This window comes from Heterodontus francisci, chromosome 45 (assembly GCF_036365525.1).
Source record: "Heterodontus francisci isolate sHetFra1 chromosome 45, sHetFra1.hap1, whole genome shotgun sequence".
Taxonomy (NCBI): domain Eukaryota; kingdom Metazoa; phylum Chordata; class Chondrichthyes; order Heterodontiformes; family Heterodontidae; genus Heterodontus; species Heterodontus francisci.
The window spans coordinates 19089806-19161894 of NC_090415.1; the positions used below are offsets into that span (position 1 = coordinate 19089806).

The 72089-nt window shown below is 39.5% G+C and overlaps 19 non-coding genes across 19 annotated transcripts; all 19 read left to right on the forward strand.

The window, feature by feature from the left end:
- Positions 1–14507: 14507 nt before the first annotated feature.
- trnag-ucc (transfer RNA glycine (anticodon UCC)) lies at positions 14508–14579 on the forward strand. Its single transcript has one exon. It is a non-coding gene; the product is annotated as a tRNA-Gly (tRNA).
- An 8309-nt stretch (positions 14580–22888) lies between these two features.
- On the forward strand, positions 22889–22960 carry trnag-ucc (transfer RNA glycine (anticodon UCC)). Its single transcript has one exon. It is a non-coding gene; the product is annotated as a tRNA-Gly (tRNA).
- A 1996-nt stretch (positions 22961–24956) lies between these two features.
- Positions 24957–25028, forward strand: trnag-ucc (transfer RNA glycine (anticodon UCC)). Its single transcript has one exon. It is a non-coding gene; the product is annotated as a tRNA-Gly (tRNA).
- A 1996-nt stretch (positions 25029–27024) lies between these two features.
- Positions 27025–27096, forward strand: trnag-ucc (transfer RNA glycine (anticodon UCC)). Its single transcript has one exon. It is a non-coding gene; the product is annotated as a tRNA-Gly (tRNA).
- A 6188-nt stretch (positions 27097–33284) lies between these two features.
- Positions 33285–33356, forward strand: trnag-ucc (transfer RNA glycine (anticodon UCC)). Its single transcript has one exon. It is a non-coding gene; the product is annotated as a tRNA-Gly (tRNA).
- A 2024-nt stretch (positions 33357–35380) lies between these two features.
- trnag-ucc (transfer RNA glycine (anticodon UCC)) lies at positions 35381–35452 on the forward strand. Its single transcript has one exon. It is a non-coding gene; the product is annotated as a tRNA-Gly (tRNA).
- A 2023-nt stretch (positions 35453–37475) lies between these two features.
- Positions 37476–37547, forward strand: trnag-ucc (transfer RNA glycine (anticodon UCC)). The gene has a single exon. It is a non-coding gene; the product is annotated as a tRNA-Gly (tRNA).
- Positions 37548–39543: 1996 nt separating this feature from the next.
- Positions 39544–39615, forward strand: trnag-ucc (transfer RNA glycine (anticodon UCC)). The gene has a single exon. It is a non-coding gene; the product is annotated as a tRNA-Gly (tRNA).
- Positions 39616–41611: 1996 nt separating this feature from the next.
- trnag-ucc (transfer RNA glycine (anticodon UCC)) lies at positions 41612–41683 on the forward strand. Its single transcript has one exon. It is a non-coding gene; the product is annotated as a tRNA-Gly (tRNA).
- A 4092-nt stretch (positions 41684–45775) lies between these two features.
- trnag-ucc (transfer RNA glycine (anticodon UCC)) lies at positions 45776–45847 on the forward strand. The gene has a single exon. It is a non-coding gene; the product is annotated as a tRNA-Gly (tRNA).
- A 2024-nt stretch (positions 45848–47871) lies between these two features.
- On the forward strand, positions 47872–47943 carry trnag-ucc (transfer RNA glycine (anticodon UCC)). Its single transcript has one exon. It is a non-coding gene; the product is annotated as a tRNA-Gly (tRNA).
- A 2023-nt stretch (positions 47944–49966) lies between these two features.
- trnag-ucc (transfer RNA glycine (anticodon UCC)) lies at positions 49967–50038 on the forward strand. Its single transcript has one exon. It is a non-coding gene; the product is annotated as a tRNA-Gly (tRNA).
- Positions 50039–52034: 1996 nt separating this feature from the next.
- Positions 52035–52106, forward strand: trnag-ucc (transfer RNA glycine (anticodon UCC)). Its single transcript has one exon. It is a non-coding gene; the product is annotated as a tRNA-Gly (tRNA).
- A 1996-nt stretch (positions 52107–54102) lies between these two features.
- Positions 54103–54174, forward strand: trnag-ucc (transfer RNA glycine (anticodon UCC)). Its single transcript has one exon. It is a non-coding gene; the product is annotated as a tRNA-Gly (tRNA).
- A 4092-nt stretch (positions 54175–58266) lies between these two features.
- trnag-ucc (transfer RNA glycine (anticodon UCC)) lies at positions 58267–58338 on the forward strand. The gene has a single exon. It is a non-coding gene; the product is annotated as a tRNA-Gly (tRNA).
- A 1996-nt stretch (positions 58339–60334) lies between these two features.
- trnag-ucc (transfer RNA glycine (anticodon UCC)) lies at positions 60335–60406 on the forward strand. Its single transcript has one exon. It is a non-coding gene; the product is annotated as a tRNA-Gly (tRNA).
- A 4120-nt stretch (positions 60407–64526) lies between these two features.
- trnag-ucc (transfer RNA glycine (anticodon UCC)) lies at positions 64527–64598 on the forward strand. The gene has a single exon. It is a non-coding gene; the product is annotated as a tRNA-Gly (tRNA).
- A 1996-nt stretch (positions 64599–66594) lies between these two features.
- On the forward strand, positions 66595–66666 carry trnag-ucc (transfer RNA glycine (anticodon UCC)). The gene has a single exon. It is a non-coding gene; the product is annotated as a tRNA-Gly (tRNA).
- A 4119-nt stretch (positions 66667–70785) lies between these two features.
- On the forward strand, positions 70786–70857 carry trnar-ucu (transfer RNA arginine (anticodon UCU)). Its single transcript has one exon. It is a non-coding gene; the product is annotated as a tRNA-Arg (tRNA).
- The last annotated feature ends 1232 nt before the right edge of the window (positions 70858–72089 follow it).

Genomic DNA, 72089 nt, shown 5'->3' on the forward strand with positions numbered 1-72089 from the left:
GTAAAATCAACATTCACATACCAGGAACTGACAGGTACAGAGTAAAATCAACATTCACATACCAGGAACTGACAGGTACAGAGTAAAATCAACCTTCACATACCAGGAACTGACAGGTACAGAGTAAAATCAACATTCACATATCAGGAACTGAAAGGTACAGAGTAAAATCAACATTCACGCACCAGGAATTGACAGGTACAGAGTAAAATCAACATTCACATACCAGGAACTGACAGGTACAGAGTAAAATCAACATTCACATACCAGGAACTGACAGCTACCGAGTAAAATCAACATTCACATACCAGGAACAGGCAGGGACAGAGTAAAATCAACATTCACATACCAGGAACTGAAAGGTACAGAGTAAAATCAACATTCACATACCAGGAACTGACAGGTACAGAGTAAACTCAACATTCACATACCAGGAACTGAAAGGTACAGAGTAAAATCAACATTCACATACCAGGAACTGACAGGTACAGAGTAAAATCAACATTCACATACCAGGAACTGACAGGTGCAGAGTAAAATCAACATTCACATACCAGGAACTGACAGGTACAGAGTAAAATCAACATTCACATACCAGGAACTGACAGGTACAGAGTAAAATCAACATTCACATACCAGGAACTGACGGGTACAGAGTAAAATCAACATTCACATACCAGGAACTGACAGGTACAGGGTAAAATCAACATTCATAGACCAGGAACTGACAGGTACAGAGTAAAATCAACATTCACATACCAGGAACTGACAGGTAGAGAGAAAAATCAACATTCACATACCAGGAACTGACAGGTACAGAGTAAAATCAACATTCACATACCAGGAACTGACAGGTACAGAGTAAAATCAACATTCACATACCAGGTACTGACAGGTACAGAGTAAAATCAAAATTCACAGACCAGGAACTGAAAGGTACAGAGTAAAATCAACATTCACATACCAGGAACTGACAGGTACAGAGTAAAATGAACATTCACATACCAGGAACTGACAGGTCCAGAGTAAAATCAACATTCACATACCTTTTACTGACAGGTACAGAGTAAAATCAAAATTCACAGACCAGGAACTGAAAGGTACAGAGTAAAATCAACATTCACATACCAGGAACTGACAGGTACAGAGTAAAATCAACATTCACAGACCAGGAACTGACAGGTACAGAGTAAAATCAACATTCACATACCAGGAACTGACAGATACAGAGTAAAATCAACATTCACATACCAGGAACTGACAGGTACAGAGTAAAATCAACATTCACAGACCAGGAACTGACAGGTACAGAGTAAAATCAAAATTCACATACCAGGTACTGACAGGTACAGAGTAAACACAACATTCACATACCAGGAACTGACAGGTGCAGAGTAAAATCAACATTCACAGACCAGGAACTGACAGGTACAGAGTAAAATCAACATTCACATACCAGGAACTGACAGATACAGAGTAAAATCAACATTCACAGACCAGGACCTGACAGGTACAGAGTAAAATCAACATTCACAGACCAGGAACTGACAGGTACAGAGTAAAATCAACATTCACAGACCAGGAACTGACAGGTACATAGTAAAATCAACATTCACATACCCGGAACTTACAGATACAGAGTAAAATCAACATTCACATACCAGGAACTGACAGGTACAGAGTAAAATCAACATTCACAGACCAGGAACTGACAGGTACAGAGTAAAATCAACATTCACATACCAGGTACTGACAGGTACAGAGTAAACACAACATTCACATACCAGGAACTGACAGGTGCAGAGTAAAATCAACATTCACAGACCAGGAACTGACAGGTACAGAGTAAAATCAACATTCACATACCAGGAACTGACAGATACAGAGTAAAATCAACATTCACAGACCAGGACCTGACAGGTACAGAGTAAAATCAACATTCACAGACCAGGAACTGACAGGTACAGAGTAAAATCAACATTCACAGACCAGGAACTGACAGGTACATAGTAAAATCAACATTCACAGACCCGGAACTGATAGGTACATAGTAAAATCAACATTCACATACCCGGAACTTACAGATACAGAGTAAAATCAACATTCACATACCAGGAACTGACAGGTACAGAGTAAAATCAACATTCACAGACCAGGAACTGACAGGTACAGAGTAAAATCAACATTCACATACTAGGTACTGACAGGTACAGAGTAAAATCAACATTCACATACCAGGAACTGACAGGTACAGAGTAAAATCAACATTCACATACCAGGAACTGACAGGTACAGAGTAAAATCAACATTCACAGACCAGGAACTGACAGGTACAGAGTAAAATCAACATTCACATACCAGGAACTGAAAGGTACAGAGTAAAATCAACATTCAGATACCAGGAACTGACAGGTACAGAGTAAAATCAACATTCATATACCAGGAAATGACAGGTACAGAGTAAAATCAACATTCACATACCAGGAACTGAAAGGTACAGAGTAAAATCAACATTCACATACAAGGAACTGACAGATACAGAGTAAAATCAGCATTCACAGACCAGGAACTGACAGGTACAGAGTAAAATCAACATTCACATACCAGGAACTGACAGGTACAGAGTAAAATCAACATTCACATACCAGGAACTGACAGGTACAGAGTAAAATCAAAATTCACATACCAGGAACTGACAGGTATAGAGTAAAATCAACATTCACATACCAGGAACTGACAGGTACAGAGTAAAATCAACATTCACATACCAGGAACTGACAGGTAAAGAGTAAAATCAACATTCACATACCAGGAACTGACAGGTACAGAGTATAATCAACATTCACATACCAGGAACTGACAGGTAAAGAGTAAAATCAACATTCACATACCAGGAACTGACAGGTACAGAGTAAAATCAACATTCACAGACCAGGAACTGACAGGTACAGAGTAAAATCAACATTCACAGACCAGGAACTGACAGGTACAGAGTAAAATCAACATTCACATACCTGGAACTGATGGGTACAGAGTAAAATCAACATTCACATACCAGGAACTGACAGGTACAGAGTAAAATCATCATTCACATGCCATGAACTGAAAGGTACAGAGTAAAATCAACATTCACATACCAGCAACTGACAGGTACAGAGTAAAATTAACATTCACATACCAGGAACTGACAGATACAGAGTAAAATCAGCATTCACATACCAGGAACTGAAAGGCACAGAGTAAAATCAACATTCACATACCAGGAACTGACAGGTACAGAGTAAAATCAACATTCACATACCAGGAACTGACAGGTACAGAGTAAAATCAACATTCACATACCTGGAACTGATGGGTACAGAGTAAAATCAACATTCACATGCCATGAACTGAAAGGTACAGAGTAAAATCAACATTCACATACCAGGAACTGACAGGCACAGAGTAAAATCAACATTCACATACCAGGAACTGACAGGTACAGAGTAAAATCAACATTCACATACCAGGAACTGACAGGTACAGAGTAAAATCAACATTCACATACCTGGAACTGATGGGTACAGAGTAAAATCAACATTCACATACCAGGAACTGACAGGTACAGAGTAAAATCAACATTCACATGCCATGAACTGAAAGGTACAGAGTAAAATCAACATTCACATACCAGGAACTGACAGGTACAGAGTAAAATTAACATTCACATACCAGGAACTGACAGATACAGAGTAAAATCAGCATTCACATACCAGGAACTGACAGGCACAGAGTAAAATCAACATTTACATACCAGGAAATGACTGGTACAGAGTAAAATCAACATTCACATACCAGGAACTGACAGGTACAGAGAAAAATCAACATTCACACACCAGGAACTGACAGGTAAAGAGTAAAATCAACATTCACATATCAGGAACTGACAGGTACAGAGTAAAATCAACATTCACATACCAGGAACTGACAGGTACAGAGTAAAATCAACATTCACATACCAGGAACTGACAGGTACAGAGAAAAATCAACATTCACATACCAGGAACTGACAGGTACAGAGTAAAATCAACATTCACATACCAGGAACTGACAGGATCCGAGTAAAATCAACATTCACATACCAGGAACTGGCAGGGACAGAGTAAAATCAACATTCACATACCAGGAACTGAAAGGTACAGAGTAAAATCAACATTCACATACCAGGAACTGACAGGTACAGAGTAAAATCAACATTCACATACCAGGAACTGACAGGTACAGAGTAAAATCAACATTCACATACCAGGAACTGACAGGTGTAGAGTAAAATCAACATTCACATTACAGGAACTGACAGGTACAGAGTAAAATCAACATTCAAATACCAGGAACTGACAGGTACAGACTAAAATCAACATTCACATACCAGGAAATGACAGGTACAGAGTAAAATCAACATTCACATGCCAGGAACTGACAGGTACAGAGTAAAATCAACATTCACATACCAGGAACTGACAGGTACAGAGTAAAATCAACATTCACATACCAGGAACTGACAGGTACAGAGTAAAATCAACATTCACAGACCAGGAACTGAAAGGTATAGAGTAAAATCAAAATTCACTGACCAGGAACTGAAAGGTACAGTGTAAAATCAACATTCACAGACCAGGAACTGACAGGTACAGAGTAAAATCAACATTCACATACCAGGAACTGACAGGTACAGAGTAAAATCAACATTCACATACCAGGAACTGACAGGTACAGAGTAAAATCAACATTCACATACCACGAACTGACAGGTACAGAGTAAAATCAACATTCACATACCAGGAACTGACAGGTACAGAGTAAAATCAACATTCACATACCAGAAACTGACAGATACAGAGAAAAATCAACATTCACATACCAGGAACTGACAGGTACAGAGTAAAATCAACATTCACAGACCAGGAACTGACAGGTACAGAGTAAAATCAACATTCACATACCAGGAACTGACAGGTACAGAGTAAAATCAGCATTCACATACCAGGAACTGACTGGTACAGAGTAAAATTAACATTCACATCCCAGAAACTGACAGGTACAGAGTAAAATCAACATTCACATCCCAGAAACTGACAGGTACAGAGTAAAATCAACCTTCACATACCAGGAACTGACAGGTACAGAGTAAAATCAACATTCACATCCCAGGAACTGACAGGTACAGAGTAAAATCAACCTTCACATACCAGGAACTGACAGGGACAGAGTAAAATCAACATTCACATACCAGGAACTGACAGATACAGAGTAACATCAACCTTCACATTCCAGGAACTGACGGGTACAGATTAAAATCAACATTCACATACCAGGAACTGACAGACACAGAGTAAAATCAACCTTCACATACCAGGAACTGACAGGTACAGAGCAAAATCAACATTCACATACCAGGAACTGACAGGTACAGAGTACAATCAACATTCACATACCAGGAACTGACAGATACAGAGTAAAATCAACATTCACTTACCAGGAACTGACAGGTACAGAGTAAAATCAACATTCACATACCAGGAACTGACCGGTACAGAGTAAAATCAACATTCACAGACCAGGAACTGACAGGTACAGAGTAAAATCAACATTCACATACCAGGAACTGACAGGTACAGAGTAAAATCAACATTCACATACCAGGAACTGACAGGTACAGAGTAAAATCAACATTCACATACCAGGACCTGACAGGTACACAGTAAAATTAACCTTCACATACCAGGAACTGACAGGTACAGAGTAAAATCAACATTCACATACCAGGAACTGAAAGGTACAGAGTAAAAGCAACATTCACGCACCAGGAATTGACAGGTCCAGACTAAAATCAACATTCACAGACCAGGAACTGAAAGGTACAGAGTAAAATCAACATTCACATACCAGGAACTGTCAGGTGCAGAGTAAAATCAACATTCACAGACCAGGTATTGACAGGTACAGAGTAAAATCAACATTCACATACCACAAACTGACAGATACAGAGTAAAATCAACATTCACATACCAGGAACTGACAGGTACAGAGTAAAATCAACATTCACAGACCAGGAACTGACAGGTACAGAGTAAAATCAACATTCACATACCAGGTACTGAAAGGTACAGAGTAAAATCAACATTCACATACCAGGAACTGACAGGTGCAGAGTAAAATCAACATTCACAGACCAGGAACTGACAGGTACAGAGTAAAATCAACATTCACATACCAGGAACTGACAGATACAGAGTAAAATCAACATTCACAGACCAGGACCTGACAGGTACAGAGTAAAATCAACATCACAGACCAGGAACTGACAGGTACAGAGTAAAATCAACATTCACAGACCAGGAACTGACAGGTACATAGTAAAATCAACATTCACATACCTGGAACTTACAGATACAGAGTAAAATCAACATTCACATACCAGGAACTGACAGGTACAGAGTAAAATCAACATTCACAGACCAGGAACTGACAGGTACAGAGGAAAATCAACATTCACATACTAGGTACTGACAGGTACAGAGTAAAATCAACATTCACATACCAGGAACTGACAGGTACAGAGTAAAATCAACATTCACATGCCAGGAACTGACAGGTACAGAGTAAAATCAACATTCACATACCAGGAACTGAAAGGTACAGAGTAAAATCAACATTCAGATACCAGGAACTGACAGGTACAGAGTAAAATCAACATTCACAGACCAGGAACTGACAGGTACAGAGTAAAATCAACATTCACATACCAGGTACTGACAGGTACAGAGTAAAATCAACATTCACATACCAGGAACTGACAGGTGCAGAGTAAAATCAACATTCACAGACCAGGAACTGACAGGTACAGAGTAAAATCAACATTCACATACCAGGAACTGACAGATACAGAGTAAAATCAACATTCACAGACCAGGACCTGACAGGTACAGAGTAAAATCAACATTCACAGACCAGGAACTGACAGGTACAGAGTAAAATCAACATTCACAGACCAGGAACTGACAGGTACATAGTAAAATCAACATTCACATACCTGGAACTTACAGATACAGAGTAAAATCAACATTCACATACCAGGAACTGACAGGTACAGAGTAAAATCAACATTCACAGACCAGGAACTGACAGGTACAGAGGAAAATCAACATTCACATACTAGGTACTGACAGGTACAGAGTAAAATCAACATTCACGTACCAGGAACTGACAGGTACAGAGTAAAATCAACATTCACATGCCAGGAACTGACAGGTACAGAGTAAAATCAACATTCACAGACCAGGAACTGACCGATACAGAGTAAAATCAACAGTCACATACCAGGAACTGAAAGGTACAGAGTAAAATCAACATTCAGATACCAGGAACTGACAGGTACAGAGTAAAATCAACATTCGCATACCAGGAACTGACAGGTACAGAGTAAAATCAACATTCACATACCAGGAACTGAAAGGTACAGAGTAAAATCAACATTCACATACAAGGAACTGACAGATACAGAGTAAAATAAGCATTCACATACCAGGAACTGACAGGTACTGAGTAAAATCAACATTCACATACCAGGAACTGACTGGTACAGAGTAAAATCAACATTCACATACCAGGAACTGACAGGTACAGAGAAAAATCAACATTCACATACCAGGAACTGACAGGTAAAGAGTAAAATCAACATTCACATACCAGGAACTGACAGGTACAGAGTAAAATCAACATTCACATACCAGGAACTGACAGGTACAGAGTAAAATCAACATTCACATACCAGGAACTGACAGGTACAGAGTAAAATCAACATTCACATACCAGGAACTGACAGGTAAAGAGTAAAATCAACATTCACATACCAGGAACTGACAGGTACAGAGTAAAATCAACATTCAAATACCAGGATCTGACAGGTACAGAGTGAAATCAACATTCACATACCAGGACCTGACAGGTACAGAGTAAAATCAACATTCACATACCAGGAACTGACAGGTACAATACAGATCGTTGGCCGGTATTTATTTTAAGGCAGGGAAATAAAAATTGACACAATGATCGAACCGATCCATGAATGTTCTTGTCGGAGATCTCGAAATTACCTCCAGCTGAAATTTTAGCAGTTGGTATTCAAATTACTGCAGTAAATCAATTCTTTCAGAGAGGCTGTCAGTGGATCTTAAAAGAGCCGGTATGCTTGGTGCTTTATTATAGTACATTGTGGAGATCTGCAAGGAGCTGTTGTGCTTGGTCACCCCAATGTCCAATCGCAGGTCAAATTTATGTTGCAGTATTTTACAAAGGAAAAAAATGTCAAAGCCATTACTGAATAGAAGTTGATAAAATATTCTCATCATCCAATCAGATTCATTCTCCTGCTCGTTCGACGTCGCCCTGGAGCAAGTTTGTTTCATTCAAGTGTTTCTCCAATTTCCTATTGAAATCATTGATTGTCTCTGCTTCCACCACACTTGTGGACAGACATTACAGTTGCAATGGAGCAGGTAAAGCAAAAAGTGCTTCCTCACATTTCCCTGCATCTCTTTCCCAAAACCATCAATCTGTGTCTCCTAGTCCTTGTACCATCAACTAATGGGAACGGGTTATCCCTGTCTAACTTACCTACACCTGCATCAGATCTCCCCTCAATCCACATTGCTGGAAGGAGAACAACCACTTACTTAGATAACACAATCCAGAGCCATCTATCCAAGCTTTTCAATATCAAAAGAATAGTTGTGTTGTAAGTAGTATAGATAGGAGCATAACATCAAGAGACTTTGATAGACTAACTGATTGTCTCTGCCCAACGCACCAGATTTTCTGTATCACCTGAACACTGCTCACCGCTGAGTAAAGTTTAGATCATTTTCATAGCTTACATTTATGCAAGAATTGCAATGTCAAGGTTGGATTGTGAAGCATGACGGTCATCTTCACTGAACTATGTTAAAATGTCATGTTGAGAGATGTGTCAGTGTGGAAGATGCACGTAGCCAAAGGAAAAAAAAGGCAAGTCATGTAGCTGGAGGAGAATCCACAATGTGGGCGCGATGGACCGTGACATATTTTACGTTTGTGACAAATAAGGACAGCTAAAATAATAGGATTAATGATATGCTTTGTACATCAATATATTGAAGTCTGTTTGATCTGTTGCTTGCTTTATTATGAAATGTGTTTTCAAGGCTACAATTTGTTTCAACCTTTTTGTGAGAACGATGGGAGAGACACCAGCACTCCTTGCATGGAGAGAGATGAGATAAAGGCAGAATTAAAGAAAAAATGTCTGGGATCAGCAAGAATGTAACCTTTAGGATCCTTGCTAAAATAGAAAGAGTCGGGAAACATCTGTACTGTGTGTAGATTCAAACATTAACTAACTAGTGTCAAACAATGATGTCAACCTGGACCAATTAGGACACTTGGAACAATTCAAAACTAATATGGTAACATCCTTGCACCACAAGAAGGATAAAAGAAAGGGTGTTACAGGACATCGTCAGCACACTTAGGGAGGGGTCAACAGAAGATCGTTGGTACTTAAAAGGAGAAGATAGAATATAGTCAAAAAAACACAGCAAGGGATGAAGAAGGAGAGAAGTCCGTGCGGCAGCAAGCACAGAAACAAGAACGGGTGTTGTGTGTTACTGCATATCCATTACCATTGTTAAGTATTAACTTTGTACATCTTAGTTAAGCCTAATAAACACTCTGACTTGGTCACATAACTTGAGTTTGTACCTTGTAGGTCTATCTTGGTCAGGAATCTAAAGGTGAGACGGGTTGGGTATTCTCTGTCTCACCTCTGTTCAGGTAATATCTAGCTGAAACTTACAGCTCTTTACTATATGCATAGATTGCTGTGTATTTTGTCCTCCTTAAACTTCGAAATTGTGGGCCCGTTAAAAACATTGTTCTTCGTACAGTTTTCTGCATCACTCCACTGCATAGTTCTGCCCAGTAAGCAAAAAGGATCAGTTCGCTACTAAACTCGAAAATAAAAGCAAAATACTGCAGATGCTGGAAATCTGAAATAAAAACAAGAAATGCTGGAAATACTCAGCAGGTCTGGCAGCATCTGTGGATAGAGAAGCAGAGTTAACTTTTCAGGTGAGTGACCATTGATCAGAATATTTGCAGCACTTTCTGATTTTATTTCAGATTTCCAGCATTCACAGTATTGTGTCTCTGTTAACATAATCGTATTGCTCAGGTACAAGTTGAAACCATTGTACAGCATTCTATTAATCAAAACGCTGGACCAGCACTGTACTGTAAGCGATGGTGGTATAGTGGTGAGCATAGCTGCCTTCCAAGCAGTTGACCTGAGCTCGATTCCCGGCCATCGCAACCTTAAATTGCAGGTTTACTTTATGTTGCAGTATTTTACAAACGAAAAAAATGTCAAAGCTTTGACAGAATTGAAATTGATAAAATATTCTTATCATCCAATCAGATTCATTGTCCCGCTTGATTGGCGTCACCCTGGAGCAAGTTTGTTTCCTTCAAGTGTTTCTCCAATTTCCTATTGAAATCATTGATTGTCTCTGCTTCCACCACACTTGTGGACAGACATTGCAGTTGCAATGTCGCAGGTAAAGCAAAAAGTGCTTCCTCACATTTCGCTGCATCTCTTTCCCAAAACCATCAATCTGTGTCTCCTAGGCCTTGTACTATCAACTAATGGGAACGGGTTATCCTTGTCTAACTTACCTACACCTGCATCAGATCTCCCCTCAATCCACATTGCTGGAAGGAGAACAACCACTTACTTAGATAACACAATCCAGAGCAATCTATCCAAGCTTTTCAATAACAAAAGAATAGTTGTGTTGTAAGTAGTCTCGATAGGAGCATAACATCAAGAGACTTTGATAGATTAACTGATTGTCTCTGCCCAACGCACCAGATTTTCTGTATCACCTGAAAACTGCTCACAGCTGTATAAAGTTTAGAGTATTTTCATGGCTTACATTTATGCAAGAACTGCAATGTTAAGGTTGGATTGTGAAGCATGACGGTCATCTTCTCTGAACTATGTTAAAATGTCATGTTGAGAGATGTGTCAGTGTGGAAGATGCACGTAGCCATAGGCAAAAAAAAGGCAAGTCATGTAGCTGGAGGAGAATCCACAAAGTGGGCGCGATGGACCGTGACATATTTTACGTTTGTGACAAATAAGGACAGCTAAAATAAGAGGATTAATGATATGCTTTGTACATCAATATATTGAAGTCTGTTTGATCTGTTGCTTGCTTTATTATGAAATGTGTTTTCAAGGCTATACTTTGTTTAAACCTTTTTGTGAGAACAATGGGAGAGTCACCAGCACTCCTTGCATGGAGAGAGATGAGATAAAGGCAGAATTAAAGAAAAAAATGTCTGGGATCAGCAAGAATGTAACCTTTAGGATCCTTGCTAAAATAGAAAGAGTCGGGAAACATCTGTACTGTGTGTAGATTCAACCATTAACTAACTAGTGTCAAACAATGATGTCAACCTGGACCAATTAGGACACTTGGAACAATTCAAAACTAATATGGTAACATCCTTGCACCACAAGAAGGATAAAAGAAAGGGTGTTGCAGGACATCGTCAGCACACTTAGAGAGGGGTCAACAGAAGATCGTTGGTACTTAAAAGGAGAAGATAGAATACAGTCGAAAAAACACAGCAAGGGATGAAGAAGGAGAGAAGTCCGTGCGGCAGCAAGCACAGAAACAAGAACGGGTGTTGGGTGTTACTGAATATCTATTACCATTGTTAAGTATTAACTTTGTACATCTTGGTTAAGCCTAATAAACTCTCTGACTTGGTCACATAAATTGAGTTTGTACCTTGTCGGTACATCTTGGTCAGGAATCTAAAGGTGAGACGGGTTGGGTATTCTCTGTCTCACCTCTATTCAGGTAATATCGAGCTGAAACCTACAGCTCTTTACTATATGCATACATTGCTGTGTATTTTGTCCTCCTTAAACTTCGAAATTGTGGGCCCGTTAAAAACATTGTTCTTCGTACAGTTTTCTGCGTCACTCCACTGCATAGTTCTGCCCAGTAAGCAAAAAGGATCAGTTCGCTACTAAACTCGAAAATAAAAGCAAAATACTGCAGATGCTGGAAATCTGAAATAAAAACAAAGAAATGCTGGAAATACTCAGCAGGTCTGGAAGCATCTGTGGATAGAGAAGCAGATTTAACTTTTCAGGTGAGTGACCATTGATCAGAATATTTGCAGCACTTTCTGATTTTATTTCAGATTTCCAGCATTCACAGTATTGTGTTTCTGTTCACATAATCGTATTGCTCAGGTGCAAGTTGAAACCATTGTACAGCATTCTATTAATCAAAACGCTGGACCAACACTGTACTGTAAGCGATGGTGGTATAGTGGTGAGCATTGCTGCCTTCCAAGCAGTTGACCTGAGTTCGATTCCCGGACATCGCAAACTTAAATTGCAGGTTTACTTTATGTTACAGTATTTTACAAACGAAAAAATGTCAAAGCTTTGACAGAATTGAAATTGATAAAATATTCTTATCATCCAATCAGATTCATTGTCCAGCTTGATTGGCGTCACCCTGGAGCAAGTTTGTTTCCTTCAAGTGTTTCTCCAATTTCCTATTGAAATCATTGATTGTCTCTGCTTCCACCACACTTGTGGACAGACATTGCAGTTGCAATGTCGCAGGTAAAGCAAAAAGTGCTTCCTCACATTTCGCTGCATCTCTTTCCCAAAACCATCAATCTTTGTCTCCTAGTCCTTGTACCATCAACTAATGGGAACGGGTTATCCTTGTCTAACTTACCTACACCTGCATCAGATCTCCCCTCAATCCACATTGCTGGAAGGAGAACAACCACTTACTTAGATAACACAATCCAGAGCCATCTATCCAAGCTTTTCAATAACAAAAGAATAGTTGTGTTGTAAGTAGTCTCGATAGGAGCATAACTTCAAGAGACTTTGATAGATTAACTGATTGTCTCTGCCCAACGCACCATATTTTCTGTATCACCTGAAAACTGCTCACAGCTGTATAAAGTTTAGAGTATTTTCATGGCTTACATTTATGCAAGAACTGCAATGTTAAGGTTGGATTGTGAAGCATGACGGTCATCTTCTCTGAACTATGTTAAAATGTCATGTTGAGAGATGTGTCAGTGTGAAAGATGCACGTAGCCATAGGCAAAAAAAAGGCAAGTCATGTAGCTGGAGGAGAATCCACAAAGTGGGCGCGATGGACCGTGACATATTTTACGTTTGTGACAAATAAGGACAGCTAAAATAAGAGGATTAATGATATGCTTTGTACATCAATATATTGAAGTCTGTTTGATCTGTTGCTTGCTTTATTATGAAATGTGTTTTCAAGGCTATACTTTGTTTAAACCTTTTTGTGAGAACAATGGGAGAGTCACCAGCACTCCTTGCATGGAGAGAGATGAGATTAAGGCAGAATTAAAGAAAAAAATGTCTGGGATCAGCAAGAATGTAACCTTTAGGATCCTTGCTAAAATAGAAAGAATCGGGAAACATCTGTACTGTGTGTAGATTCAACCATTAACTAACTAGTGTCAAACAATGATGTCAACCTGGACCAATTAGGACACTTGGAACAATTCAAAACTAATATGGTAACATCCTTGCACCACAAGAAGGATAAAAGAAAGGGTGTTACAGGACATCGTCAGCACACTTAGAGAGGGGTCAACAGAAGATCGTTGGTACTTAAAAGGAGAAGCTAGAATATAGTCAAAAAAACACAGCAAGGGATGAAGAAGGAGAGAAGTCCGTGCGGCAGCAAGCACAGAAACAAGAACGGGTGTTGTGTGTTACTGAATATCTATTACCATTGTTAAGTATTAACTTTGTACATCTTGGTTAAGCCTAATAAACTCTCTGACATGGCCACATAACTTGAGTTTGTACCTTGTCGTTCTATCTTGGTCAGGAATCTAAAGGTGAGACGGGTTGGGTATTCTCTGTCTCACCTCTGTTCAGGTAACATCGACCTGAAACTTACAGCTCTTTACTATATGCATACATTGCTGTGTATTTTGTCCTCCTTAAACTTCGAAATTGTGGGCCCGTTAAAAACATTGTTCTTCGTACAGTTTTCTGCGTCACTCCACTGCATAGTTCTGCCCAGTAAGCAAAAAGGATCAGTTCGCTACTAAACTCTAAAATAAAAGCAAAATACTGCAGATGCTGGAAATCTGAAATAATAATAAGAAATGCTGGAAATACTCAGCAGGTCTGGCAGCATCTGTGGAGAGAGAAGCAGAGTTAACGTTTCAGGTGAATGACCATTGATCAGAATAATTTGCAGCACTTTCTGATTTTATTTCAGATTTCCAGCATTCACAGTATTGTGTTTCTGTTCACATAATCGTGTTGCTCAGGTGCAAGTTGAAACCATTGTACAGCATTCTATTAATCAAAACGCTGGATCAGCACAGTACAGTAAGCGATGGTGGTATAGTGGTGAGCAAAGCTGCCTTCCAACCAGTGGACCTGGGTTCGATTCCCAGCCATCGCAAACTTAAATTGAAGGTTTACTTTATGTTGCAGTATTTTACAAACGAAAAAAATGTCAAAGCTTTGACAGAATTGAAATTGATAAAATATTCTTATCATCCAATCAGATTCATTCTCCCGCTTGATTGGCGTCACCCTGGAGCAAGTTTGTTTCCTTCAAGTGTTACTCCAATTTCCTATTGAAATCATTGATTGTCTCTGCTTCCACCACACTTGTGGACAGACATTGCAGTTGCAATGGAGCAGGTAAAGCAAGAGGTGCTTCCTCACATTTCCCAGCATCTCTTTCCCAAAACCATCAATCTGTGTCTCCTGGTCCTTGTACCATCAACTAATGGGAACGGGTTATCCCTGTATAACTTACCTACACCTGCATCAGATCTCCCCTCAATCCACATTGCTGGAAGGAGAACAACCACCTACTTAGATAACACAATCCAGAGCCATCTATCCAAGCTTTTCAATAGCATAAGAATAGTTGTGTTGTAAGTAGTATAGATAGGAGCATAACTTCAAGAGACTTTGATAGATTAACTGATTGTCTCTGCCCAACGCACCAGATTTTCTGTATCACCTGAACACTGCTCACAGCTGTATAAAGTTTAGAGTATTTTCATGGCTTACATTTATGCAAGAACTGCAATGTTAAGGTTGGATTGTGAAGCATGACGGTCATCTTCTCTGAACTATGTTAAAATGTCATGTTGAGAGATGTGTCAGTGTGGAAGATGCACGTAGCCATAGGCAAAAAAAAGGCAAGTCATGTAGCTGGAGGAGAATCCACAATGTGGGCGCGATGGACCGTGACATATTTTACGTTTGTGACAAATAAGGACAGCTAAAATAATAGGATTAGTGATATGCTTTGTACATCAATATATTGAAGTCTGTTTGATCTGTTGCTTGCTTTATTATGAAATGTGTTTTCAAGGCTATACTTTGTTTAAACCTTTTTGTGAGAACAATGGGAGAGTCACCAGCACTCCTTGCATGGAGAGAGATGAGATAAAGGCAGAATTAAAGAAAAAAATGTCTGGGATCAGCAAGAATGTAACCTTTAGGATCCTTGCTAAAATAGAAAGAATCGGGAAACATCTGTACTGTGTGTAGATTCAACCATTAACTAACTAGTGTCAAACAATGATTTCAACCTGGACCAATTAGGACACTTGGAACAATTCAAAACTAATATGGTAACATCCTTGCACCACAAGAAGGATAAAAGAAAGGCTGTTACAGGACATCGTCAGCACACTTAGAGAGGGGTCAACAGAAGATCGTTGGTACTTAAAAGGAGAAGATAGAATATAGTCAAAAAAACACAGCAAGGGATGAAGAAGGAGAGAAGTCCGTGCGGCAGCAAGCACAGAAACAAGAACGGGTGTTGTGTGTTACTGAATATCTATTACCATTGTTAAGTATTAACTTTGTACATCTTGGTTAAGCCTAATAAACTCTCTGACATGGTCACATAACTTGAGTTTGTACCTTGTCGGTCTATCTTGGTCAGGAATCTAAAGGTGAGACGGGTTGGGTATTCTCTGTCTCACCTCTGTTCAGGTAACATCGACCTGAAACTTACAGCTCTTTACTATATGCATACATTGCTGTGTATTTTGTCCTCCTTAAACTTCGAAATTGTGGGCCCGTTAAAAACATTGTTCTTCGTACAGTTTTCTGCGTCACTCGACTGCATAGTTCTGCCCAGTAAGCAAAAAGGATCAGTTAGCTGCTAAACTCTAAAATAAAAGCAAAATACTGCAGATGCTGGAAATCTGAAATAATAATAAGAAATGCTGGTAATACTCAGCTGGTCTGGCAGCATCTGTGGAGAGAGAAGCAGAGTTAACGTTTCAGGTGAGTGACCATTGATCAGAATATTTGCAGCACTTTCTGATTTTAATTCAGATTTCCACCATTCACAGTATTGTGTTTCTGTCAACATAATCGTGTTGCTCAGGTGCAAGTTGAAACCATTGTACAGCATTCTATTAATCAAAACGCTGGACCTGCACAGTACAGTAAGCGATGGTGGTATAGTCGTGAGCATAGTTTCTTTCCACACAGTTAACCTGGGTTCGATTCCCGGCCATCGCAACCTTAAATTGCAGGTTTACATTATGTTGCTGTATTTTACAAACGAAAAAAATGTCAAAGCTTTGACAGAATTGAAATTGATAAAATATTCTTATCGTCCAAACAGATTCATTCTCCCGCTTGATTGGCGTCACCCTGGAGCAAGTTTGTTTCCTTCAAGTGTTTCTCCAATTTCCTATTGAAATCATTGATTGTCTCTGCTTCCACCACACTTGTGGACAGACATTGCAGTTGCAATGGAGCAGGTAAAGCAAAAAGTGCTTCCTCACATTTCCCGGCATCTCTTTCCCAAAACCATCAATCTGTGTCTCCTGGTCCTTGTACCATCAACTAATGGGAACGGGTTATCCCTGTATAACTTACCTACACCTGCATCAGATCTCCCCTCAATCCACATTGCTGGAAGGAGAACAACCACCTACTTAGATAACACAATCCAGAGCCATCTATCCAAGCTTTTCAATAGCATAAGAATAGTTGTGTTGTAAGTAGTATAGATAGGAGCATAACTTCAAGAGACTTTGATAGATTAACTGATTGTCTCTGCCCAACGCACCAGATTTTCTGTATCACCTGAACACTGCTCACAGCTGTATAAAGTTTAGAGTATTTTCATGGCTTACATTTATGCAAGAACTGCAATGTTAAGGTTGGATTGTGAAGCATGACGGTCATCTTCTCTGAACTATGTTAAAATGTCATGTTGAGAGATGTGTCAGTGTGGAAGATGCACGTAGCCATAGGCAAAAAAAAGGCAAGTCATGTAGCTGGAGGAGAATCCACAAAGTGGGCGCGATGGACCGTGACATATTTTACGTTTGTGACAAATAAGGACAGCTAAAATAATAGGATTAATGATATGCTTTGTACATCAATATATTGAAGTCTGTTTGATCTGTTGCTTGCTTTATTATGAAATGTGTTTTCAAGGCTATACTTTGTTTAAACCTTTTTGTGAGAACGATGGGAGAGTCACCAGCACTCCTTGCATGGAGAGAGATGAGATAAAGGCAGAATTAAAGAAAAAATGTCTGGGATCAGCAAGAATGTAACCTTTAGGATCCTTGCTAAAATAGACAGAATCGGGAAACATCTGTACTGTGTGTAGATTCAACCATTAACTAACTAGTGTCAAACAATGATGTCAACCTGGACCAATTAGGACACTTGGAACAATTCAAAACTAATATGGTAACATCCTTGCACCACAAGAAGGATAAAAGAAAGGGTGTTACAGGACATCGTCAGCACACTTAGAGAGGGGTCAACAGAAGATCGTTGGTACTTAAAAGGAGAAGATAGAATATAGTCAAAAAAACACAGCAAGGGATGAAGAAGGAGAGAAGTCCGTGCGGCAGCAAGCACAGAAACAAGAACGGGTGTTGTGTGTGACTGAATATCTATTACCATTGTTAAGTATTAACTTTGTACATCTTGGTTAAGCCTAATAAACTCTCTGACATGGACACATAACTTGAGTTTGTACCTTGTCGGTCTATCTTGGTCAGGAATCTAAAGGTGAGACGGGTTGGGTATTCTCTGTCTCACCTCTGTTCAGGTAACATCTACCTGAAACTTACAGCTCTTTACTATATGCATACATTGCTGTCTATTTTGTCCTCCTTAAACTTCGAAATTGTGGGCCCGTTAAAAACATTGTTCTTCGTACAGTTTTCTGCGTCACTCCACTGCATAGTTCTGCCCAGTAAGCAAAAAGGATCAGTTCGCGACTAAACTCGAAAATAAAAGCAAAATACTGCAGATGCTGGAAATCTGAAATAACAATAAGAAATGCTGGTAATACTCAGCAGGTCTGGCAGCATCTGTGGAGAGAGAAGCAGAGTTAACGTTTCAGGTGAGTCACCATTGATCAGAATATTTGCAGCACTTTCTGATTTTAATTCAGATTTCCAGCATTCACAGTATTGTGTTTCTGTCAACAGAATCGTGTTGCTCAGGTGCAAGTTGAAACCATTGTACAGCATTCTATTAATCAAAACGCTGGATCTGCAAAGTACAGTAAGCGATGGTGGTATAGTGGGGAGCAAAGCTTCTTTCCACACAGTTGACCTGGGTTCGATTCCCGGCCATCGCAACCTTAAATTGCAGCTTTACTTCATGTTGCAGTATTTTACAAACGAAAAAAATGTCAAAGCTTTGACAGAATTGAAATTGATAAAATATTCTTATCATCCAATCAGATTCATTCTCCCGCTTGATTGGCGTCACCCTGGAGCAAGTTTGTTCCCTTCAAGTGTTTCTCCAATTTCCTATTGAAATCATTGATTGTCTCTGCTTCCACCACACTTGTGGACAGACATTGCAGTTGCAATGTAGCAGGGAAAGCAAAAAGTGCTTCCTCACATTTCCCGGCATCTCTTTCCCAAAACCATCAATCTGTGTCTCCTAATCCTTGTACCATCAACTAATGGGAACGGGTTATCCTTGTCTAACTTACCTACACCTGCATCAGATCTCCCCTCAATCCACATTGCTGGAAGGAGAACAACCACCTACTTAGATAACACAATCCAGAGCCATCTATCCAAGCTTTTCAATAGCATAAGAATATATGTGTTGTAAGTAGTATAGATAGGAGCATAACTTCAAGAGACTTTGATAGATTAACTGATTGTCTCTGCCCAACGCACCAGATTTTCTGTATCACCTGAACACTGCTCACAGCTGTCTCAAGGTTAGAGTATTTTCATGGCTTACATTTATGCAAGAACTGCAATGTTAAGGTTGGATTGTGAAGCATGACGGTCATCTTCACTGAACTATGTTAAAATGTCATGTTGAGAGATGTGTCAGTGTGGAAGATGCATGTAGCCATAGGAAAAAAAAAGGCAAGTCATGTAGCTAGAGGAGAATCCACAAAGTGGGCGCGTTGGACCGTGACATATTTTACGTTTGTGACAAATAAGGACAGCTAAAATAATAGGATTAATGATATGCTTTGTACATCAATATATTGAAGTCTGTTTGATCTGTTGCTTGCTTTATTATGAAATGTGTTTTCAAGGCTATACTTTGTTTAAACCTTTTTGTGAGAGCAATGGGAGAGTCACCAGCACTCCTTGCATGGAGAGAGATGAGATAAGGGCAGAATTAAAGGAAAGAATGTCTGGGATCAGCAAGAATGTAACCTTTAGGATCCTTGCTAAAATAGAAAGAATCGGGAAACATCTGTACTGTGTGTAGATTCAACCGTTAACTAACTAGTGTCAAACAATGATGTCAACCTGGACCAATTAGGACACTTGGAACAATTCAAAACTAATATGGTAACATCCTTGCACCACAAGAAGTTTAAAAGAAAGGGTGTTACAGGACATCGTCAGCACACTTAGAGAGGGGTCAACAGAAGATCGTTGGTACTTAAAAGGAGAAGATAGAATATAGTCAAAAAAACACAGCAAGGGATGAAGAAGGAGAGAAGTCCGTGTGGCAGCAAGCACAGAAACAAGAACGGGTGTTGTGTGTTACTGAATATCTATTACCATTGTTAAGTATTAACTTTGTACATCTTGGTTAAGCCAAATAAACTCTCTGACATGGTCACATAACTTGAGTTTGTACCTTGTCGGTCTATCTTGGTCAGGAATCTAAAGGTGAGACGGGTTGGGTATTCTCTGTCTCACCTCTGTTCAGGTAACATCTCCCTGAAACTTACAGCTCTTTACTATATGCATACATTGCTGTGTATTTTGTCCTCCTTAAACTTCGAAATTGTGGGCCCGTTAAAAACATTGTTCTTCGTACAGTTTTCTGCGTCACTCCACTGCATCATTCTGCCCAGAAAGCAAAAAGGATCAGTTCGCGACTAAACTCTAAAATAAAAGCAAAATACTTCAGATGCTGGAAATCTGAAATAATAAGAAATGCTGGTAATACTCAGCAGGTCTGGCAGCATCTGTGGAGAGAGAAGCAGAGTTAACGTTTCAGGTGAGTGACCATTGATCAGAATATTTGCAGCACTTTCTGATTTTAATTCAGATTTCCAGCATTCACAGTATTGTGTTTCTGTCAACATGATCGTGTTGCTCAGGTGCAAGTTGAAACCATTGTACAGCATTCTATTAATCAAAACGCTGGACTAGCACAGTACAGTAAGCGATGGTGGTATCGTGGTGAGCATAGCTTCTTTCCACACAGTTGACCTGGGTTCGATTCCCGGCCATCGCAACCTTAAATTGCAGCTTTACTTTATGTTGCAGTATTTTACAAACGAAAAAAATGTCAAAGCTTTGACAGAATTGAAAGTGATAAAATATTCTTATCATCCAATCAGATTCATTCTCCCGCTTGATTGGCGTCACCCCTGGAGCAAGTTTGTTTCCTTCAAGTGTTTCTCCAATTTCCTATTAAAATCATTGATTGTCTCTGCTTCCACCACACTTGTGGACAGACATTGCAGTTGCAATGTCGCAGGTAAAGCAAGAGGTGCTTCCTCACATTTCCCGGCATCTCTTTCCCAAAACCATCAATCTGTGACTCCTGGTCCTTGTCCCATCAACTAATGGGAACGGGTTATCCTTGTCTAACTTACCTACACCTGCATCAGATCTCCCCTCAATCCACATTGCTGTCAGGAGAACAACCACTAACTTAGATAACACAATCCAGAGCCATCTATCCAAGCTTTTCAATAACAAAAGAATAGTTGTGTTGTAAGTAGTCTCGATAGGAGCATAACATCAAGAGACTTTGATAGATTAACTGATTGTCTCTGCTCAACGCACCAGATTTTCTGTATCACCTGAACACTGCTCACCGCTGTGTAAAGTTTAGAGTAATTTCATGGCTTACATTTATGCAAGAACTGCAATGTTAAGGTTGGATTGTGAAGCATGACGGTCATCTTCACTGAACTATGTTAAAATGTCATGTTGAGAGATGTGTCAGTGTGGAAGATGCACGTAGCCATATGAAAAAAAAAGGCAAGTCATGTAGCTGGAGGAGAATCCACAATGTGGGCGCGATGGACCGTGACATATTTTACGTTTGTGACAAATAAGGACAGCTAAAATAATAGGATTAATGATATGCTTTGTACATCCATATATTGAAGTCTGTTTGATCTGTTGCTTGCTTTATTATGAAATGTGTTTTCAAGGCTATACTTTGTTTAAACCTTTTTGTGAGAACAATGGGAGAGTCACCAGCACTCCTTGCATGGAGAGAGATGAGATAAAGGCAGAATTAAAGAAAAAAATGTCTGGGATCAGCAAGAATGTAACCTTTAGGATCCTTGCTGAAATAGAAAGAGTCTGGAAACATCGGTACTGTGTGTAGATTCAACCATTAACTAACTGGTGTCAAACAGTGATGTCAACCTAGACCAATTAGGACACTTGGAACAATTCAAAACTAATATGGTAACATCCTTGCACCACAAGAAGGATAAAAGAAATGGTGTTACAGGACATCGTCAGCACACTTGGACAGGGGTCAACAGAAGATCGTTGGTACTTAAAAGGAGAAGATAGAATATAGTCAAAAAAACACAGCAAGGGATGAAGAAGGAGAGAAGTCCGTGCGGCAGCAAGCACAGAAACAAGAACGGGTGTTGTGTGTTACTGAATATCTATTACCATTGTTAAGTATTAACTTTGTACATATTAGTTAAGCCAAATAAACTCTCTGACTTGGTCACATAACTTGAGTTTGTACCTTGTAGGTCTATCTTGGTCAGGAATCTAAAGGTGAGACGGGTTGGGTATTCTCTGTCTCACCTCTGTTCAGGTAATATCGATCTGAAACTTGCAGCTCTTTACTATATGCATACATTGCTGTGTATTTTGTCCTCCTTAAACTTCGAAATTGTGGGCCCGTTAAAAACATTGTTCTTCGTACAGTTTTGAGCGTCTCTCCACTGCATAGTTCTGCCCAGTAAGCAAAAAGGATCAGTACGCTACTAAACTCTAAAATAAAAGCAAAATACTGCAGATGCTGGAAATCTGAAATAAAAACAAGAAATGCTGGAAATACTCAGCAGGTCTGGCAGCATCTGTAGAGAGAGAAGCGGAGTTAACGTTTCAGGTTATTGACCTTTGATCAGAATATTTGCAGCACTTTCTGATTTTATTTCAGATTTCCAGCATTCACAGTATTGTGTTTCTGTTAACATAATCGTATTGCTCAGGTGCAAGTTGAAACCATTGTACAGCATTCTATTAATCAAAACGCTGGACCAGCATAGTGCAGCAAGCGATGGTGGTATAGTGGTGAGCATAGCTGCCTTCCAAGCAGTTTACCTGGGTTCGATTCCCTGCCATCGCAACCTTAAATTGCAGGTTTACTTTATGTTGCAGTATTTTACAAACGAAAAAAATGTCAAAGCTTTGACAGAATTGAAATTGATAAAATATTCTTATCATCCAATCAGATTCATTCTCCCGCTTGATTGGCGTCACCCTGGAGCAAGTTTGTTTCCTTCAAGTGTTTCTCCAATTTCCTATTGAAATCATTGATTGTCTCTGCTTCCACCACACTTGTGGACAGAGATTGCAGTTGCAATGTAGCAGGTAAAGCAAAAAGTGCTTCCTCACATTTCGCTGCATCTCTTTCCCAAAACCATCAATCTGTGTCTCCTAGTCCTTGTACCATCAACTAATGGGAACGGGTTATCCTTGTCTAACTTACCTACATCTGCATCAGATCTCCCCTCAATCCACATTGCTGTAAGGAGAACAACCACTTACTGAGATAACACAATCCAGAGCCATCTATCCAAGCTTTGCAATAACAAAAGAATAGTTGTGTTGTAAGTAGTATAGATAGGAGCATGACACCAAGAGACTTTGATAGATTAACTGATTGTCTCTGCCCAACGCACCAGATTTTCTGTATCTGCTGAACACTGCTCACCGCTGTGTAAAGTTTAGAGTATTTTCATGGCTTACATTTATGCAAGAACTGCAATGTTAATGTTGGATTGTGAAGCATGACGGTCATCTTCACTGAACTATGTTAAAATGTCATGTTGAGAGATGTGTCAGTGTGGAAGATGCACGTAGCCATAGGAAAAAAAAAGGCAAGTCATGTCGCTGGAGGAGAATCCACAATGTGGGCGCGATGGACCGTGACATATTTTACGTTTGTGACAAATAAGGACAGCTAAAATAATAGGATTAATGATATGCTTTGTACATCAATATATTGAAGTCTGTTTGATCTGTTGCTTGCTTTACTATGAAATGTGTTTTCAAGGCTATACTTTGTTTAAACCTTTTTTTGAGAACAATGGGAGAGTCACCAGCAATCCTTGCATGGAGAGAGATGAGATAAAGGCAGAATTAAAGAAAAAAATGTCTGGGATCAGCAAGAATGTAACCTTTAGGATCCTTGCTAAAATAGAAAGAGTCGGGAAACATCTGTACTGTGTGTAGATTCAACCATTAACTAACTAGTGTCAAACAATGATGTCAACCTGGACCAATTAGGACACTTGGAACAATTCAAAACTAATATGGTAACATCCTTGCACCACAAGAAGGATAAAAGAAAGGGTGTTACAGGACATCGTCAGCACACTTAGAGAGGGGTCAACAGAAGAACGTTGGTACTTAAAAGGAGAAGATAGAATACAGTCGAAAAAACACAGCAAGGGATGAAGAAGGAGAGAAGTCCGTGCCGCAGCAAGTACAGAAACAAGAACGGGTGTTGTGTGTTACTGAATATCTATTACCATTGTTAAGTATTAACTTTGTACATCTTGGTTAATCCTAATAAACTCTCTGACTTGGTCACATAACTTGAGTTTGTACCTTGTCGGTCTATCTTGGTCAGGAATCTAAAGGTGAGACGGGTTGGGTATTCTCTGTCTCACCTCTGTTCAGGTAACATCTACCTGAAACTTACAGCTCTTCACTATATGCATACATTGCTGTGTATTTTGTCCTCCTTAAACTTCGAAATTGTGGGCCCGTTAAAAACATTGTTCTTCGTACAGTTTTCTGCGTCACTCCACTGCATAGTTCTGCCCAGTAAGCAAAAAGGATCAGTTCGCTGCTCAACTCTAAAATAAAAGCAAAATACTGCAGATGCTGGAAATCTGAAATAAAAACAAGAAATGCTGTAAATACTCAGCAGGTCTGGCAGCATCTGTGGAGAGAGAAGCAGATCAGAATATTTGCAGCACTTTCTGATTTTTTTTCAGATTTCCAGCATTCACAGTATTGTGTTTCTGTGAACAAAATCTTGTTGCTCAGGTACAAGTTGAAACCATTGTACAGCATTCTATTAATCAAAACGCTGGACCAACATAGTACAGTAAGCGATGGTGGTATAGTGGTGAGCATAGCTGCCTTCCAAGCAGTTGACCTGGGTTCGATTCCCAGCCATCGCAACCTTAAATTGCAGTTTTGCTTTATGTTGCAGTATTTTGCAAACGAAAAAAATGTCAAAGCTTTGACAGAATTGAAATTGATAAAATATTCTTATCATCCAATCAGATTCATTCTCTTGCTTGATTGGCGTCATCCTGGAGCAAGTTTGTTTCCTTCAAGTGTTTCTCCAATTTCCTATTGACATCATTGATTGTCTCTGCTTCCACCACACTTGTGGACAGACATTGCAGTTGCAATGTGGCAGGGAAAGCAAAAAGTGCTTCCTCAAATTTCCCTGCATCTCTTTCCCAAAACCATCAATCTGTGTCTCCTAGTCCTTGTACCATCAACTAATGGGAACGGGTTATCCCTGTCTAATTTACCGACACCTGCATCAGATCTCCCCTCAATCCACATTGCTGTAAGGAGAACAACCACTTACTTAGATAACACAATCCAGAGCCATCTATCCAAGCTTTTCAATATCAAAAGAATATTTGTGTTGTAAGTAGTATAGGTAGGAGCATAACTTCAAGGGACTTTGATAGATTAACTGATTGTCTCTGCCCAACGCACCAGATTTTCTGCATCACCTGAACACTGCTCACCGCTGTGTAAAGTTTAGAGTATTTTCATGGCTTACATTTATGCAAGAACTGCAATGTTAATGTTGGATTGTGAAGCATGACGGTCATCTTCACTGAACTATGTTAAAATGTCATGTTGAGAGATGTGTCAGTGTGGAAGATGCACGTAGCCATAGGAAAAAAAAAGGCAAGTCATGTAGCTGGAGGAGAATCCACAATGTGGGCGCGATGGACCGTGATATATTTTACGTTTGTGACAAATAAGGACAGCTAAAATAATAGGATTAATGATATGCTTTGTACATCAATATATTGAAGTCTGTTTGATCTGTTGCTTGCTTTATTATGAAATGTGTTTTCAAGGCTATACTTTGTTTAAACCTTTTTGTGAGAACAATGGGAGAGTCACCAGCACTCCTTGCATGGAGAGAGATGAGATAAAGGCAGAATTAAAGAAAAAAATGTCTGGGATCAGCAAGAATGTAACCTTTAGGATCCTTGCTAAAATAGAAAGAGTCGGGAAACATCTGTACTGTGTGTAGATTCAACCATTAACTAACTAGTGTCAAACAATGATGTCAACCTGGACCAATTAGGACACTTGGAACAATTCAAAACTAATATGGTAACATCCTTGCACCACAAGAAGGATAAAAGAAAGGGTGTTACAGGACATCGTCAGCACACTTAGAGAGGGGTCAACAGAAGAACGTTGGTACTTAAAAGGAGAAGATAGAATACAGTCGAAAAAACACAGCAAGGGATGAAGAAGGAGAGAAGTCCGTGCGGCAGCAAGCACAGAAACAAGAACGGGTGTTGTGTGTTACTGAATATCTATTACCATTGTTAAGTATTAACTTTGTACATCTTGGTTAATCCTAATAAACTCTCTGACTTGGTCACATAACTTGAGTTTGTACCTTGTCGGTCTATCTTGGTCAGGAATCTAAAGGTGAGACGGGTTGGGTATTCTCTGTCTCACCTCTGTTCAGGTAACATCTACCTGAAACTTACAGCTCTTCACTATATGCATACATTGCTGTGTATTTTGTCCTCCTTAAACTTCGAAATTGTTGGCCCGTTAAAAACATTGTTCTTCGTACAGTTTTCTGCGTCACTCCACTGCATAGTACTGCCCAGTAAGCAAAAAGGATCAGTTCGCGACTCAACTCTAAAATAAAAGCAAAATACTGCAGACGCTGGAAATCTGAAATAAAAACAAGAAATGCTGGAAATACTCAGCAGGTCTGGCAGCATCTGTGGAGAGAGAAGCAGATCAGAATATTTGCAGCACTTTCTGATTTTTTTTCAGATTTCCAGCATTCACAGTATTGTGTTTCTGTGAACAAAATCGTGTTGCTCAGGTGCAAGTTGAAACCATTGTACAGCATTCTATTAATCAAAACGCTGGACCAACATAGTACAGTAAGCGATGGTGGTATAGTGGTGAGCATAGCTGCCTTCCAAGCAGTTGACCTGGGTTCGATTCCCAGCCATCGCAACCTTAAATTGCAGGTTTGCTTTATGTTGCAGTATTTTGCAAACGGAAAAAATGTCAAAGCTTTGACAGAATTGAAATTGATAAAATATTCTTATCATCCAATCAGATTCATTCTCTTGCTTGATTGGCGTCATCCTGGAGCAAGTTTGTTTCCTTCAAGTGTTTCTCCAATTTCCTATTGAAATCATTGATTGTCTCTGCTTCCACCACACTTGTGGACAGACATTGCAGTTGCAATGTGGCAGGTAAAGCAAAAAGTGCTTCCTCAAATTTCCCTGCATCTCTTTCCCAAAACCATCAATCTGTGTCTCCTAGTCCTTGTACCATCAACTAATGGGAACGGGTTATCCTTGTCTAACTTACCTACACCTGCATCAGATATCCCCTCAATCCACATTGCTGTAAGGAGAACAACCACTTACTTAGATAACACAATCCAGAGCCATCTATCCAAGCTTTTCAATATCAAAAGAATAGTTGTGTTGTAAGTAGTATAGATAGGAGCATAACTTCAAGGGACTTTGATAGATTAACTGATTGTCTCTGCCCAACGCACCAGATTTTCTGTATCACCTGAACACTGCTCACCGCTGTGTAAAGTTTAGAGTATTTTCATGGCTTACATTTATGCAAGAACTGCAATGTTAATGTTGGATTGTGAAGCATGACGGTCATCTTCACTGAACTATGTTAAAATGTCATGTTGAGAGATGTGTCAGTGTGGAAGATGCACGTAGCCATAGGAAAAAAAAAGGCAAGTCATGTGGCTGGAGGAGAATCCACAATGTGGGCGCGATGGACCGTGGCATATTTTACGTTTGTGACAAATAAGGACAGCTAAAATAATAGGATTAATGATATGCTTTGTACATCAATATATTGAAGTCTGTTTGATCTGTTGCTTGCTTTATTATGAAATGTGTTTTCAAGGCTATACTTTGTTTAAACCTTTTTTTGAGAACAATGGGAGAGTCACCAGCACTCCTTGCATGGAGAGAGATGAGATAAAGGCAGAATTAAAGAAAAAAATGTCTGGGATCATCAAGAATGTAACCTTTAGGATCCTTGCTAAAATAGAAAGAGTCGGGAAACATCTGTACTGTGTGTAGATTCAACCATTAACTAACTAGTGTCAAACAATGATGTCAACCTGGACCAATTAGGACACTTGGAACAATTCAAAACTAATATGGTAACATCCTTGCACCACAAGAAGGATAAAAGAAAGGGTGTTACAGGACATCGTCATCACACTTAGAGAGGGGTCAACAGAAGATCGTTGGTACTTAAAAGGAGAAGATAGAATACAGTCAAGAAAACACAGCAAGGGATGAAGAAGGAGGGAAGTCCGTGCCGCAGCAAGCACAGAAACAAGAACGGGTGTTGTGTGTTACTGAATATCTATTACCATTGCTAAGTGTTAACTTTGTACATCTTGGTTAAGCCTAATAAACTCTCTGACTTGGTCACATAACTTGAGTTTGTACCTTGTCGGTCTATCTTGGTCTGGAATCTAAAGGTGAGACGGGTTGGGTATTCTCTGTCTCACCTCTGTTCAGGTAACATTTACCTGAAACTTACAGCTCTTTACTATATGCATACATTGCTGTGTACTTTGTCCTCCTTAAACTTCGAAATTGTGGGCCCGTTAAAAACATTGTTCTTCGTACAGTTTTCTGCGTCACTCCACTGCATAGTTCTGCCCAGTAAGCAAAAAGGATCAGTTCGCTACTAAACTCTAAAATAAATGCAAAATACTGCAGATGCTGGAAATCTGAAATAAAAACAAGAAATGCTGGAAATACTCAGCAGGTCTGGCAGCATCTGTGGAGAGAGAAGCAGATTTAACTTTTCAGGTGAGTGACCATTAATCAGAATATTTGCAGCACTTTCTGATTTTATTTCAGATTTCCAGCATTCACAGTATTGTGTTTCTGTTGACATAATCGTGTTGCTCAGGTGCAAGTTGAAACCATTGTACAGCATTCTATTAATCAAAACGCTGGACAAGCACAGTGCAGTAAGGGATGCTGGTATAGTGGAGAGCATAGCTGCCTTCCAAGCAGTTGACCTGGGTTCGATTCCCGACCATCGCAACCTTAAATTGCAGGTTTACTTTATGTTGCAGTATTTTACAAACGAAAAAAATGTCAAAGCTTTGACAGAATTGAAAGTGATAAAATATTCTTATCATCCAATCAGATTCATTCTCCTGCTTGATTGGCGTCACCCTGGAGCAAGTTTGTTTCCTTCAAGTGTTTCTCCAATTTCCTATTGAAATCATTGATTGTCTCTGCTTCCACCACACTTGTGGACAGACATTGCAGTTGCAATGTAGCAGGGAAAGCAAAAAGTGCTTCCTCAAATTTCCCTGCATCTCTTTCCCAAAACCATCAATCTGTGTCTCCTAGTCCTTGTACCATCAACTAATGGGAACGGGTTATCCTTGTCTAACTTACCTACACCTGCATCAGATATCCCCTCAATCCACATTGCTGTAAGGAGAACAACCACTTACTTAGATAACACAATCCAGAGCCATCTATCCAAGCTTTTCAATATCAAAAGAATAGTTGTGTTGTAAGTAGTATAGATAGGAGCATAACTTCAAGGGACTTTGATAGATTAACTGATTGTCTCTGCCCAACGCACCAGATTTTCTGTATCACCTGAACACTGCTCACCGCTGTGTAAAGTTTAGAGTATTTTCATGGCTTACATTTATGCAAGAACTGCAATGTTAATGTTGGATTGTGAAGCATGACGGTCATCTTCACTGAACTATGTTAAAATGTCATGTTGAGAGATGTGTCAGTGTGGAAGATGCACGTAGCCATAGGAAAAAAAAAGGCAAGTCATGTGGCTGGAGGAGAATCCACAATGTGGGCGCGATGGACCGTGGCATATTTTACGTTTGTGACAAATAAGGACAGCTAAAATAATAGGATTAATGATATGCTTTGTACATCAATATATTGAAGTCTGTTTGATCTGTTGCTTGCTTTATTATGAAATGTGTTTTCAAGGCTATACTTTGTTTAAACCTTTTTTTGAGAACAATGGGAGAGTCACCAGCACTCCTTGCATGGAGAGAGATGAGATAAAGGCAGAATTAAAGAAAAAAATGTCTGGGATCATCAAGAATGTAACCTTTAGGATCCTTGCTAAAATAGAAAGAGTCGGGAAACATCTGTACTGTGTGTAGATTCAACCATTAACTAACTAGTGTCAAACAATGATGTCAACCTGGACCAATTAGGACACTTGGAACAATTCAAAACTAATATGGTAACATCCTTGCACCACAAGAAGGATAAAAGAAAGGGTGTTACAGGACATCGTCATCACACTTAGAGAGGGGTCAACAGAAGATCGTTGGTACTTAAAAGGAGAAGATAGAATACAGTCAAGAAAACACAGCAAGGGATGAAGAAGGAGAGAAGTCCGTGCCGCAGCAAGCACAGAAACAAGAACGGGTGTTGTGTGTTACTGAATATCTATTACCATTGCTAAGTGTTAACTTTGTACATCTTGGTTAAGCCTAATAAACTCTCTGACTTGGTCACATAACTTGTGTTTGTACCTTGTCAGTCTATCTTGGTCTGGAATCTAAAGGTGAGACGGGTTGGGTATTCTCTGTCTCACCTCTGTTCAGGTAACATCTACCTGAAACTTACAGCTCTTTACTATATGCATACATTGCTGTGTATTTTGTCCTCCTTAAACTTCGAAATTGTGGGCCCGTTAAAAACATTGTTCTTCGTACAGTTTTCTGCGTCACTCCACTGCATAGTTCTGCCCAGTAAGCAAAAAGGATCAGTTCGCTACTAAACTCTAAAATAAATGCAAAATACTGCAGATGCTGGAAATCTGAAATAAAAACAAGAAATGCTGGAAATACTCAGCAGGTCTGGCAGCATCTGTGGAGAGAGAAGCAGATTTAACTTTTCAGGTGAGTGACCATTAATCAGAATATTTGCAGCACTTTCTGATTTTATTTCAGATTTCCAGCATTCACAGTATTGTGTTTCTGTTGACATAATCGTGTTGCTCAGGTGCAAGTTGAAACCATTGTACAGCATTCTATTAATCAAAACGCTGGACAAGCACAGTGCAGTAAGGGATGCTGGTATAGTGGAGAGCATAGCTGCCTTCCAAGCAGTTGACCTGGGTTCGATTCCCAGCCATCGCAACCTTAAATTGCAGGTTTAATTTATGTTGCAGTATTTTACAAACGAAAAAAATGTCAAAGCTTTGACAGAATTGAAAGTGATAAAATATTCTTATCATCCAATCAGATTCATTCTCCTGCTTGATTGGCGTCACCCTGGAGCAAGTTTGTTTCCTTCAAGTGTTTCTCCAATTTCCTATTGAAATCATTGATTGTCTCTGCTTCCACCACACTTGTGGACAGACATTGCAGTTGCAATGTAGCAGGGAAAGCAAAAAGTGCTTCCTCAAATTTCCCTGCATCTCTTTCCCAAAACCATCAATCTGTGTCTCCTAGTCCTTGTACCATCAACTAATGGGAACGGGTTATCCTTGTCTAACTTACGTACACCTGCATCAGATCTCCCCTCAATCCACATTGCTGTCAGGAGAACAACCACTTACTTAGATAACACAATCCAGAGCCATCTATCCAAGCTTTTCAATATCAAAAGAATAGTTGTGTTGTAAGTAGTATAGGTAGGAGCATAACTTCAAGGGACTTTGATAGATTAACTGATTGTCTCTGCCCAACGCACCAGATTTTCTGCATCACCTGAACACTGCTCACCGCTGTGTAAAGTTTAGAGTATTTTCATGGCTTACATTTATGCAAGAACTGCAATGTTAATGTTGGATTGTGAAGCATGACGGTCATCTTCACTGAACTATGTTAAAATGTCATGTTGAGAGATGTGTCAGTGTGGAAGATGCACGTAGCCATAGGAAAAAAAAAGGCAAGTCATGTAGCTGGAGGAGAATCCACAATGTGGGCGCGATGGACCGTGACATATTTTACGTTTGTGACAAATAAGGACAGCTAAAATAATAGGATTAATGATATGCTTTGTACATCAATATATTGAAGTCTGTTTGATCTGTTGCTTGCTTTATTATGAAATGTGTTTTCAAGGCTATACTTTGTTTAAACCTTTTTGTGAGAACAATGGGAGAGTCACCAGCACTCCTTGCATGGAGAGAGATGAGATAAAGGCAGAATTAAAGAAAAAAATGTCTGGGATCAGCAAGAATGTAACCTTTAGGATCCTTGCTAAAATAGAAAGAGTCGGGAAACATCTGTACTGTGTGTAGATTCAACCATTAACTAACTAGTGTCAAACAATGATGTCAACCTGGACCAATTAGGACACTTGGAACAATTCAAAACTAATATGGTAACATCCTTGCACCACAAGAAGGATAAAAGAAAGGGTGTTACAGGACATCGTCAGCACACTTAGAGAGGGGTCAACAGAAGAACGTTGGTACTTAAAAGGAGAAGATAGAATACAGTCGAAAAAACACAGCAAGGGATGAAGAAGGAGAGAAGTCCGTGCGGCAGCAAGCACAGAAACAAGAACGGGTGTTGTGTGTTACTGAATATCTATTACCATTGTTAAGTATTAACTTTGTACATCTTGGTTAAGCCTAATAAACTCTCTGACTTGGTCACATAACTTGAGTTTGTACCTTGTCGGTCTATCTTGGTCAGGAATCTAAAGGTGAGACGGGTTGGGTATTCTCTGTCTCACCTCTGTTCAGGTAACATCTACCTGAAACTTACAGCTCTTCACTATATGCATACATTGCTGTGTATTTTGTTCTCCTTAAACGTCGAAATTGTTGGCCCGTTAAAAACATTGTTCTTCGTACAGTTTTCTGCGTCACTCCACTGCATAGTTCTGCCCAGTAAGCAAAAAGGATCAGTTCGCGACTCAACTCTAAAATAAAAGCAAAATACTGCAGACGCTGGAAATCTGAAATAAAAACAAGAAATGCTGGAAATACTCAGCAGGTCTGGCAGCATCTGTGGAGAGAGAAGCAGATCAGAATATTTGCAGCACTTTCTGATTTTTTTTCAGATTTCCAGCATTCACAGTATTGTGTTTCTGTGAACAAAATCGTGTTGCTCAGGTGCAAGTTGAAACCATTGTACAGCATTCTATTAATCAAAACGCTGGACCAACATAGTACAGTAAGCGATGGTGGTATAGTGGTGAGCATAACTGCCTTCCAAGCAGTTGACCTGGGTTCGATTCCCAGCCATCGCAACCTTAAATTGCAGGTTTGCTTTATGTTGCAGTATTTTGCAAACGAAAAAAATGTCAAAGCTTTGACAGAATTGAAATTGATAAAATATTCTTATCATCCAATCAGATTCATTCTCTTGCTTGATTGGCGTCATCCTGGAGCAAGTTTGTTTCCTTCAAGTGTTTCTCCAATTTCCTATTGAAATCATTGATTGTCTCTGCTTCCACCACACTTGTGGACAGACATTGCAGTTGCAATGTGGCAGGTAAAGCAAAAAGTGCTTCCTCAAATTTCCCTGCATCTCTTTCCCAAAACCATCAATCTGTGTCTCCTAGTCCTTGTACCATCAACTAATGGGAACGGGTTATCCTTGTCTAACTTACCTACACCTGCATCAGATATCCCCTCAATCCACATTGCTGTAAGGAGAACAACCACTTACTTAGATAACACAATCCAGAGCCATCTATCCAAGCTTTTCAATATCAAAAGAATAGTTGTGTTGTAAGTAGTATAGATAGGAGCATAACTTCAAGGGACTTTGATAGATTAACTGATTGTCTCTGCCCAACGCACCAGATTTTCTGTATCACCTGAACACTGCTCACCGCTGTGTAAAGTTTAGAGTATTTTCATGGCTTACATTTATGCAAGAACTGCAATGTTAATGTTGGATTGTGAAGCATGACGGTCATCTTCACTGAACTATGTTAAAATGTCATGTTGAGAGATGTGTCAGTGTGGAAGATGCACGTAGCCATAGGAAAAAAAAAGGCAAGTCATGTGGCTGGAGGAGAATCCACAATGTGGGCGCGATGGACCGTGGCATATTTTACGTTTGTGACAAATAAGGACAGCTAAAATAATAGGATTAATGATATGCTTTGTACATCAATATATTGAAGTCTGTTTGATCTGTTGCTTGCTTTATTATGAAATGTGTTTTCAAGGCTATACTTTGTTTAAACCTTTTTTTGAGAACAATGGGAGAGTCACCAGCACTCCTTGCATGGAGAGAGATGAGATAAAGGCAGAATTAAAGAAAAACATGTCTGGGATCATCAAGAATGTAACCTTTAGGATCCTTGCTAAAATAGAAAGAGTCGGGAAACATCTGTACTGTGTGTAGATTCAACCATTAACTAACTAGTGTCAAACAATGTTGTCAACCTGGACCAATTAGGACACTTGGAACAATTCAAAACTAATATGGTAACATCCTTGCACCACAAGAAGTATAAAAGAAAGGGTGTTACAGGACATCGTCATCACACTTAGAGAGGGGTCAACAGAAGATCGTTGGTACTTAAAAGGAGAAGATAGAATACAGTCAAGAAAACACAGCAAGGGATGAAGAAGGAGAGAAGTCCGTGCCGCAGCAAGCACAGAAACAAGAACGGGTGTTGTGTGTTACTGAATATCTATTACCCTTGCTAAGTGTTAACTTTGTACATCTTGGTTAAGCCTAATAAACTCTCTGACTTGGACACATAACTTGAGTTTGTACCTTGTCGGTCTATCTTGGTCTGGAATCTAAAGGTGAGACGGGTTGGGTATTCTCTGTCTCACCTCTGTTCAGGTAACATCTACCTGAAACTTACAGCTCTTTACTATATGCATACATTGCTTTGTATTTTGTCCTCCTTAAACTTCGAAATTGTGGGCCCGTTAAAAACATTGTTCTTCGTACAGTTTTCTGCGTCACTCCACTGCATAGTTCTGCCCAGTAAGCAAAAAGGATCAGTTCGCTACTAAACTCTAAAATAAATGCAAAATACTGCAGATGCTGGAAATCTGAAATAAAAACAAGAAATGCTGGAAATACTCAGCAGGTCTGGCAGCATCTGTGGAGAGAGAAGCAGATTTAACTTTTCAGGTGAGTGACCATTAATCAGAATATTTGTAGCACTTTCTGATTTTATTTCAGATTTCCAGCATTCACAGTATTGTGTTTCTGTTGACATAATCGTGTTGCTCAGGTGCAAGTTGAAACCATTGTACAGCATTCTATTAATCAAAACGCTGGACAAGTACAGCGCAGTAAGCGATGCTGGTATAGTGGAGAGCATAGCTGCCTTCCAAGCAGTTGACCTGGGTTCGATTCCCGGCCATCGCAACCTTAAGTTGCAGGTTTACTTTATGTTGCAGTATTTTACAAACGAAAAAAATGTCAAAGCTTTGACAGAATTGAAAGTGATAAAATATTCTTATCATCCAATCAGATTCATACTCCTGCTTGATTGGCGTCACCCTGGAGCAAGTTTGTTTCCTTCAAGTGTTTCTCCAATTTCCTATTGAAATCATTGATTGTCTCTGCTTCCACCACACTTGTGGACAGACATTGCAGTTGCAATGTAGCAGGGAAAGCAAAAAGTGCTTCCTCACATTTCCCGGCATCTCTTTCCCAAAACCATCAATCTGTGTCTCCTAGTCATTGTACCATCAACTAATGGGAACGGGTTATCCTTGTCTAACTTACCTACACCTGCATCAGATCTCCCCTCAATCCACATTGCTGGAAGGAGAACAACCACCTACTTAGATAACACAATCCAGAGCCATCTATCCAAGCTTTTCAATAGCATAAGAATAGTTGTGTTGTAAGTAGTATAGATAGGAGCATAACTTCAAGAGACTTTGATAGATTAACTGATTGTCTCTGCCCAACGCACCAGATTTTCTGTATCACCTGAACACTGCTCAACGCTGTGTAAAGTTTGGAGTATTTTCATGGCTTACATTTATGCAAGAACTGCAATGTTAGGTTGGATTGTGAAGCATGACGGTCATCTTCACTGAACTATGTTAAAATGTCATGTTGAGAGATGTGTCAGTGTGGAAGATGCACGTAGCCATAGGAAAAAAAAAGGCAAGTCATGTAGCTGGAGGAGAATCCACAATGTGGGCGCGATGGACCGTGACATATTTTACGTTTGTGACAAATAAGGACAGCTAAAATAATAGGATTAATGATATGCTTTGTACATCAATATATTGAAGTCTGTTTGATCTGTTGCTTGCTTTATTATGAAATGTGTTTTCAAGGCGATACTTTGTTTAAACCTTTTTGTGAGAACAATGGGAGAGTCACCAGCACTCCTTGCATGGAGAGAGATGAGATAAAGGCAGAATTAAAGAAAAAAATGTCTGGGATCAGCAAGAATGTAACCTTTAGGATCCTTGCTGAAATAGAAAGAGTCTGGAAACATCGGTACTGTGTGTAGATTCAACCATTAACTAACTGGTGTCAAACAGTAATGTCAACCTAGACCAATTAGGACACTTGGAACAATTCAAAACTAATATGGTAACATCCTTGCACCACAAGAAGGATAAAAGAAAGGGTGTTACAGGACATCGTCAGCACACTTGGACAGGGGTCAACAGAAGATCGTTGGTACTTAAAAGGAGAAGATAGAATATAGTCAAAAAAACACAGCAAGGGATGAAGAAGGAGAGAAGTCCGTGCGGCAGCAAGAACAGAAACAAGAACGGGTGTTGTGTGTTACTGAATATCTATTACCATTGTTAAGTATTAACTTTGTACATCTTAGTTAAGCCAAATAAACTCTCTGACTTGGTCACATAACTTGAGTTTGTACCTTGTAGGTCTATCTTGGTCAGGAATCTAAAGGTGAGACGGGTTGGGTATTCTCTGTCTCACCTCTGTTCAGGTAATATCGATCTGAAACTTGCAGCTCTTTACTATATGCATACATTGCTGTGTATTTTGTCCTCCTTAAACTTCGAAATTGTGGGCCCGTTAAAAACATTGTTCTTCGTACAGTTTTGAGCGTCTCTCCACTGCATAGTTCTGCCCAGTAAGCAAAAAGGATCAGTACGCTACTAAACTCTAAAATAAAAGCAAAATACTGCAGATGCTGGAAATCTGAAATAAAAACAAGAAATGCTGGAAATACTCAGCAGGTCTGGCAGCATCTGTGGAGAGAGAAGCGGAGTTAACGTTTCAGGTTAGTGACCTTTGATCAGAATATTTGCAGCACTTTCTGATTTTATTTCAGATTTCCAGCATTCACAGTATTGTGTTTCTGTTAACATAATCGTATTGCTCAGGTGCAAGTTGAAACCATTGTACAGCATTCTATTAATCAAAACGCTGGACCAGCATAGTGCAGTAAGCGATGGTGGTATAGTGGTGAGCATAGCTGCCTTCCGAGCAGTTGACCTGGGTTCGATTCCCAGCCATCGCAACCTTAAATTGCAGGTTTACTTTATGTTGCAGTATTTTACAAACGAAAAAAATGTCAAAGCTTTGACAGAATTGAAATTGATAAAATATTCTTATCATCCAATCAGATTCATTCTCCCGCTTGATTGGCGTCACCCTGGAGCAAGTTTGTTTCCTTCAAGTGTTTCTCCAATTTCCTATTGAAATCATTGATTGTCTCTGCTTCCACCACACTTGTGGACAGAGATTGCAGTTGCAATGTAGCAGGTAAAGCAAAAAGTGCTTGCTCACATTTCGCTGCATCTCTTTCCAAAAACCATCAATATGTGTCTCCTAGTCCTTGTACCATCAACTAATGGGAACGGGTTATCCTTGTCTAACTTACCTACATCTGCATCAGATCTCCCCTCAATCCACATTGCTGGAAGGAGAACAACCACTTACTTAGATAACACAATCCAGAGCCATCTATCCAAGCTTTGCAGTAACAAAAGAATAGTTGTGTTGTAAGTAGTATAGATAGGAGCATGACATCAAGAGACTTTGATAGATTAACTGATTGTCTCTGCCCAACGCACCAGATTTTCTGTATCACCTGAACACTGCTCACCGCTGTGTAAAGTTTAGAGTATTTTCATGGCTTACATTTATGCAAGAACTGCAATGTTAATGTTGGATTGTGAAGCATGACGGTCATCTTCACTGAACTATGTTAAAATGTCATGTTGAGAGATGTGTCAGTGTGGAAGATGCACGTAGCCATAGGAAAAAAAAAGGCAAGTCATGTCGCTGGAGGAGAATCCACAATGTGGGCGCGATGGACCGTGACATATTTTACGTTTGTGACAAATAAGGACAGCTAAAATAATAGGATTAATGATATGCTTTGTACATCAATATATTGAAGTCTGTTTGATCTGTTGCTTGCTTTACTATGAAATGTGTTTTCAAGGCTATACTTTGTTTTAACCTTTTTTTGAGAACAATGGGAGAGTCACCAGCAATCCTTGCATGGAGAGAGATGAGATAAAGGCAGAATTAAAGAAAAAAATGTCTGGGATCAGCAAGAATGTAACCTTTAGGATCCTTGCTAAAATAGAAAGTGTCGGGAAACATCTGTACTGTGTGTAGATTCAACCATTAACTAACTAGTGTCAAACAATGATGTCAACCTGGACCAATTAGGACACTTGGAACAATTCAAAACTAATATGGTAACATCCTTGCACCACAAGAAGGATAAATGAAAGGGTGTTACAGGACATCGTCAGCACACTTGGACAGGGGTCAACAGAAGATCGTTGGTACTTAAAAGGAGAAGATAGAATATAGTCAAAAAAACACAGCAAGGGATGAAGAAGGAGAGAAGTCCGTGCGGCAGCAAGAACAGAAACAAGAACGGGTGTTGTGTGTTACTGAATATCTATTACCATTGTTAAGTATTAACTTTGTACATCTTAGTTAAGCCAAATAAACTCTCTGACTTGGTCACATAACTTGAGTTTGTACCTTGTAGGTCTATCTTGGTCAGGAATCTAAAGGTGAGACGGGTTGGGTATTCTCTGTCTCACCTCTGTTCAGGTAACATCTACCTGAAACTTACAGCTCTTCACTAAATGCATACATTGCTGTGTATTTTGTCCTCCTTAAACTTCGAAATTGTGGGCCCGTTAAAAACATTGTTCTTCGTACAGTTTTCTGCGTCACTCCACTGCATAGTTCTGCCCAGAAAGCAAAAAGGATCAGTTCGCTACTCAACTCTAAAATAAAAGCAAAATACTGCAGATGCTGGAAATCTGAAATAAAAACAAGAAATGCTGGAAATACTCAGCAGGTCTGGCAGCATCTGTGGAGAGAGAAGCAGATCAGAATATTTGCAGCACTTTCTGATTTTTTTTCAGATTTCCAGCATTCACAGTATTGTGTTTCTGTGAACAAAATCTTGTTGCTCAGGTACAAGTTGAAACCATTGTACAGCATTCTATTAATCAAAACGCTGGACCAACATAGTACAGTAAGCGATGGTGGTATAGTGGTGAGCATAGCTGCCTTCCAAGCAGTTGACCTGGGTTCGATTCCCAGCCATCGCAACCTTAAATTGCAGTTTTGCTTTATGTTGCAGTATTTTGCAAACGAAAAAAATGTCAAAGCTTTGACAGAATTGAAATTGATAAAATATTCTTATCATCCAATCAGATTCATTCTCTTGCTTGATTGGCGTCATCCTGGAGCAAGTTTGTTTCCTTCAAGTGTTTCTCCAATTTCCTATTGAAATCATTGATTGTCTCTGCTTCCACCACACTTGTGGACAGACATTGCAGTTGCAATGTGGCAGGGAAAGCAAAAAGTGCTTCCTCAAATTTCCCTGCATCTCTTTCCCAAAACCATCAATCTGTGTCTCCTAGTCCTTGTACCATCAACTAATGGGAACGGGTTATCCTTGTCTAACTTACCTACACCTGCATCAGATCTCCCCTCAATCCACATTGCTGTAAGGAGAACAACCACTTACTTAGATAACACAATCCAGAGCCATCTATCCAAGCTTTTCAATATCAAAAGAATATTTGTGTTGTAAGTAGTATAGGTAGGAGCATAACTTCAAGGGACTTTGATAGATTAACTGATTGTCTCTGCCCAACGCACCAGATTTTCTGCATCACCTGAACACTGCTCACCGCTGTGTAAAGTTTAGAGTATTTTCATGGCTTACATTTATGCAAGAACTGCAATGTTAATGTTGGATTGTGAAGCATGACGGTCATCTTCACTGAACTATGTTAAAATGTCATGTTGAATGATGTGTCAGTGTGGAAGATGCACGTAGCCATAGGAAAAAAAAAGGCAAGTCATGTAGCTGGAGGAGATTCCACAATGTGGGCGCGATGGACCGTGACATATTTTACGTTTGTGACAAATAAGGACAGCTAAAATAATAGGATTAATGATATGCTTTGTACATCAATATATTGAAGTCTGTTTGATCTGTTGCTTGCTTTATTATGAAATGTGTTTTCAAGGCTATACTTTGTTTAAACCTTTTTGTGAGAACAATGGGAGAGTCACCAGCACTCCTTGCATGGAGAGAGATGAGATAAAGGCAGAATTAAAGAAAAAAATGTCTGGGATCAGCAAGAATGTAACCTTTAGGATCCTTGCTAAAATAGAAAGAGTCGGGAAACATCTGTACTGTGTGTAGATTCAACCATTAACTAACTAGTGTCAAACAATGATGTCAACCTGGACCAATTAGGACACTTGGAACAATTCAAAACTAATATGGTAACATCCTTGCACCACAAGAAGGATAAAAGAAAGGGTGTTACAGGACATCGTCAGCACACTTAGAGAGGGGTCAACAGAAGAACGTTGGTACTTAAAAGGAGAAGATAGAATACAGTCGAAAAAACACAGCAAGGGATGAAGAAGGAGAGAAGTCCGTGCCGCAGCAAGCACAGAAACAAGAACGGGTGTTGTGTGTTACTGAATATCTATTACCATTGTTAAGTATTAACTTTGTACATCTTGGTTAAGCCTAATAAACTCTCTGACTTGGTCACATAACTTGAGTTTGTACCTTGTCGGTCTATCTTGGTCAGGAATCTAAAGGTGAGACGGGTTGGGTATTCTCTGTCTCACCTCTGTTCAGGTAACATCTACCTGAAACTTACAGCTCTTCACTATATGCATACATTGCTGTGTATTTTGTCCTCCTTAAACTTCGAAATTGTTGGCCCGTTAAAAACATTGTTCTTCGTACAGTTTTCTGCGTCACTCCACTGCATAGTACTGCCCAGTAAGCAAAAAGGATCAGTTCGCGACTCAACTCTAAAATAAAAGCAAAATACTGCAGACGCTGGAAATCTGAAATAAAAACAAGAAATGCTGGAAATACTCAGCAGGTCTGGCAGCATCTGTGGAGAGAGAAGCAGATCAGAATATTTGCAGCACTTTCTGATTTTTTTTCAGATTTCCAGCATTCACAGTATTGTGTTTCTGTGAACAAAATCGTGTTGCTCAGGTGCAAGTTGAAACCATTGTACAGCATTCTATTAATCAAAACGCTGGACCAACATAGTACAGTAAGCGATGGTGGTATAGTGGTGAGCATAGCTGCCTTCCAAGCAGTTGACCTGGGTTCGATTCCCAGCCATCGCAACCTTAAATTGCAGGTTTGCTTTATGTTGCAGTATTTTGCAAACGAAAAAAATGTCAAAGCTTTGACAGAATTGAAATTGATAAAATATTCTTATCATCCAATCAGATTCATTCTCTTGCTTGATTGGCGTCATCCTGGAGCAAGTTTGTTTCCTTCAAGTGTTTCTCCAATTTCCTATTGAAATCATTGATTGTCTCTGCTTCCACCACACTTGTGGACAGACATTGCAGTTGCAATGTGGCAGGTAAAGCAAAAAGTGCTTCCTCAAATTTCCCTGCATCTCTTTCCCAAAACCATCAATCTGTGTCTCCTAGTCCTTGTACCATCAACTAATGGGAACGGGTTATCCTTGTCTAACTTACCTACACCTGCATCAGATATCCCCTCAATCCACATTGCTGTAAGGAGAACAACCACTTACTTAGATAACACAATCCAGAGCCATCTATCCAAGCTTTTCAATATCAAAAGAATAGTTGTGTTGTAAGTAGTATAGATAGGAGCATAACTTCAAGGGACTTTGATAGATTAACTGATTGTCTCTGCCCAACGCACCAGATTTTCTGTATCACCTGAACACTGCTCACCGCTGTGTAAAGTTTAGAGTATTTTCATGGCTTACATTTATGCAAGAACTGCAATGTTAATGTTGGATTGTGAAGCATGACGGTCATCTTCACTGAACTATGTTAAAATGTCATGTTGAGAGATGTGTCAGTGTGGAAGATGCACGTAGCCATAGGAAAAAAAAAGGCAAGTCATGTGGCTGGAGGAGAATCCACAATGTGGGCGCGATGGACCGTGGCATATTTTACGTTTGTGACAAATAAGGACAGCTAAAATAATAGGATTAATGATATGCTTTGTACATCAATATATTGAAGTCTGTTTGATCTGTTGCTTGCTTTATTATGAAATGTGTTTTCAAGGCTATACTTTGTTTAAACCTTTTTTTGAGAACAATGGGAGAGTCACCAGCACTCCTTGCATGGAGAGAGATGAGATAAAGGCAGAATTAAAGAAAAAAATGTCTGGGATCATCAAGAATGTAACCTTTAGGATCCTTGCTAAAATAGAAAGAGTCGGGAAACATCTGTACTGTGTGTAGATTCAACCATTAACTAACTAGTGTCAAACAATGATGTCAACCTGGACCAATTAGGACACTTGGAACAATTCAAAACTAATATGGTAACATCCTTGCACCACAAGAAGGATAAAAGAAAGGGTGTTACAGGACATCGTCATCACACTTAGAGAGGGGTCAACAGAAGATCGTTGGTACTTAAAAGGAGAAGACAGAATACAGTCAAGAAAACACAGCAAGGGATGAAGAAGGAGAGAAGTCCGTGCCGCAGCAAGCACAGAAACAAGAACGGGTGTTGTGTGTTACTGAATATCTATTACCATTGCTAAGTGTTAACTTTGTACATCTTGGTTAAGCCTAATAAACTCTCTGACTTGGTCACATAACTTGAGTTTGTACCTTGTCGGTCTATCTTGGTCTGGAATCTAAAGGTGAGACGGGTTGGGTATTCTCTGTCTCACCTCTGTTCAGGTAACATCTACCTGAAACTTACAGCTCTTTACTATATGCATACATTGCTGTGTATTTTGTCCTCCTTAAACTTCGAAATTGTGGGCCCGTTAAAAACATTGTTCTTCGTACAGTTTTCTGCGTCACTCCACTGCATAGTTCTGCCCAGTAAGCAAAAAGGATCAGTTCGCTACTAAACTCTAAAATAAATGCAAAATACTGCAGATGCTGGAAATCTGAAATAAAAACAAGAAATGCTGGAAATACTCAGCAGGTCTGGCAGCATCTGTGGAGAGAGAAGCAGATTTAACTTTTCAGGTGATTGACCATTAATCAGAATATTTGCAGCACTTTCTGATTTTATTTCAGATTTCCAGCATTCACAGTATTGTGTTTCTGTTGACATAATCGTGTTGCTCAGGTGCAAGTTGAAACCATTGTACAGCATTCTATTAATCAAAACGCTGGACAAGCACAGAGCAGTAAGGGATGCTGTTATAGTGGAGAGCATAGCTGCCTTCCAAGCAGTTGACCTGGGTTCGGTTCCCAGCCATCGCAACCTTAAATTGCAGGTTTACTTTATGTTGCAGTATTTTACAAACGAAAAAAATGTCAAAGCTTTGACAGAATTGAAAGTGATAAAATATTCTTATCATCCAATCAGATTCATTCTCCTGCTTGATTGGCGTCACCCTGGAGCAAGTTTGTTTCCTTCAAGTGTTTCTCCAATTTCCTATTGAAATCATTGATTGTCTCTGCTTCCACCACACTTGTGGACAGACATTGCAGTTGCAATGTAGCAGGGAAAGCAAAAAGTGCTTCCTCAAATTTCCCTGCATCTCTTTCCCAAAACCATCAATCTGTGTCTCCTAGTCCTTGTACCATCAACTAATGGGAACGGGTTATCCTTGTCTAACTTACGTACACCTGCATCAGATCTCCCCTCAATCCACATTGCTGTCAGGAGAACAACCACTTACTTAGATAACACAATCCAGAGCCATCTATCCAAGCTTTTCAATATCAAAAGAATAGTTGTGTTGTAAGTAGTATAGGTAGGAGCATAACTTCAAGGGACTTTGATAGATTAACTGATTGTCTCTGCCCAACGCACCAGATTTTCTGCATCACCTGAACACTGCTCACCGCTGTGTAAAGTTTAGAGTATTTTCATGGCTTACATTTATGCAAGAACTGCAATGTTAATGTTGGATTGTGAAGCATGACGGTCATCTTCACTGAACTATGTTAAAATGTCATGTTGAGAGATGTGTCAGTGTGGAAGATGCACGTAGCCATAGGAAAAAAAAAGGCAAGTCATGTAGCTGGAGGAGAATCCACAATGTGGGCGCGATGGACCGTGACATATTTTACGTTTGTGACAAATAAGGACAGCTAAAATAATAGGATTAATGATATGCTTTGTACATCAATATATTGAAGTCTGTTTGATCTGTTGCTTGCTTTATTATGAAATGTGTTTTCAAGGCTATACTTTGTTTAAACCTTTTTGTGAGAACAATGGGAGAGTCACCAGCACTCCTTGCATGGAGAGAGATGAGATAAAGGCAGAATTAAAGAAAAAAATGTCTGGGATCAGCAAGAATGTAACCTTTAGGATCCTTGCTAAAATAGAAAGAGTCGGGAAACATCTGTACTGTGTGTAGATTCAACCATTAACTAACTAGTGTCAAACAATGATGTCAACCTGGACCAATTAGGACACTTGGAACAATTCAAAACTAATATGGTAACATCCTTGCACCACAAGAAGGATAAAAGAAAGGGTGTTACAGGACATCGTCAGCACACTTAGAGAGGGGTCAACAGAAGAACGTTGGTACTTAAAAGGAGAAGATAGAATACAGTCGAAAAAACACAGCAAGGGATGAAGAAGGAGAGAAGTCCGTGCGGCAGCAAGCACAGAAACAAGAACGGGTGTTGTGTGTTACTGAATATCTATTACCATTGTTAAGTATTAACTTTGTACATCTTGGTTAAGCCTAATAAACTCTCTGACTTGGTCACATAACTTGAGTTTGTACCTTGTCGGTCTATCTTGGTCAGGAATCTAAAGGTGAGACGGGTTGGGTATTCTCTGTCTCACCTCTGTTCAGGTAACATCTACCTGAAACTTACAGCTCTTCACTATATGCATACATTGCTGTGTATTTTGTTCTCCTTAAACGTCGAAATTGTTGGCCCGTTAAAAACATTGTTCTTCGTACAGTTTTCTGCGTCACTCCACTGCATAGTTCTGCCCAGTAAGCAAAAAGGATCAGTTCGCGACTCAACTCTAAAATAAAAGCAAAATACTGCAGACGCTGGAAATCTGAAATAAAAACAAGAAATGCTGGAAATACTCAGCAGGTCTGGCAGCATCTGTGGAGAGAGAAGCAGATCAGAATATTTGCAGCACTTTCTGATTTTTTTTCAGATTTCCAGCATTCACAGTATTGTGTTTCTGTGAACAAAATCGTGTTGCTCAGGTGCAAGTTGAAACCATTGTACAGCATTCTATTAATCAAAACGCTGGACCAACATAGTACAGTAAGCGATGGTGGTATAGTGGTGAGCATAACTGCCTTCCAAGCAGTTGACCTGGGTTCGATTCCCAGCCATCGCAACCTTAAATTGCAGGTTTGCTTTATGTTGCAGTATTTTGCAAACGAAAAAAATGTCAAAGCTTTGACAGAATTGAAATTGATAAAATATTCTTATCATCCAATCAGATTCATTCTCTTGCTTGATTGGCGTCATCCTGGAGCAAGTTTGTTTCCTTCAAGTGTTTCTCCAATTTCTTATTGAAATCATTGATTGTCTCTGCTTCCACCACACTTGTGGACAGACATTGCAGTTGCAATGTGGCAGGTAAAGCAAAAAGTGCTTCCTCAAATTTCCCTGCATCTCTTTCCCAAAACCATCAATCTGTGTCTCCTAGTCCTTGTACCATCAACTAATGGGAACGGGTTATCCTTGTCTAACTTACCTACACCTGCATCAGATATCCCCTCAATCCACATTGCTGTAAGGAGAACAACCACTTACTTAGATAACACAATCCAGAGCCATCTATCCAAGCTTTTCAATATCAAAAGAATAGTTGTGTTGTAAGTAGTATAGATAGGAGCATAACTTCAAGGGACTTTGATAGATTAACTGATTGTCTCTGCCCAACGCACCAGATTTTCTGTATCACCTGAACACTGCTCACCGCTGTGTAAAGTTTAGAGTATTTTCATGGCTTACATTTATGCAAGAACTGCAATGTTAATGTTGGATTGTGAAGCATGACGGTCATCTTCACTGAACTATGTTAAAATGTCATGTTGAGAGATGTGTCAGTGTGGAAGATGCACGTAGCCATAGGAAAAAAAAAGGCAAGTCATGTGGCTGGAGGAGAATCCACAATGTGGGCGCGATGGACCGTGGCATATTTTACGTTTGTGACAAATAAGGACAGCTAAAATAATAGGATTAATGATATGCTTTGTACATCAATATATTGAAGTCTGTTTGATCTGTTGCTTGCTTTATTATGAAATGTGTTTTCAAGGCTATACTTTGTTTAAACCTTTTTTTGAGAACAATGGGAGAGTCACCAGCACTCCTTGCATGGAGAGAGATGAGATAAAGGCAGAATTAAAGAAAAACATGTCTGGGATCATCAAGAATGTAACCTTTAGGATCCTTGCTAAAATAGAAAGAGTCGGGAAACATCTGTACTGTGTGTAGATTCAACCATTAACTAACTAGTGTCAAACAATGTTGTCAACCTGGACCAATTAGGACACTTGGAACAATTCAAAACTAATATGGTAACATCCTTGCACCACAAGAAGTATAAAAGAAAGGGTGTTACAGGACATCGTCATCACACTTAGAGAGGGGTCAACAGAAGATCGTTGGTACTTAAAAGGAGAAGATAGAATACAGTCAAGAAAACACAGCAAGGGATGAAGAAGGAGAGAAGTCCGTGCCGCAGCAAGCACAGAAACAAGAACGGGTGTTGTGTGTTACTGAATATCTATTACCCTTGCTAAGTGTTAACTTTGTACATCTTGGTTAAGCCTAATAAACTCTCTGACTTGGACACATAACTTGAGTTTGTACCTTGTCGGTCTATCTTGGTCTGGAATCTAAAGGTGAGACGGGTTGGGTATTCTCTGTCTCACCTCTGTTCAGGTAACATCTACCTGAAACTTACAGCTCTTTACTATATGCATACATTGCTTTGTATTTTGTCCTCCTTAAACTTCGAAATTGTGGGCCCGTTAAAAACATTGTTCTTCGTACAGTTTTCTGCGTCACTCCACTGCATAGTTCTGCCCAGTAAGCAAAAAGGATCAGTTCGCTACTAAACTCTAAAATAAATGCAAAATACTGCAGATGCTGGAAATCTGAAATAAAAACAAGAAATGCTGGAAATACTCAGCAGGTCTGGCAGCATCTGTGGAGAGAGAAGCAGATTTAACTTTTCAGGTGAGTGACCATTAATCAGAATATTTGTAGCACTTTCTGATTTTATTTCAGATTTCCAGCATTCACAGTATTGTGTTTCTGTTGACATAATCGTGTTGCTCAGGTGCAAGTTGAAACCATTGTACAGCATTCTATTAATCAAAACGCTGGACAAGTACAGTGCAGTAAGCGATGCTGGTATAGTGGAGAGCATAGCTGCCTTCCAAGCAGTTGACCTGGGTTCGATTCCCGGCCATCGCAACCTTAAGTTGCAGGTTTACTTTATGTTGCAGTATTTTACAAACGAAAAAAATGTCAAAGCTTTGACAGAATTGAAAGTGATAAAATATTCTTATCATCCAATCAGATTCATACTCCTGCTTGATTGGCGTCACCCTGGAGCAAGTTTGTTTCCTTCAAGTGTTTCTCCAATTTCCTATTGAAATCATTGATTGTCTCTGCTTCCACCACACTTGTGGACAGACATTGCAGTTGCAATGTAGCAGGGAAAGCAAAAAGTGCTTCCTCACATTTCCCGGCATCTCTTTCCCAAAACCATCAATCTGTGTCTCCTAGTCATTGTACCATCAACTAATGGGAACGGGTTATCCTTGTCTAACTTACCTACACCTGCATCAGATCTCCCCTCAATCCACATTGCTGGAAGGAGAACAACCACCTACTTAGATAACACAATCCAGAGCCATCTATCCAAGCTTTTCAATAGCATAAGAATAGTTGTGTTGTAAGTAGTATAGATAGGAGCATAACTTCAAGAGACTTTGATAGATTAACTGATTGTCTCTGCCCAACGCACCAGATTTTCTGTATCACCTGAACACTGCTCAACGCTGTGTAAAGTTTGGAGTATTTTCATGGCTTACATTTATGCAAGAACTGCAATGTTAGGTTGGATTGTGAAGCATGACGGTCATCTTCACTGAACTATGTTAAAATGTCATGTTGAGAGATGTGTCAGTGTGGAAGATGCACGTAGCCATAGGAAAAAAAAAGGCAAGTCATGTAGCTGGAGGAGAATCCACAATGTGGGCGCGATGGACCGTGACATATTTTACGTTTGTGACAAATAAGGACAGCTAAAATAATAGGATTAATGATATGCTTTGTACATCAATATATTGAAGTCTGTTTGATCTGTTGCTTGCTTTATTATGAAATGTGTTTTCAAGGCGATACTTTGTTTAAACCTTTTTGTGAGAACAATGGGAGAGTCACCAGCACTCCTTGCATGGAGAGAGATGAGATAAAGGCAGAATTAAAGAAAAAAATGTCTGGGATCAGCAAGAATGTAACCTTTAGGATCCTTGCTGAAATAGAAAGAGTCTGGAAACATCGGTACTGTGTGTAGATTCAACCATTAACTAACTGGTGTCAAACAGTAATGTCAACCTAGACCAATTAGGACACTTGGAACAATTCAAAACTAATATGGTAACATCCTTGCACCACAAGAAGGATAAAAGAAAGGGTGTTACAGGACATCGTCAGCACACTTGGACAGGGGTCAACAGAAGATCGTTGGTACTTAAAAGGAGAAGATAGAATATAGTCAAAAAAACACAGCAAGGGATGAAGAAGGAGAGAAGTCCGTGCGGCAGCAAGAACAGAAACAAGAACGGGTGTTGTGTGTTACTGAATATCTATTACCATTGTTAAGTATTAACTTTGTACATCTTAGTTAAGCCAAATAAACTCTCTGACTTGGTCACATAACTTGAGTTTGTACCTTGTAGGTCTATCTTGGTCAGGAATCTAAAGGTGAGACGGGTTGGGTATTCTCTGTCTCACCTCTGTTCAGGTAATATCGATCTGAAACTTGCAGCTCTTTACTATATGCATACATTGCTGTGTATTTTGTCCTCCTTAAACTTCGAAATTGTGGGCCCGTTAAAAACATTGTTCTTCGTACAGTTTTGAGCGTCTCTCCACTGCATAGTTCTGCCCAGTAAGCAAAAAGGATCAGTACGCTACTAAACTCTAAAATAAAAGCAAAATACTGCAGATGCTGGAAATCTGAAATAAAAACAAGAAATGCTGGAAATACTCAGCAGGTCTGGCAGCATCTGTGGAGAGAGAAGCGGAGTTAACGTTTCAGGTTAGAGACCTTTGATCAGAATATTTGCAGCACTTTCTGATTTTATTTCAGATTTCCAGCATTCACAGTATTGTGTTTCTGTTAACATAATCGTATTGCTCAGGTGCAAGTTGAAACCATTGTACAGCATTCTATTAATCAAAACGCTGGACCAGCATAGTGCAGTAAGCGATGGTGGTATAGTGGTGAGCATAGCTGCCTTCCAAGCAGTTGACCTGGGTTCGATTCCCAGCCATCGCAACCTTAAATTGCAGGTTTACTTTATGTTGCAGTATTTTACAAACGAAAAAAATGTCAAAGCTTTGACAGAATTGAAATTGATAAAATATTCTTATCATCCAATCAGATTCATTCTCCCGCTTGATTGGCGTCACCCTGGAGCAAGTTTGTTTCCTTCAAGTGTTTCTCCAATTTCCTATTGAAATCATTGATTGTCTCTGCTTCCACCACACTTGTGGACAGAGATTGCAGTTGCAATGTAGCAGGTAAAGCAAAAAGTGCTTCCTCACATTTCGCTGCATCTCTTTCCCAAAACCATCAATCTGTGTCTCCTAGTCCTTGTACCATCAACTAATGGGAACGGGTTATCCTTGTCTAACTTACCTACATCTGCATCAGATCTCCCCTCAATCCACATTGCTGGAAGGAGAACAACCACTTACTTAGATAACACAATCCAGAGCCATCTATCCAAGCTTTGCAGTAACAAAAGAATAGTTGTGTTGTAAGTAGTATAGATAGGAGCATGACATCAAGAGACTTTGATAGATTAACTGATTGTCTCTGCCCAACGCACCAGATTTTCTGTATCACCTGAACACTGCTCACCGCTGTGTAAAGTTTAGAGTATTTTCATGGCTTACATTTATGCAAGAACTGCAATGTTAATGTTGGATTGTGAAGCATGACGGTCATCTTCACTGAACTATGTTAAAATGTCATGTTGAGAGATGTGTCAGTGTAGAAGATGCACGTAGCCATAGGAAAAAAAAAGGCAAGTCATGTCGCTGGAGGAGAATCCACAATGTGGGCGCGATGGACCGTGACATATTTTACGTTTGTGACAAATAAGGACAGCTAAAATAATAGGATTAATGATATGCTTTGTACATCAATATATTGAAGTCTGTTTGATCTGTTGCTTGCTTTACTATGAAATGTGTTTTCAAGGCTATACTTTGTTTTAACCTTTTTTTGAGAACAATGGGAGAGTCACCAGCAATCCTTGCATGGAGAGAGATGAGATAAAGGCAGAATTAAAGAAAAAAATGTCTGGGATCAGCAAGAATGTAACCTTTAGGATCCTTGCTAAAATAGAAAGTGTCGGGAAACATCTGTACTGTGTGTAGATTCAACCATTAACTAACTAGTGTCAAACAATGATGTCAACCTGGACCAATTAGGACACTTGGAACAATTCAAAACTAATATGGTAACATCCTTGCACCACAAGAAGGATAAATGAAAGGGTGTTACAGGACATCGTCAGCACACTTGGACAGGGGTCAACAGAAGATCGTTGGTACTTAAAAGGAGAAGATAGAATATAGTCAAAAAAACACAGCAAGGGATGAAGAAGGAGAGAAGTCCGTGCGGCAGCAAGAACAGAAACAAGAACGGGTGTTGTGTGTTACTGAATATCTATTACCATTGTTAAGTATTAACTTTGTACATCTTAGTTAAGCCAAATAAACTCTCTGACTTGGTCACATAACTTGAGTTTGTACCTTGTAGGTCTATCTTGGTCAGGAATCTAAAGGTGAGACGGGTTGGGTATTCTCTGTCTCACCTCTGTTCAGGTAACATCTACCTGAAACTTACAGCTCTTCACTAAATGCATACATTGCTGTGTATTTTGTCCTCCTTAAACTTCGAAATTGTGGGCCCGTTAAAAACATTGTTCTTCGTACAGTTTTCTGCGTCACTCCACTGCATAGTTCTGCCCAGAAAGCAAAAAGGATCAGTTCGCTACTCAACTCTAAAATAAAAGCAAAATACTGCAGATGCTGGAAATCTGAAATAAAAACAAGAAATGCTGGAAATACTCAGCAGGTCTGGCAGCATCTGTGGAGAGAGAAGCAGATCAGAATATTTGCAGCACTTTCTGATTTTTTTTCAGATTTCCAGCATTCACAGTATTGTGTTTCTGTGAACAAAATCTTGTTGCTCAGGTACAAGTTGAAACCATTGTACAGCATTCTATTAATCAAAACGCTGGACCAACATAGTACAGTAAGCGATGGTGGTATAGTGGTGAGCATAGCTGCCTTCCAAGCAGTTGACCTGGGTTCGATTCCCAGCCATCGCAACCTTAAATTGCAGTTTTGCTTTATGTTGCAGTATTTTGCAAACGAAAAAAATGTCAAAGCTTTGACAGAATTGAAATTGATAAAATATTCTTATCATCCAATCAGATTCATTCTCTTGCTTGATTGGCGTCATCCTGGAGCAAGTTTGTTTCCTTCAAGTGTTTCTCCAATTTCCTATTGAAATCATTGATTGTCTCTGCTTCCACCACACTTGTGGACAGACATTGCAGTTGCAATGTGGCAGGGAAAGCAAAAAGTGCTTCCTCAAATTTCCCTGCATCTCTTTCCCAAAACCATCAATCTGTGTCTCCTAGTCCTTGTACCATCAACTAATGGGAACGGGTTATCCTTGTCTAACTTACCTACACCTGCATCAGATCTCCCCTCAATCCACATTGCTGTAAGGAGAACAACCACTTACTTAGATAACACAATCCAGAGCCATCTATCCAAGCTTTTCAATATCAAAAGAATATTTGTGTTGTAAGTAGTATAGGTAGGAGCATAACTTCAAGGGACTTTGATAGATTAACTGATTGTCTCTGCCCAACGCACCAGATTTTCTGCATCACCTGAACACTGCTCACCGCTGTGTAAAGTTTAGAGTATTTTCATGGCTTACATTTATGCAAGAACTGCAATGTTAATGTTGGATTGTGAAGCATGACGGTCATCTTCACTGAACTATGTTAAAATGTCATGTTGAATGATGTGTCAGTGTGGAAGATGCACGTAGCCATAGGAAAAAAAAAGGCAAGTCATGTAGCTGGAGGAGATTCCACAATGTGGGCGCGATGGACCGTGACATATTTTACGTTTGTGACAAATAAGGACAGCTAAAATAATAGGATTAATGATATGCTTTGTACATCAATATATTGAAGTCTGTTTGATCTGTTGCTTGCTTTATTATGAAATGTGTTTTCAAGGCTATACTTTGTTTAAACCTTTTTGTGAGAACAATGGGAGAGTCACCAGCACTCCTTGCATGGAGAGAGATGAGATAAAGGCAGAATTAAAGAAAAAAATGTCTGGGATCAGCAAGAATGTAACCTTTAGGATCCTTGCTAAAATAGAAAGAGTCGGGAAACATCTGTACTGTGTGTAGATTCAACCATTAACTAACTAGTGTCAAACAATGATGTCAACCTGGACCAATTAGGACACTTGGAACAATTCAAAACTAATATGGTAACATCCTTGCACCACAAGAAGGATAAAAGAAAGGGTGTTACAGGACATCGTCAGCACACTTAGAGAGGGGTCAACAGAAGAACGTTGGTACTTAAAAGGAGAAGATAGAATACAGTCGAAAAAACACAGCAAGGGATGAAGAAGGAGAGAAGTCCGTGCCGCAGCAAGCACAGAAACAAGAACGGGTGTTGTGTGTTACTGAATATCTATTACCATTGTTAAGTATTAACTTTGTACATCTTGGTTAAGCCTAATAAACTCTCTGACTTGGTCACATAACTTGAGTTTGTACCTTGTCGGTCTATCTTGGTCAGGAATCTAAAGGTGAGACGGGTTGGGTATTCTCTGTCTCACCTCTGTTCAGGTAACATCTACCTGAAACTTACAGCTCTTCACTATATGCATACATTGCTGTGTATTTTGTCCTCCTTAAACTTCGAAATTGTTGGCCCGTTAAAAACATTGTTCTTCGTACAGTTTTCTGCGTCACTCCACTGCATAGTACTGCCCAGTAAGCAAAAAGGATCAGTTCGCGACTCAACTCTAAAATAAAAGCAAAATACTGCAGACGCTGGAAATCTGAAATAAAAACAAGAAATGCTGGAAATACTCAGCAGGTCTGGCAGCATCTGTGGAGAGAGAAGCAGATCAGAATATTTGCAGCACTTTCTGATTTTTTTTCAGATTTCCAGCATTCACAGTATTGTGTTTCTGTGAACAAAATCGTGTTGCTCAGGTGCAAGTTGAAACCATTGTACAGCATTCTATTAATCAAAACGCTGGACCAACATAGTACAGTAAGCGATGGTGGTATAGTGGTGAGCATAGCTGCCTTCCAAGCAGTTGACCTGGGTTCGATTCCCAGCCATCGCAACCTTAAATTGCAGGTTTGCTTTATGTTGCAGTATTTTGCAAACGAAAAAAATGTCAAAGCTTTGACAGAATTGAAATTGATAAAATATTCTTATCATCCAATCAGATTCATTCTCTTGCTTGATTGGCGTCATCCTGGAGCAAGTTTGTTTCCTTCAAGTGTTTCTCCAATTTCCTATTGAAATCATTGATTGTCTCTGCTTCCACCACACTTGTGGACAGACATTGCAGTTGCAATGTGGCAGGTAAAGCAAAAAGTGCTTCCTCAAATTTCCCTGCATCTCTTTCCCAAAACCATCAATCTGTGTCTCCTAGTCCTTGTACCATCAACTAATGGGAACGGGTTATCCTTGTCTAACTTACCTACACCTGCATCAGATATCCCCTCAATCCACATTGCTGTAAGGAGAACAACCACTTACTTAGATAACACAATCCAGAGCCATCTATCCAAGCTTTTCAATATCAAAAGAATAGTTGTGTTGTAAGTAGTATAGATAGGAGCATAACTTCAAGGGACTTTGATAGATTAACTGATTGTCTCTGCCCAACGCACCAGATTTTCTGTATCACCTGAACACTGCTCACCGCTGTGTAAAGTTTAGAGTATTTTCATGGCTTACATTTATGCAAGAACTGCAATGTTAATGTTGGATTGTGAAGCATGACGGTCATCTTCACTGAACTATGTTAAAATGTCATGTTGAGAGATGTGTCAGTGTGGAAGATGCACGTAGCCATAGGAAAAAAAAAGGCAAGTCATGTGGCTGGAGGAGAATCCACAATGTGGGCGCGATGGACCGTGGCATATTTTACGTTTGTGACAAATAAGGACAGCTAAAATAATAGGATTAATGATATGCTTTGTACATCAATATATTGAAGTCTGTTTGATCTGTTGCTTGCTTTATTATGAAATGTGTTTTCAAGGCTATACTTTGTTTAAACCTTTTTTTGAGAACAATGGGAGAGTCACCAGCACTCCTTGCATGGAGAGAGATGAGATAAAGGCAGAATTAAAGAAAAAAATGTCTGGGATCATCAAGAATGTAACCTTTAGGATCCTTGCTAAAATAGAAAGAGTCGGGAAACATCTGTACTGTGTGTAGATTCAACCATTAACTAACTAGTGTCAAACAATGATGTCAACCTGGACCAATTAGGACACTTGGAACAATTCAAAACTAATATGGTAACATCCTTGCACCACAAGAAGGATAAAAGAAAGGGTGTTACAGGACATCGTCATCACACTTAGAGAGGGGTCAACAGAAGATCGTTGGTACTTAAAAGGAGAAGACAGAATACAGTCAAGAAAACACAGCAAGGGATGAAGAAGGAGAGAAGTCCGTGCCGCAGCAAGCACAGAAACAAGAACGGGTGTTGTGTGTTACTGAATATCTATTACCATTGCTAAGTGTTAACTTTGTACATCTTGGTTAAGCCTAATAAACTCTCTGACTTGGTCACATAACTTGAGTTTGTACCTTGTCGGTCTATCTTGGTCTGGAATCTAAAGGTGAGACGGGTTGGGTATTCTCTGTCTCACCTCTGTTCAGGTAACATCTACCTGAAACTTACAGCTCTTTACTATATGCATACATTGCTGTGTATTTTGTCCTCCTTAAACTTCGAAATTGTGGGCCCGTTAAAAACATTGTTCTTCGTACAGTTTTCTGCGTCACTCCACTGCATAGTTCTGCCCAGTAAGCAAAAAGGATCAGTTCGCTACTAAACTCTAAAATAAATGCAAAATACTGCAGATGCTGGAAATCTGAAATAAAAACAAGAAATGCTGGAAATACTCAGCAGGTCTGGCAGCATCTGTGGAGAGAGAAGCAGATTTAACTTTTCAGGTGATTGACCATTAATCAGAATATTTGCAGCACTTTCTGATTTTATTTCAGATTTCCAGCATTCACAGTATTGTGTTTCTGTTGACATAATCGTGTTGCTCAGGTGCAAGTTGAAACCATTGTACAGCATTCTATTAATCAAAACGCTGGACAAGCACAGTGCAGTAAGGGATGCTGTTATAGTGGAGAGCATAGCTGCCTTCCAAGCAGTTGACCTGGGTTCGGTTCCCAGCCATCGCAACCTTAAATTGCAGGTTTACTTTATGTTGCAGTATTTTACAAACGAAAAAAATGTCAAAGCTTTGACAGAATTGAAAGTGATAAAATATTCTTATCATCCAATCAGATTCATTCTCCTGCTTGATTGGCGTCACCCTGGAGCAAGTTTGTTTCCTTCAAGTGTTTCTCCAATTTCCTATTGAAATCATTGATTGTCTCTGCTTCCACCACACTTGTGGACAGACATTGCAGTTGCAATGTAGCAGGGAAAGCAAAAAGTGCTTCCTCAAATTTCCCTGCATCTCTTTCCCAAAACCATCAATCTGTGTCTCCTAGTCCTTGTACCATCAACTAATGGGAACGGGTTATCCTTGTGTAACTTACCTACACCTGCATCAGATATCCCCTCAATCCACATTGCTGTAAGGAGAACAACCACTTACTTAGATAATACAATCCAGAGCCATCTATCCAAGCTTTTCAATATCAAAAGAATAGTTGTGTTGTAAGTAGTATAGATAGGAGCATAACTTCAAGGGACTTTGATAGATTAACTGATTGTCTCTGCCCAACGCACCAGATTTTCTGTATCACCTGAACACTGCTCACCGCTGTGTAAAGTTTAGAGTATTTTCATGGCTTACATTTATGCAAGAACTACAATGTTAATGTTGGATTGTGAAGCATGACGGTCATCTTCACTGAACTATGTTAAAATGTCATGTTGAGAGATGTGTCAGTGTGGAAGATGCACGTAGCCATAGGAAAAAAAAAGGCAAGTCATGTCGCTGGAGGAGAATCCACAATGTGGGCGCGATGGACCGTGACATATTTTACGTTTGTGACAAATAAGGACAGCTAAAATAATAGGATTAATGATATGCTTTGTACATCAATATATTGAAGTCTGTTTGATCTGTTGCTTGCTTTACTATGAAATGTGTTTTCAAGGCTATACTTTGTTTAAACCTTTTTTTGAGAACAATGGGAGAGTCACCAGCAATCCTTGCATGGAGAGAGATGAGATAAAGGCAGAATTAAAGAAAAAAATGTCTGGGATCAGCAAGAATGTAACCTTTAGGATCCTTGCTAAAATAGAAAGAGTCGGGAAACATCTGTACTGTGTGTAGATTCAACCATTAACTAACTAGTGTCAAACAATGATGTCAACCTGGACCAATTAGGACACTTGGAACAATTCAAAACTAATATGGTAACATCCTTGCACCACAAGAAGGATAAATGAAAGGGTGTTACAGGACATCGTCAGCACACTTAGAGAGGGGTCAACAGAAGAACGTTGGTACTTAAAAGGAGAAGATAGAATACAGTCGAAAAAACACAGCAAGGGATGAAGAAGGAGAGAAGTCCGTGCCGCAGCAAGCACAGAAACAAGAACGGGTGTTGTGTGTTACTGAATATCTATTACCATTGTTAAGTATTAACTTTGTACATCTTGGTTAATCCTAATAAACTCTCTGACTTGGTCACATAACTTGAGTTTGTACCTTGTCGGTCTATCTTGGTCAGGAATCTAAAGGTGAGACGGGTTGGGTATTCTCTGTCTCACCTCTGTTCAGGTAACATCTACCTGAAACTTACAGCTCTTCACTAAATGCATACATTGCTGTGTATTTTGTCCTCCTTAAACTTCGAAATTGTGGGCCCGTTAAAAACATTGTTCTTCGTACAGTTTTCTGCGTCACTCCACTGCATAGTTCTGCCCAGAAAGCAAAAAGGATCAGTTCGCTACTCAACTCTAAAATAAAAGCAAAATACTGCAGATGCTGGAAATCTGAAATAAAAACAAGAAATGCTGGAAATACTCAGCAGGTCTGGCAGCATCTGTGGAGAGAGAAGCAGATCAGAATATTTGCAGCACTTTCTGATTTTTTTTCAGATTTCCAGCATTCACAGTATTGTGTTTCTGTGAACAAAATCTTGTTGCTCAGGTACAAGTTGAAACCATTGTACAGCATTCTATTAATCAAAACGCTGGACCAACGTTGTACAGTAAGTGATGGTGGTATAGTGGTGAGCATAGCTGCCTTCCAAGCAGTTGACCTGGGTTCGATTCCCAGCCATCGCAACCTTAAATTGCAGTTTTGCTTTATGTTGCAGTATTTTGCAAACGAAAAAAATGTCAAAGCTTTGACAGAATTGAAATTGATAAAATATTCTTATCATCCAATCAGATTCATTCTCTTGCTTGATTGGCGTCATCCTGGAGCAAGTTTGTTTCCTTCAAGTGTTTCTCCAATTTCCTATTGAAATCATTGATTGTCTCTGCTTCCACCACACTTGTGGACAGACATTGCAGTTGCAATGTGGCAGGGAAAGCAAAAAGTGCTTCCTCAAATTTCCCTGCATCTCTTTCCCAAAACCATCAATCTGTGTCTCCTAGTCCTTGTACCATCAACTAATGGGAACGGGTTATCCTTGTCTAACTTACCTACACCTGCATCAGATCTCCCCTCAATCCACATTGCTGTAAGGAGAACAACCACTTACTTAGATAACACAATCCAGAGCCATCTATCCAAGCTTTTCAATATCAAAAGAATATTTGTGTTGTAAGTAGTATAGGTAGGAGCATAACTTCAAGGGACTTTGATAGATTAACTGATTGTCTCTGCCCAACGCACCAGATTTTCTGCATCACCTGAACACTGCTCACCGCTGTGTAAAGTTTAGAGTATTTTCATGGCTTACATTTATGCAAGAACTGCAATGTTAATGTTGGATTGTGAAGCATGACGGTCATCTTCACTGAACTATGTTAAAATGTCATGTTGAGAGATGTGTCAGTGTGGAAGATGCACGTAGCCATAGGAAAAAAAAAGGCAAGTCATGTAGCTGGAGGAGAATCCACAATGTGGGCGCGATGGACCGTGACATATTTTACGTTTGTGACAAATAAGGACAGCTAAAATAATAGGATTAATGATATGCTTTGTACATCAATATATTGAAGTCTGTTTGATCTGTTGCTTGCTTTATTATGAAATGTGTTTTCAAGGCTATACTTTGTTTAAACCTTTTTGTGAGAACAATGGGAGAGTCACCAGCACTCCTTGCATGGAGAGAGATGAGATAAAGGCAGAATTAAAGAAAAAAATATCTGGGATCAGCAAGAATGTAACCTTTAGGATCCTTGCTAAAATAGAAAGAGTCGGGAAACATCTGTACTGTGTGTAGATTCAACCATTAACTAACTAGTGTCAAACAATGATGTCAACCTGGACCAATTAGGACACTTGGAACAATTCAAAACTAATATGGTAACATCCTTGCACCACAAGAAGGATAAAAGAAAGGGTGTTACAGGACATCGTCAGCACACTTAGAGAGGGGTCAACAGAAGAACGTTGGTACTTAAAAGGAGATGATAGAATACAGTCGAAAAAACACAGCAAGGGATGAAGAAGGAGAGAAGTCCGTGCCGCAGCAAGCACAGAAACATGAACGGGTGTTGTGTGTTACTGAATATCTATTACCATTGTTAAGTATTAACTTTGTACATCTTGGTTAAGCCTAATAAACTCTCTGACTTGGTCACATAACTTGAGTTTGTACCTAGTCGGTCTATCTTGGTCAGGAATCTAAAGGTGAGACGGGTTGGGTATTCTCTGTCTCACCTCTGTTCAGGTAACATCGACCTGAAACTTACAGCTCTTCACTATATGCATACATTGCTGTGTATTTTGTCCTCCTTAAACTTCGAAATTGTTGGCCCGTTAAAAACATTGTTCTTCGTACAGTTTTCTGCGTCACTCCACTGCATAGTACTGCCCAGTAAGCAAAAAGGATCAGTTCGCGACTCAACTCTAAAATAAAAGCAAAATACTGCAGACGCTGGAAATCTGAAATAAAAACAAGAAATGCTGGAAATACTCAGCAGGTCTGGCAGCATCTGTGGAGAGAGAAGCAGATCAGAATATTTGCAGCACTTTCTGATTTTTTTTCAGATTTCCAGCATTCACAGTATTGTGTTTCTGTGAACAAAATCGTGTTGCTCAGGTGCAAGTTGAAACCATTGTACAGCATTCTATTAATCAAAACGCTGGACCAACACAGTACAGTAAGCGATGGTGGTATAGTGGTGAGCATAGCTGCCTTCCAAGCAGTTGACCTGGGTTCGATTCCCAGCCATCGCAACCTTAAATTGCAGGTTTGCTTTATGTTGCAGTATTTTGCAAACGAAAAAAATGTCAAAGCTTTGACAGAATTGAAATTGATAAAATATTCTTATCATCCAATCAGATTCATTCTCTTGCTTGATTGGCGTCATCCTGGAGCAAGTTTGTTTCCTTCAAGTGTTTCTCCAATTTCCTATTGAAATCATTGATTGTCTCTGCTTCCACCACACTTGTGGACAGACATTGCAGTTGCAATGTGGCAGGAAAAGCAAAAAGTGCTTCCTCAAATTTCCCTGCATCTCTTTCCCAAAACCATCAATCTGTGTCTCCTAGTCCTTGTACCATCAACTAATGGGAACGGGTTATCCTTGTCTAACTTACCTACACCTGCATCAGATATCCCCTCAATCCACATTGCTGTAAGGAGAACAACCACTTACTTAGATAACACAATCCAGAGCCATCTATCCAAGCTTTTCAATATCAAAAGAATAGTTGTGTTGTAAGTAGTATAGATAGGAGCATAACTTCAAGGGACTTTGATAGATTAACTGATTGTCTCTGCCCAACGCACCAGATTTTCTGTATCACCTGAACACTGCTCACCGCTGTGTAAAGTTTAGAGTATTTTCATGGCTTACATTTATGCAAGAACTGCAATGTTAATGTTGGATTGTGAAGCATGACGCTCATCTTCACTGAACTATGTTAAAATGTCATGTTGAGAGATGTGTCAGTGTGGAAGATGCACGTAGCCATAGGAAAAAATAAAGCAAGTCATGTGGCTGGAGGAGAATCCACAATGTGGGCGCGATGGACCGTGGCATATTTTACGTTTGTGACAAATAAGGACAGCTAAAATAATAGGATTAATGATATGCTTTGTACATCAATATATTGAAGTCTGTTTGATCTGTTGCTTGCTTTATTATGAAATGTGTTTTCAAGGCTATACTTTGTTTAAACCTTTTTGTGAGAACAATGGGAGAGTCACCAGCACTCCTTGCATGGAGAGAGATGAGATAAAGGCAGAATTAAATAAAAAAATGTCTGGGATCATCAAGAATGTAACCTTTAGGATCCTTGCTAAAATAGAAAGAGTCGGGAAACATCTGTACTGTGTGTAGATTCAACCATTAACTAACTAGTGTCAAACAATGATGTCAACCTGGACCAATTAGGACACTTGGAACAATTCAAAACTAATATGGTAACATCCTTGCACCACAAGAAGGATAAAAGAAAGGGTGTTACAGGACATCGTCATCACACTTAGAGAGGGGACAACAGAAGATCGTTGGTACTTAAAAGGAGAAGATAGAATACAGTCAAGAAAACACAGCAAGGGATGAAGAAGGAGAGAAGTCCGTGCCGCAGCAAGCACAGAAACAAGAACGGGTGTTGTGTGTTACTGAATATCTATTACCATTGCTAAGTGTTAACTTTGTACATCTTGGTTAAGCCTAATAAACTCTCTGACTTGGTCACATAACTTGAGTTTGTACCTTGTCGGTCTATCTTGGTCTGGAATCTAAAGGTGAGACGGGTTGGGTATTCTCTGTCTCACCTCTGTTCAGGTAACATCTACCTGAAACTTACAGCTCTTTACTATATGCATACATTGCTGTGTATTTTGTCCTCCTTAAACTTCGAAATTGTGGGCCCGTTAAAAACATTGTTCTTCGTACAGTTTTCTGCGTCACTCCACTGCATAGTTCTGCCCAGTAAGCAAAAAGGATCAGTTCGCTACTAAACTCTAAAATAAATGCAAAATACTGCAGATGCTGGAAATCTGAAATAAAAACAAGAAATGCTGGAAATACTCAGCAGGTCTGGCAGCATCTGTGGAGAGAGAAGCAGATTTAACTTTTCAGGTGAGTGACCATTAATCAGAATATTTGCAGCACTTTCTGATTTTATTTCAGATTTCCAGCATTCACAGTATTGTGTTTCTGTTGACATAATCGTGTTGCTCAGGTGCAAGTTGAAACCATTGTACAGCATTCTATTAATCAAAACGCTGGACAAGCACAGTGCAGTAAGCGATGCTGGTATAGTGGAGAGCATAGCTGCCTTCCAAGCAGTTGACCTGCGCTCGATTCCCGGCCATCGCAACCTTAAATTGCAGGTTTACTTTATGTTGCAGTATTTTACAAACGAAAGAAATGTCAAAGCTTTGACAGAATTGAAAGTGATAAAATATTCTTCTCATCCAATCAGATTCATTCTCCTGCTTGATTGGCGTCACCCTGGAGCAAGTTTGTTTCCTTCAAGTGTTTCTCCAATTTCCTATTGAAATCATTGATTGTCTCTGCCTCCACCACACTTGTGGACAGACATTGCAGTTGCAATGTAGCAGGGAAAGCAAAACGTGCTTCCTCAAATTTCCCTGCATCTCTTTCCCAAAACCATCAATCTGTGTCTCCTAGTCCTTGTACCATCAACTAATGGGAACGGGTTATCCTTGTCTAACTTACCTACACCTGCATCAGATCTCCCCTCAATCCACATTGCTGTCAGGAGAACAACCACTTACTTAGATAACACAATCCAGAGCCATCTATCCAAGCTTTTCAATATCAAAAGAATAGTTGTGTTGTAAGTAGTATAGGTAGGAGCATAACTTCAAGGGACTTTGATAGATTAACTGATTGTCTCTGCCCAGCGCACCAGATTTTCTGCATCACCTGAACACTGCTCACCGCTGTGTAAAGTTTAGAGTATTTTCATGGCTTACATTTATGCAAGAACTGCAATGTTAATGTTGGATTGTGAAGCATGACGGTCATCTTCACTGAACTATGTTAAAATGTCATGTTGAGAGATGTGTCAGTGTGGAAGATGCACGTAGCCATAGGAAAAAAAAAGGCAAGTCATGTGGCTGGAGGAGAATCCACAATGTGGGCGCGATGGACCGTGGCATATTTTACGTTTGTGACAAATAAGGACAGCTAAAATAATAGGATTAATGATATGCTTTGTACATCAATATATTGAAGTCTGTTTGATCTGTTGCTTGCTTTATTATGAAATGTGTTTTCAAGGCTATACTTTGTTTAAACCTTTTTTTGAGAACAATGGGAGAGTCACCAGCACTCCTTGCATGGAGAGAGATGAGATAAAGGCAGAATTAAAGAAAAAAATGTCTGGGATCATCAAGAATGTAACCTTTAGGATCCTTGCTAAAATAGAAAGAATCGGGAAACATCTGTACTGTGTGTAGATTCAACCATTAACTAACTAGTGTCAAACAATGATGTCAACCTGGACCAATTAGGACACTTGGAACAATTCAAAACTAATATGGTAACATCCTTGCACCACAAGAAGGATAAAAGAAAGGGTGTTACAGGACATCGTCAGCACACTTGGACAGGGGTCAACAGAAGATCGTTGGTACTTAAAAGGAGAAGATAGAATACAGTCAAGAAAACACAGCAAGGGATGAAGAAGGAGAGAAGTCCGTGCGGCAGCAAGAACAGAAACAAGAACGGGTGTTGTGTGTTACTGAATATCTATTACCATTGTTAAGTATTAACTTTGTACATCTTAGTTAAGCCAAAGAAACTCTCTGACTTGGTCACATAACTTGAGTTTGTACCTTGTAGGTCTATCTTGGTCAGGAATCTAAAGGTGAGACGGGTTGGGTATTCTCTGTCTCACCTCTGTTCAGGTAATATCGATCTGAAACTTGCAGCTCTTTACTATATGCATACATTGCTGTGTATTTTGTCCTCCTTAAACTTCGAAATTGTGGGCCCGTTAAAAACATTGTTCTTCGTACAGTTTTGAGCGTCTCTCCACTGCATAGTTCTGCCCAGTAAGCAAAAAGGATCAGTACGCGACTAAACTCTAAAATAAAAGCAAAATACTGCAGATGCTGGAAATCTGAAATAAAAACAAGAAATGCTGGAAATACTCAGCAGGTCTGGCAGCATCTGTGGAGAGAGAAGCGGAGTTAACGTTTCAGGTTAGTGACCTTTGATCAGAATATTTGCAGCACTTTCTGATTTTATTTCAGATTTCCAGCATTCACAGTATTGTGTTTCTGTTAACATAATCGTATTGCTCAGGTGCAAGTTGAAACCATTGTACAGCATTCTATTAATCAAAACGCTGGATCAGCATAGTGCAGTAAGCGATGGTGGTATAGTGGTGAGCATAGCTGCCTTCCAAGCAGTTGACCTGGGTTCGATTCCCAGCCATCGCAACCTTAAATTGCAGGTTTACTTTATGTTGCAGTATTTTGCAAACGAAAAAAATGTCAAAGCTTTGACAGAATTGAAATTGATAAAATATTCTTATCATCCAATCAGATTCATTCTCTTGCTTGATTGGCGTCATCCTGGAGCAAGTTTGTTTCCTTCAAGTGTTTCTCCAATTTCCTATTGAAATCATTGATTGTCTCTGCTTCCACCACACTTGTGGACAGACATTGCAGTTGCAATGTGGCAGGGAAAGCAAAAAGTGCTTCCTCAAATTTCCCTGCATCTCTTTCCCAAAACCATCAATCTGTGTCTCCTAGTCCTTGTACCATCAACTAATGGGAACGGGTTATCCTTGTCTAACTTACCTACACCTGCATCAGATCTCCCCTCAATCCACATTGCTGTAAGGAGAACAACCACTTACTTAGATAACACAATCCAGAGCCATCTATCCAAGCTTTTCAATATCAAAAGAATATTTGTGTTGTAAGTAGTATAGGTAGGAGCATAACTTCAAGGGACTTTGATAGATTAACTGATTGTCTCTGCCCAACGCACCAGATTTTCTGCATCACCTGAACACTGCTCACCGCTGTGTAAAGTTTAGAGTATTTTCATGGCTTACATTTATGCAAGAACTGCAATGTTAATGTTGGATTGTGAAGCATGACGGTCATCTTCACTGAACTATGTTAAAATGTCATGTTGAGAGATGTGTCAGTGTGGAAGATGCACGTAGCCATAGGAAAAAAAAAGGCAAGTCATGTAGCTGGAGGAGAATCCACAATGTGGGCGCGATGGACCGTGACATATTTTACGTTTGTGACAAATAAGGACAGCTAAAATAATAGGATTAATGATATGCTTTGTACATCAATATATTGAAGTCTGTTTGATCTGTTGCTTGCTTTATTATGAAATGTGTTTTCAAGGCTATACTTTGTTTAAACCTTTTTGTGAGAACAATGGGAGAGTCACCAGCACTCCTTGCATGGAGAGAGATGAGATAAAGGCAGAATTAAAGAAAAAAATGTCTGGGATCAGCAAGAATGTAACCTTTAGGATCCTTGCTAAAATAGAAAGAGTCGGGAAACATCTGTACTGTGTGTAGATTCAACCATTAACTAACTAGTGTCAAACAATGATGTCAACCTGGACCAATTAGGACACTTGGAACAATTCAAAACTAATATGGTAACATCCTTGCACCACAAGAAGGATAAAAGAAAGGGTGTTACAGGACATCGTCAGCACACTTAGAGAGGGGTCAACAGAAGAACGTTGGTACTTAAAAGGAGATGATAGAATACAGTCGAAAAAACACAGCAAGGGATGAAGAAGGAGAGAAGTCCGTGCCGCAGCAAGCACAGAAACAAGAACGGGTGTTGTGTGTTACTGAATATCTATTACCATTGTTAAGTATTAACTTTGTACATCTTGGTTAAGCCTAATAAACTCTCTGACTTGGTCACATAACTTGAGTTTGTACCTTGTCGGTCTATCTTGGTCAGGAATCTAAAGGTGAGACGGGTTGGGTATTCTCTGTCTCACCTCTGTTCAGGTAACATCGACCTGAAACTTACAGCTCTTCACTATATGCATACATTGCTGTGTATTTTGTCCTCCTTAAACTTCGAAATTGTTGGCCCGTTAAAAACATTGTTCTTCGTACAGTTTTCTGCGTCACTCCACTGCATAGTACTGCCCAGTAAGCAAAAAGGATCAGTTCGCGACTCAACTCTAAAATAAAAGCAAAATACTGCAGACGCTGGAAATCTGAAATAAAAACAAGAAATGCTGGAAATACTCAGCAGGTCTGGCAGCATCTGTGGAGAGAGAAGCAGATCAGAATATTTGCAGCACTTTCTGATTTTTTTTCAGATTTCCAGCATTCACAGTATTGTGTTTCTGTGAACAAAATCGTGTTGCTCAGGTGCAAGTTGAAACCATTGTACAGCATTCTATTAATCAAAACGCTGGACCAACATAGTACAGTAAGCGATGGTGGTATAGTGGTGAGCATAGCTGCCTTCCAAGCAGTTGACCTGGGTTCGATTCCCAGCCATCGCAACCTTAAATTGCAGGTTTGCTTTATGTTGCAGTATTTTGCAAACGAAAAAAATGTCAAAGCTTTGACAGAATTGAAATTGATAAAATATTCTTATCATCCAATCAGATTCATTCTCTTGCTTGATTGGCGTCATCCTGGAGCAAGTTTGTTTCCTTCAAGTGTTTCTCCAATTTCCTATTGAAATCATTGATTGTCTCTGCTTCCACCACACTTGTGGACAGACATTGCAGTTGCAATGTCGCAGGTAAAGCAAAAAGTGCTTCCTCAAATTTCCCTGCATCTCTTTCCCAAAACCATCAATCTGTGTCTCCTAGTCCTTGTACCATCAACTAATGGGAACGGGTTATCCTTGTCTAACTTACCTACACCTGCATCAGATATCCCCTCAATCCACATTGCTGTAAGGAGAACAACCACTTACTTAGATAACACAATCCAGAGCCATCTATCCAAGCTTTTCAATATCAAAAGAATAGTTGTGTTGTAAGTAGTATAGATAGGAGCATAACTTCAAGGGACTTTGATAGATTAACTGATTGTCTCTGCCCAACGCACCAGATTTTCTGCATCACCTGAACACTGCTCACCGCTGTGTAAAGTTTAGAGTATTTTCATGGCTTACATTTATGGAAGAACTGCAATGTTAATGTTGGATTGTGAAGCATGACGGTCATCTTCACTGAACTATGTTAAAATGTCATGTTGAGAGATGTGTCAGTTTGGAAGATGCACGTAGCCATAGGAAAAAAAAAGCAAGTCATGTGGCTGGAGGAGAATCCACAATGTGGGCGCGATGGACCGTGGCATATTTTACGTTTGTGACAAATAAGGACAGCTAAAATAATAGGATTAATGATATGCTTTGTACATCAATATATTGAAGTCTGTTTGATCTGTTGCTTGCTTTATTATGAAATGTGTTTTCAAGGCTATACTTTGTTTAAACCTTTTTTTGAGAACAATGGGAGAGTCACCAGCACTCCTTGCATGGAGAGAGATGAGATAAAGGCAGAATTAAAGAAAAAAATGTCTGGGATCATCAAGAATGTAACCTTTAGGATCCTTGCTAAAATAGAAAGAGTCGGGAAACATCTGTACTGTGTGTAGATTCAACCATTAACTAACTAGTGTCAAACAATGATGTCAACCTGGACCAATTAGGACACTTGGAACAATTCAAAACTAATATGGTAACATCCTTGCACCACAAGAAGGATAAAAGAAAGGGTGTTACAGGACATCGTCATCACACTTAGAGAGGGGTCAACAGAAGATCGTTGGTACTTAAAAGGAGAAGATAGAATACAGTCAAGAAAACACAGCAAGGGATGAAGAAGGAGAGAAGTCCGTGCCGCAGCAAGCACAGAAACAAGAACGGGTGTTGTGTGTTACTGAATATCTATTACCATTGCTAAGTGTTAACTTTGTACATCTTGGTTAAGCCTAATAAACTCTCTGACTTGGTCACATAACTTGAGTTTGTACCTTGTCGGTCTATCTTGGTCTGGAATCTAAAGGTGAGACGGGTTGGGTATTCTCTGTCTCACCTCTGTTCAGGTAACATCTACCTGAAACTTACAGCTCTTTACTATATGCATACATTGCTGTGTATTTTGTCCTCCTTAAACTTCGAAATTGTGGGCCCGTTAAAAACATTGTTCTTCGTACAGTTTTCTGCGTCACTCCACTGCATAGTTCTGCCCAGTAAGCAAAAAGGATCAGTTCGCTACTAAACTCTAAAATAAATGCAAAATACTGCAGATGCTGGAAATCTGAAATAAAAACAAGAAATGCTGGAAATACTCAGCAGGTCTGGCAGCATCTGTGGAGAGAGAAGCAGATTTAACTTTTCAGGTGAGTGACCGTTGATCAGAATATTTGCAGCACTTTCTGATTTTATTTCAGATTTCCAGCATTCACAGTATTGTGTTTCTGTTAACATAATCGTGTTGCTCAGGTGCAAGTTCAAACCATTGTACAGCATTCTATTAATCAAAACGCTGGACTAACACAATGCAGTAAGCGATGGTGGTATAGTGGTGAGCATAGCTGCCTTCCAAGCAGTTAACCTGGGTTCGATTTCCTGCTATCGCAACCTTAAATTGCAGGTTTACTTTATGTTGCAGTATTTTACAAACGAAAAAAATGTCAAAGCTTTGACAGAATTGAAATTGATAAAATATTCTTATCATCCAATCAGATTCATTCTCCCGCTTGATTGGCGTCATCCTGGAGCAAGTTTGTTTCCTTCAAGTGTTTCTCCAATTTCCTATTGAAATCATTGATTGTCTCTGCTTCCACCACACTTGTGGACAGACATTGCAGTTGCAATGGAGCAGGTAAAGCAAAAAGTGCTTCCTCACATTTCCCTGCATCTCTTTCCCAAAACCATCAATCTGTGTCTCCTAGTCCTTGTACCATCAACTAATGGGAACGGGTTATCCTTGTCTAACTTACCTGCACCTGCATCAGATCTCCCCTCAATCCACATTGCTGTGAGGAGAACAACCACTTACTGAGATAACACAATCCAGAGCCATCTATCCAAGCTTTTCAATATCAAAAGAATAGTTGTGTTGTAAGTAGTATAGATAGGAGCATAACTTCAAGGGACTTTGATAGATTAACTGATTGTCTCTGCCCAACGCACCAGATTTTCTGTATCACCTGAACACTGCTCACCGCTGTGTAAAGTTTAGAGTATTTTCATGGCTTACATTTATGCAAGAACTGCAATGTTAATGTTGGATTGTGAAGCATGACGGTCATCTTCACTGAACTATGTTAAAATGTCATGTTGAGAGATGTGTCAGTGTGGAAGATGCACGTCGCCATAGGAAAAAAAAAGGCAAGTCATGTAGCTGGAGGAGAATCCACAATGTGGGCGCGATGGACCGTGACATATTTTACGTTTGTGACAAATAAGGACAGCTAAAATAATAGGATTAATGATATGCTTTGTACATCAATATATTGAAGTCTGTTTGATCTGTTGCTTGCTTTATTATGAAATGTGTTTTCAAGGCTATACTTTGTTTAAACCTTTTTGTGAGAACAATGGGAGAGTCACCAGCACTCCTTGCATGGAGAGAGATGAGATAAAGGCAGAATTAAAGAAAAAAATGTCTGGGATCAGCAAGAATGTAACCTTTAGGATCCTTGCTAAAATAGAAAGAGTCGAGAAACATCTGTACTGTGTGTAGATTCAACCATTAACTAACTAGTGTCAAACAATGATGTCAACCTGGACCAATTAGGACACTTGGAACAATTCAAAACTAATATGGTAACATCCTTGCACCACAAGAAGGATAAAAGAAAGGGTGTTACAGGACATCGTCAGCACACTTAGAGAGGGGTCAACAGAAGATCGTTTGTACTTAAAAGGAGAAGATAGAATACAGTCGAAAAAACACAGCAAGGGATGAAGAAGGAGAGAAGTCCGTGCGGCAGCAAGCACAGAAACAAGAACGGGTGTTGTGTGTTACTGAATATCTATTACCATTGTTAAGTATTAACTTTGTACATCTTGGTTAAGCCTAATAAACTCTCTGACTTGGTCACATAACTTGAGTTTGTACCTTGTCGGTCTATCTTGGTCAGGAATCTAAAGGTGAGACGGGTTGGGTATTCTCTGTCTCACCTCTGTTCAGGTAACATCTACCTGAAACTTACAGCTCTTTACTATATGCATACATTGCTGTGTATTTTGTCCTCCTTATACTTCGAAATTGTGGGCCCGTTAAAAACATTGTTCTTCGTACAGTTTTCTGCGTCACTCCACTGCATAGTTCTGCCCAGTAAACAAAAATTATCAGTTCGCGAGGAAACACTAAAATAAAAGCAAAATACTGCAGATGCTGGAAATCTGAAATAAAAACAAGAAATGCTGGAAATACTCAGCAGGTCTGGCAGCATCTGTGGAGAGAGAAGCAGATTTAACTTTTCAGGTGAGTGACCATTGATCAGAATATTTGCAGCACTTTCTGATTTTATTTCAGATTTCCAGCATTCACAGTATTGTGTTTCTGTCAACATAATCGTATTGCTCAGGGACAAGTTGAATCCATTGTACAGCATTCTATTAATCAAAACGCTGGACCAACTCAGTACAGTAAGCGATGGTGGTATAGTGGTGAGCATAGCTGCTTTCTAAGCAGTAGACCTGGGTTCGACTCCCAGCCATCGCAACCTTAAATTGCAGGTTTACTTTATGTTGCAGTATTATACAAACGACAAAAATGTCAAAGCTTTGACAGAATTGAAATTGATAAAATATTCTTATCATCCAATCAGATTCATTCTCCCGCTTGATTGGCGTCACCCTGGAGCAAGTTTGTTTCCTTCAAGTGTTTCTCCAATTTCCTATTGAAATCATTGATTGTCTCTGCTTCCACCACACTTGTGGACAGACATTGCAGTTGCAATGTAGCAGGTAAAGCAAAAAGTGCTTCCTCAAATTTCCCTGCATCTCTTTCCCAAAACCATCAATCTGTGTCTCCTAGTCCTTGTACCATCAACTAATGGGAACGGGTTATCCTTGTCTCACTTACCTACACCTGCATCAGATCTCCCCTCAATCCACATTGCTGTAAGGAGAACAACCACTTACTTAGATAACACAATCCAGACTCATCTATCCAAGCTTTTCAATAACAAAAGAATAGTTGTGTTGTAAGTAGTATAGATAGGAGCATAACATCAAGAGACTTTGATAGATTAACTGATTGTCTCTGCCCAACGCACCAGATTTTCTGTATCACCTGAACACTGCTCACCGCTGTGTAAAGTTTAGAGTATTTTCATGGCTTACATTTATGCAAGAACTGCAATGTTAATGTTGGATTGTGAAGCATGACGGTCATCTTCACTGAACTATGTTAAAATGTCATGTTGAGAGATGTGTCAGTGTGGAAGCTGAACGTAGCCATAGGAAAAATAAAGGCAAGTCATGTAGCTGGAGGAGAATCCACAATGTGGGCTCGATGGACCGTGACATATTTTACATTTGTGACAAATAAGGACAGCTAAAATAATAGGATTAATGATATGCTTTGTACATCAATATATTGAAGTCTGTTTGATCTGTTGCTTGCTTTATTATGAAATGTGTTTTCAAGGCTATACTTTGTTTAAACCTTTTTGTGAGAACAATGGGAGAGTCACCAGCACTCCTTGCATGGAGAGAGATGAGATAAAGGCAGAATTAAAGAAAAAAATGTCTGGGATCAGCAAGAATGTAACCTTTAGGATCCTTGCTAAAATAGAAAGAGTCGGGAAACATCTGTACTGTGTGTAGATTCAACCATTAACTAACTAGTGTCAAACAATGATGTCAACCTGGACCAATTAGGACACTTGGAACAATTCAAAACTAATATGGTAACATCCTTGCACCACAAGAAGGATAAAAGAAAGGGTG